The sequence below is a fragment of the Triplophysa dalaica genome, chromosome 18, assembly GCF_015846415.1.
Source record: "Triplophysa dalaica isolate WHDGS20190420 chromosome 18, ASM1584641v1, whole genome shotgun sequence".
NCBI classification, from domain to species: domain Eukaryota; kingdom Metazoa; phylum Chordata; class Actinopteri; order Cypriniformes; family Nemacheilidae; genus Triplophysa; species Triplophysa dalaica.
The window spans coordinates 3,490,776-3,554,410 of NC_079559.1; the positions used below are offsets into that span (position 1 = coordinate 3,490,776).

Below are 63,635 nucleotides of genomic sequence, written 5' to 3' on the forward strand. Positions count from 1 at the left end.
TAACAATATCATTTTTGTGTGTTCCTATATTCCTTTATTATAGTGGAACAATGTGTTCATTCTTGCAACAGATAAAGCGTGGCTAAGTCCACGTCGCTGACTAAGGATGCGGGGGACATTTTTCATGCCATTAGCGGGAGAAAAACATTGTTTATCTAATGGAGCTTTGTCGTGAATGTTAAAAGAATGAGCACAGTGCAGTACAGAATACCAAAATATGGAGGAAGCACTGTACCTGATCATATTCCCCAGGGAATGACGTGTAGAGATAGAGGGAGAGGGAGACAGAGAGCAGGCTCGGAAGAATTTTGGAATGTGGCTGTTTTAACAAAATAATATTTTGCGGTGCCTTTTAATTTTTAAAACTGTCATCAGGTCAGGTACTTAAGAGAGGTTCATCACCTCAGGTATGTGCGCGTTAATGTTCCTTTATGAGATAAGCCATCACCTAATTGTGCCATATAGTGGAATGGGATCCGTGTTGCGTAACTGCGCAGGTAACACCAGGACGCGACGTTCCTGTTGCGTTTAGTTTGAACCATCGCGTGCCTGTTTATTCTGATTTAAATATAAAATGTATGAGATGCAGTTATACAGCGCTTCTAATACAGTTCTCTATTTTTTGAAACAAAGGAACACTAACATTTAATATTCAGATTCCTTTTAATTTTCTTCATGTCTTTATTGGACTGTTAAACAGGACACAAATGTCATCTGATACTTTTGGCACTTATGTCACTAAGTTGTGTCGAATGGCATTTTGACAGCTGTCAGTCAGACGGCGTTCATGAGACACTCATTTACTTGCAATTATAGTCACAACCCTATAATTCATGTTGTCTGTCACAATTAATTCACTCATATAGACGTCATTTAAAATAACTTAGAGATGTTTTAATATATATGTTAACTCGATTGATAGTTTGCTGATTGCGTTTCTGTTCTGTTTATATATCTGCTTCCCTCCCCACATGTGTTTGTGTGCGTGTATGAGAGAGAGAGAGAGAGAGAGAGAGAGAGAGAGAGAGAGAGAGAGAGAGAGAGAGAAAACTCTGCTTTGAATGCAGACACGAATCACGGGGAATGCGTGTAATGCTTCCATCTCACTCTGTTCTGTGTAACTCCACAGGGCAGATTCTGTGTGATACGACACGGGCGGTTTTGGGAACGTCGGAAAGACACTGAAGAAGTCTCATTTCTGGACATCTAAAAGCTGAATCTTTATCTCCTGCTGGCAGCTCATCTACAGTCAGCATTCGTACATTCTGGACCTGTTACCATTGGACTGGCACCGCTGACCGTTTCACCCCCTGTGGATACTTCTCCAGACCGCAAAGGATTTGCGCAATTTCTGAGACAGGACGAAATTATTTCTGATTTACTTTGCTCGGATGAGTTTTCTGTTTGCTTTGCTTTTGAGTCGTTTCCGTGCTGTAAAATCACATCCCGAATTAGATAAATAACAGTTCAGCAATGATTGTTCGCGTGTTTGCGTCTTAATGCAATTTGTATGTGTTATATGAAATGCGTAAAAAGGAAAACGCCGCGTGTCCTAAATTTTCCTCGGATTAACTCTCTCCGCGTGCCGACCACATTCCCGTGACAATCTATGGAAGTAAGGCAGCTCGCATTGAAGTTGAATTAAGGCGGGCGCTGGGATTATCTTCTGCAGGACGGAGTGAGGATGCAGTCGGGGATGCGAGCGCTCTGTGCCGGCGGAGGCGCGTCTCTCTGCTGCCTTCTTATGTTATGGATAATCTACACCCACCTCCTTAAGGAAGGCAAGTGTTGAGCATCGCTGCATGACTTTTCTTATTGTAGCACAGTCCAAATGGACCCAATCCTTTCTCTGCAGGGGCTTCCCGCAGATTTGGTCCTATTCTTAAGTTTTTTCTTAAAATGCAGCTGTCAGATATCTCTGAGCCAAGCTTTTGTGCCTGTCTTAACACCCAGGGGACTCAAGCGTAGTGCCTAGCACAGATAAAGCTCCTTTGAGAGACTCTGGTCATATTATTATGGAAATTCACATCATAATAAAGAGGGCAAGCATCACCATGGCTTTGAAGAGTCCATTGTGATATCTCAGATGGTTAAAGTGTAAAACCCAACCGCTCCTAAAGTTCCTAAGGTTTTTATTTATCCAAAAACTGTGAATAATGTGTTTAGGGAACATTGCATTTGTATGCATGTGTGTACTTGAATTCCTGCTCTGTAACATGCTCCACAGGCGATGATTTTTTGCCTGCGTGTGTGTGTGCGTCTGACATTTCTGCACGGTTTTAGTCCTGGGGTTCGAATCTGACTCATGTTTGATCAGCTAACTGCCCTAAAGAGGCATTTGGAGGCATGTCAGTTGTGCACAGCGCTTGTGTGCCGATGTGGAAGTTTTGCAGATGGCTGTCAATGGGGGGGAGAGTCGGGAGGGTGGGATGAGGTTCTGGGAGGGATGGGGGGCAGTTATCAGAGGGTATAATAATAGATATTAAGGATGATAACTCTTCATCTCACACCGAATAGCACAGTAATGCTGCAGATTTACAGGCACCCTGCCGCACAAATCCCTACGTTTATCGAGCCGTTCGGCATAGAACACATTAGTGGGCGTGTGCCAGTGTCTTGTATTTTGGGGATCAAACACACCTAAGCTCTCGCAGTTAGTGGCAAAGCTGTGTGCTGTATTTTGGGCCTTTTAGACCACCATGAAGGCTTTGAAAAATGCAAAGCAAAAATCTCTCTCCAAATTATACAACCGTTGTAATAAACGTTTTAAAAATCCGCTTGACTGTGTGAAATTCGCTTGGTCTGGTAACACAGACATCACGACTGAATGAATTTCGGTGGGAAGTGACAGCCTGTGATTGCTGTGGTTACAGTAGTCTGATGACCTTTCATTTCGGTAATGATATCCATGACCCCTCTGAAGCTGCGGGTGAGATATTGATTGATCAGCGTGTGTGACCATCGACCTTTGCGGCTGTTCGGCGAAGCGTAATTTACAGATAAAACCCTGACCCTTGAACTCCGCGGCCGTGTGATAAAGGAACTTCATCACGCCTGTCTTTATAATGGCCTTTTAAAAAGACCCGGCGTACAAATACACATCTCGGTGGTTTTTGTAAAACGAAGGGAAGATGATATGGAGATGTGATATGGTGTGTTTTTATTAGTCATTTAATTATGCCGTCCTCTCAGGGCAGGCCTGTCATCCAGAATCAAAACAGAGTCGTCGTGATGACATCACCGATAATGCATGGACCGTTTTCATCGCTGCCTGGCGTAACGGGAAGGACAGAGACGAGATGAGCGATTTACAAGATTAAAATCAATTGTCAAGCGTCCAATTAAAAAGATTCCCCCTCCTGCCATAGTGGAGTTCCCCAGAAAGCTCAGAGCGACGATTAGTCATTTGTTAAATATTGTAAATAGATTTAAATGGTGTTCGAGCGTTTTCTGCACCGTCACACGTTCAAACTAACTGTGCAAATGTAATTCAGCTGCTTCACACTATGAGATGCAAACCAGCAACTCTGCATGTACAAATCTGCAGCCTGTTAAAACACGAACCCAAGCTCAAGTGGGCTCACCATAGTTTATTCTGTTTTTCTTTTTAATTGTTGTCTTTTAATATACCAAGACCGATATACAGTGAGCTATACGCAGTGTTTCCAGGAGTTCTAATATACCTGCAGAGTTTTTTTTTCAATGCCATTCCCATTTATCTCGAACACAGTTGTTCAGCTGGTGCATGAAGCCCCAGGAGTCAGTGTGTTGGCACTCGGTTCTAGAAACATTTTTGAGCCAATCATCTGAGCCGTAAATGTCATGTGACTGATGACACAGCAGTAAAACTCCTCGGAGTAGACAAAGAACGAAATCGATTTCGAGCCCCTAAAAAAAAACATACGCTTCTGCGATTTATACGTTGCTTCGGAAAATGTTTGCCAAAAAGAACAATCTCACACTTTTAACTTTTTCAGGGAATACACTTAAGGATGACGATTTATCTATTGATTCCTGACGGTTTGTGTTTCACTCCTGAAAACCACCGGCGGTGATTTAAGGCGCTTTGATTTGTAGTAGATGTTGTTCTCTGAACGTAATCCAAAAACCCCTCTATGAGCTGGAATAATTCATATCAATAAACGCGTCTATGGTGGAGAGACAGATGGAGTGTGTTTGGCTCAGGATTTACAGGATTGATGTGTGCTTGTCTGTGAGGAAAGAGATACAGCGTGGATACTTCTAAGATGGCCCCGTTACCTGCAACACGTGCTCTGGTCTGGCAGACCCGTTTGGGGGTTCAGGAACAAAGAAACGTGTGAGTGGCTGTGAATCCTGCCCTGACAGTTCCCCCCCCCCCACAAAGCGCCTCCATTCGTCATGGCAACGACAGGAAATCAAAGTGCGCTTGGCTGTGGGTGTGCACTCTGGGCCACGGAACAGACAGATGGATGAGCTGTCAACACCATCAGCGGTGCCAGCTTATTTAACAATACATTTGGAAATGTCAGAGTTTCCCCTGCGCAGAGTTTTCACCATGCCACCCGCGGCACCTTTTGACCTCTTCTATTACCCATTTTTAACACTGGGCAGGACAGTCTTTGCTGTTGAAATGCACTAGACGGTTTAAATGCGTCTTGTGGGAAAGTAAATCACAATGAGAGCTCCTTTATATCTCAATTGCTTCTCCTGTGCAATAATGGGATGGAGAGTTAAAATGGAGACCTAATTCTTAGATTATGTGCTCGTATAAAGATGTCAATCATCTTCTCCAGAGTTTCAGAAGAGGTCTCATGCAATGTCACAAATAACGCAAAAAAAGTTTAGAAACACATCAGAGAGGATAATTGTATTGCTCAATTGTGTTTCATTTAAAGTGATTGTAAACTGGGGTCCAGAGCTCTTCGGTTACCAACTTTCTTCAAAATATCTTCTTTTGTGTTCTGCGGAAGAAAGAAAGTCATTAAAGTTTGTAGTGACAAGAGGGTGAGTAAATAACGACAGGTCAACTATCACTTTATGTCTTAAATGTTTCTTGTAAAATTGCTTGGCAAAAATTAAAATAGAAACTAATGAGACGATTGATCAACTCCATGAAAAGTATTGAGGTTTAAAACGAATGTAGATTGTAGAGAAAAAATAATCTGGATTTGGGTAAACGTGATGAGAAATCTTTGAGTTCATATTGAGATCTTTAAGAATGTTGACTTTTGATTGCAGACTTGACAAATCTGAGCTCAGTGTGTGACATCCAGATCTCTTCTGAAACTCTGAGACATTTGTGAGATTTCTTTTTCTCAGGAGAAATATATGAGACAAGTTTCCTCTCCATTTAACTTCTTTTGATGTCTAGGAGAAAAAATGTCAATATTAAAGAGATCTGTGTGATTTTCCGTTAATGTCGTAGCTCTGTTTAAAATTTCTCCTAAACTATTATAAAAATATCACTGACAAAGTTACTCTGGGCATTAAATTCGTCCTCTGGGATCACTTGGCTAACATACAGCATATGAATCCACAGTTATTTTTACACTGAATGCCACTGTCATAATGTTGTGTAGGTGGGCAGGCCAGATTATGACATTTCCAACAGCACAGTTTGCAGAATGCAAAGTAGCTCCCAGCATGCCAGATGTTAATGACATTTATAATTTATAAGTCATAAAGAAATCACTTGTGCCAAGGCAATAAAGGTGCAGACGTGAACGAATGTTTATGAAAAACTGTGACGGTTTACAGAGCAAAATCGATTGCGCGCCATTCTGCAATCCATTTTTCAGTTTTTATTTCTTGGTGAATACGAATTTAATTCACGTCAAACGCCGGGCCGCTCCAGTTCAGCCCGCGTCTCTTAATTTGTTTCATCCTGCGATCTCTTTCTCATAGCTGAGAGGAACTCTGAAGTGTCTAATATATGAAGATGAATGGCATGGTGTTCTGCAGTATTTTAGCTTGGCTGCTCCAGAGAGAGAAATGCTGTCTCTGTTTGCCGTTGTCAGATATCGTGTGACATGATGTTGCCCTCAGTCCACTTGTGGTTGAACGCTGAATGACAGAGATGTTGAAAAGAAGTTCATAGCGTGGGTTAATTGGCTCTTCCATGCACAATGCAGGAGGTCTGTTTCTGAACATGTTAATAGTGGAGAAAACCTACTACATGTAAAAAGACAATTCGACTCTTCATGTGTGACACAAGGCTACACAAATGAGGTTGTTAATTGTGTAATTAATAGTGATGGGTTAGTTGGTCGTGTGTGAACTGAAGGGATGTAGGTAAATGTCACAAACCTGTCACGAGTAAATGGAGGTCATGATGAAGGTCTTATTTAACCTGACATCAAACAGAAAAAATTATACGTGTTTTGCTTAAAAGAATGGTTAATGCAAAAATGAAAACGTACATTGTGGATATTTAAGAATAGGGCATCGTACCATCGTATTTTGTTGAGTAAATATCATTGCTTTATAAAGGGAAATATTTAAAAAAATAAGAATATAAACAAAATACTTGAATAATTTAATGAATTAGCGTTTAGAAGTCAATTCGTTTTGTGATATAAATAATGTCACAGTTTGAAAGATCTTTTATGTGCTGAAAAGAAATACAACCGTTCTTTCTTCAAAAGCTAAACTCTTAAAGGTACAGTTCAACCCAAAATAAAAATCCGGTCATCGTTCATTCACCCTCATCTCACTCAAAACACATGGGACACAGAAGAGATATATTTAAGATATGCGTTTGAATGTCGATTGACGTCAGTGTGGACCAATGTTGTCTGGTTAACAAAGTTCTTCAAAATATCTTTTTAGGTGTTTTGGGTTGGAAAAACATGAAGATGAGCAAACGATGAGAGAATTTTCATTTTCTGTAAACTCTCCCTTTAATGCTCCCTTTGTTTCAAATGATTTACAGTGAGAGTTAACGGCTGTGATTTTTGTTTCATATAAGCCTGAATTTCTTGCCTTATCTTCAGTCACGAACGGAACAGAAAGCAAGCGAAGAATCCACAAAGAAACAGGTGTCAAGCTCCTGTCAGGTTTGGAGGAAGTTTTGAACCGCACTTGCTTTGAGCTTCATGTTCCCTTGCAGTTGTACCTGAAACTGTTGACTGGAAGTGACACCGAAGACCTGAATCTGTTTCCTCTGATGGAGAAACTGAAGAGGAGAGAGAAGAGCAAATCTGACTTTGGTGACCCGGTCTGGGTGTATAATCGCCGAGTACATGTAGATCCCTATCATTCGATTCTGTCTATCACGTCTAGACTAAACAGGCGGAAAAACACCCTGTCATATCAATTAACTTTAACAACCTGTGATAGAAAGGCTGTCAAGATTTTGGCACATCCATCCCTCTGTCTGTTTATCTCTCTCTCTCTCTCTGTATCCTGCTTTTCCAAGCTTATCTCTGTCAGTCCCCATTCATCCTCTGGCTGTTGAAACAAGGGGAGGATGCTGTTGTGCGAAACCTCAGAAGTCTATGTCCGGCGGCACAGGACCGTTTTCACAGGCTGTTGTGTCATTTGTATTAAACGTGGAAACGGGCATCAGGGGGCTGTAGGAGGGGTTAATTCTCTTATCTAAATTCTGAGCTGCTGAGGATTAATGTGGGCCGTTATGGAAAGGGGTTGTGCCTCTATTTTGGAGACGTATGATCAGAGAGCGAGCGATAGGGAGAGAGAGGTGACCTTCAGCGTTCTTCATAGTCTTTACAATAATGATGTCTGCTGGGATTTCTCATCTTCACTCCACAAGATGCCCCCATCGCTTGTCAAGGTTAAAACAATTCCAATAGACTTTGCATCTGACACACATGGCCTGAAATTGCCAGTAAGTTTCGCTCTTGATGTGTAATATTTCATATTGCATCATCGCACAAAGTAGGACAGGGAAACGTGTTTTTTTGTACTTTACACCCAAATCATGATTTTGAAGTGGGAACATGCTGAAAATTGGTTGATAGGGCATGTTTTTCTTTAAGTAAACAAATTATTGCCGCTCGGCAAGGCATGTGATGCTAAGGTAAGCATGGCTATTACTCTTGCTAATGGAGTATTTATCTCTGGTGTGTAATTGAGCCTGGAGCGGTTGCGCTCGGGGCATGAATCATATACAAATTGTGCGGCTTATTGAGTAGAATCGTGCTATTAGTTTTTTCTTAGTCATTCTAAGCGGAAGAATGCCATTTCATACATTTTTAAAAGACAGTAAGGTCTCGCTGCATTAAAAATATAGTCAAGCAGTTACTCGACTTTATTCACAAAAGCATGGCCACCGAAATCTGATTGTTCAATAAGATTCACATTAAAGTTTTCTTCTACTTGATAGCTATAGCTTGCTGTCAGTCTTTGACTTGCTTAACAAACAGGGACGGAGAGCACTTCCATATTTTCACTCGACTTTTACAGTTTTCTGTATTTACTTTTGATATTTTTTTTCCTCACTCCACTACATTTCATAAATACATTTTTACATGGTTTTACTATCTTTAATACTTAAGTACATTCAAACTTATCTACTTTCTTACTTTTCCTCAAGGACAACTATTGAGCAAAAATACTTGAGTAAAATAAGACTCGACTGTTTTGTAAATATTGTAAAAAATACAACGTGTATTTAGGAAATGTAGAGGAGTAAAAGTAGAGATGCACCGATACTAAATTTCTCCACCGAAACTGCTAGCCGATTATTCATGGTGATATTTGAGATACCACTTTCTGAATGTTAGTAATTCATATAACGGCTCGTTCGAATGCTGGATTCTGATTGGCCAGTCGCGACATTTGCAGGTTTGTTATTCCCAGGTGACAACCTCTCAAAACTAATAGCAGACTGTAACTCGGATGCAGCAAATCGTTTTAACATTTTTTTTACAAATAGAATGTAAATCTATCTTTTAATAACATATATGACATTGTTTTAACAAATTATTAAGCAAATTGCCTGTTCATGACATCTGAATGTCGTTTCTTACCGAAAGTAAACAGCTTTTCCTCGCAGAAAGTCTGCTTTCGGTAAAAATGAGCTAATAGAATATTTCAAATTCACATTCACATTTCATCTGGCAAGAAGCTGTGTAATAAGCAGGATAATGTACAACCAACTGGCTGTTATCGCAAAATAAGCACCTTCAGTGTGGAACAAGACCCCCCGCTTCGCGTCCTCTTTTGATTGACAGGATATATATCGGCCCTGATCACCGGCTGTTTTTAAACCATCGGCCGATAGTGTGAATAATTTCTTTTATCGTCCGATACCGATTATTGTCCGATATATCGGTGCATTTCTAGTAAAAAGTATGATATTTGCATTACAATACAATGTAAATGTAAATGTTTTACTAGGTCTTTGTACTTACTAATAAATACTTTATTAGTGTTATTTTAATACTTTAAAAAGCAGTGTACAAACTAAATTATTCAAGAAAACAGAAGTGTAAACTAGGGACCGGAATGGCTTTGGGGAAGCGGGTTTCTTTATAGTCCATTAAGCAACCAGCTAGTGGTGTTTTTTAAAGTACGCTGAACACTTTAAAACCGTTTGTATCACTCTGGCAACCGTCCGCTACATCATAGGTGTGATCGAATGTAAGCACAGGCAAGCACAAACATGATTTCATTACGTAAATGTCAAAAACTAGGCATATTAATAACATCCAGTGTACTTTTCTCGTAGATGAAATATGGCAGGTGGCCGGTCCATTGCATATCAACGTCAGTTTGGTTTTCTTCTTGACAGGCAGGTGTCTGCCCAGGCCAGGCTGACCGTAATCTGTTGTTTTGAAACTGTAATTCTTCAGGTTGCTGGACTGTGAAACAGTTTGGTGGTTCGGTTTGAGAGGCCACCCACTTGGGAATTGTGTGTTAGACGGGACGTCCTTCTTAATCAGCGCAGGTCACGTCTCCATCGTCTCACACTGCTGTCTTTGCATTTTGAGGGGTCAAGCGCAACAGTGTGTGTGCTTTTTTGGGGGGGGGGTTGTGTTTTGAATTATGAAGAATGGCATTAAGGCGTTCTGGACCGCAATCAGCATTCGTTTAAAACTTAAATCAAGGCTGACGTGTGGAAGGCCAGAGAATACTGTGAGTGAATAGACACAGTGATTTGTCCTTTGTAAGTGATTTGGGATTTTCATGCGTTCTGCATCTCGCATTGATTAAGGTGCTCATGCGGTGTCATCGCGTTTTGGAGGCTGTACTAATTTGTTGCGCTTTTTTGGGCCGATGAGATCTGATTGGCCCTGTATTGGTTCTGATCAGAGTGAATTATTGTGCCCTTGAAATGAGGTTTCTGTGAAAGAGAATCTTACAGCAGTCGATGGTGATTCATCACTCTCCTAAAGTTCTATTACAGATATAAAAAATCCCCTTTCATTACATCTCTGTTGGCCCTTCACAGTATCACATAAGATTAATTAATATTGTAAATCTGCTTTTACGGCCATTTTTTAAAAGCCGAGTTGTACCCGCTTGCTTTTTTTGATGGAACACAAAGGGCTGAATACAGGAAGCATAGGAAAGAGGAAGTCTTGAATTATGATTAGGTATGTATGAGTCAGCTAATGTCTTGCCGTACGCGTTCTCGTTCTTCTCTACAGCTTGTTGGTCATTGTGGTCACTTGAATAGAAAGTAAGCTTTGCCAGCACACTGAGAGTGTCAGAAATACTCAGCCAAGCATTTATGCCTGTCAGAGCAAGCAGTCTTTGAGGGGAAGTGGTCTCTCAGGAAAAAAAGATATTGTGCTTTTATGAAAGACTGGAACAAAAATCGGCAACTCCAATGTAAAGCAAAAAAGCTATGATTTATATAAAGCAGCACCTTCAAAAGTTTCTGGTCTCACATATTTGTCTTTGTTTCTTTTGACGGTCTTTTCCCAGATGAGAAAATGAGTTGTTCCTCAGCTTAATTCCTTTTAAAGATGGACCACTGCCTGGTTTGGGGGGTTTAAGAAATGCTTCTCTGGATGTGTTTTTGGAGATCCAGAAGAATAATGTTCAACAATTCGGTTTGGTCCGTGCCAGCACTGGGGTGTGGAGATCTTTTGGATTGCATGTTTTTCTCAATCTGTACCAGCGTCTTGTTTTGCAGGAAATACATCTAAATAAACACAGTTTTCCCTTACACAAAGAAAATGTATTTTCCTATATGTTAACTGTCAAAATATAGAATTTACATTTAGTCATTTAGTAGACGCTTTTATCCACTTGCAATTGAGGTAAAGGACAACAATGCAAAATTGCTGTGAAACGGGTCTCAGTTAACAGATAGTATATGAAGCTATACTGTATATATATATATATATATATATATTTTTAGAAAAAGTAAAATAAATAGAAATAGGTGTCTGTATTATTTGGTCACATGTTGACAAAAGAGATTTGTCCACCATTATAGAATAGATTCCCTATGAAATCATTCAAAATATATTTAAAATACAGAATAATATATTGTATTGTATTAAATGTAATTACATGTAATATTACAAATAATGTATTACAATTTATTCACAAGGAATTGCTGCTTTTCATAAACTGAAAAATATAAGCACATGGTTTTAGTATATGGAAATGTATCATTTAATATATTGCATATGTTTCAGTATATTTCCATATATTTTTGTTGAATTGCAATTAGCCACAAATTGTATTCAAGATATGTAAATAAGTCTTAAAATGTTAATATAATAATGTCTTATTTATCTATTTCTTAAACAGTAAATATAAATCTAATATTTTAATATCTTCTAACAAATAATATGTTTTGAAAAAAAGAACATATATTCACTAATAACATAATGGGTTTCATTCATGAATGACTGCATATTATTAAAATTTACAGTATATGCACTTTTATGTACACGCGTGAATGTTGTGTATATGTAGTTTAAGTTACAATTATTGTACATTGAATATAAAATGTTTGAAAGTTTCAAGCACATATGTGGGTAGTTAACAAATAAATTGTGTCCTGTGGTGTGACAAGAAAAATGTACGAAAAAACAACAACAATGAATATACATATTCCTCATGCTATTTTTATATTATGAATATTATTGATAATATAATATATTTTCAAACTTTTTACTTAAAGGACACACGTTACAGTTTATTTGTCAATAACCCATGTGTGTATGCGCCAGAGAACGAGTTATCGACCTCGTAATTATGCAAATTAGAACATTAACACAAATTCACAGTGTGACCTCAAAACCCAGAACACAAACGGCTACCAATTAAAAATAGCAACACGTTAAACACACAAAACTTAAACACATTTACATTTATTTTGGGAAACAGCTTGCATGTGTTTTTGTCTCCCAAACCTTTCACTGTGATATCTAATGTCTGTATAAAACTGTATTCATTCACTTGAAAGCCACGACTGTTACTAAAGCGTGTGTGTATGTGTGTGCTCCACAGGTCAGTTGCCAGTAGGCACGTGTGAGATTGTGATGTTGAATAGAGACAGCAGTCAACCCAAGCGCACCATCGCCAGGCAGACGGCCCGCTGCGCCTGCCGTAGAGGACAGATCGCTGGCACTACAAGGGCCCGACCAGCGTGCGTGGATGGTGAGATACAGCCCACACACGTACACTTTCACATTGTGTACATGCACGCACACACACCAGTAGCCTACGGTGCACGCACTTATCCGCTCTCAGCATGAAACAAGTCACATCATGCCGTTCGACTTTACTGACGCATTTGCATTGTGTTCTTTTTATTTCTAGTGTCAAACTCTGGATATAACACAATAGTCACATGTAAAGAAACGTTGCTGTCACCGACATGTTATTGTCACACAGGAGGACAGCTGAAGCTTTTGAAAAGGGGAAAGAACAAATTCAGTCTTTGAATTGCTGACTGCCGTTGTGGTTGAGAAAGAACGGCTCTGTCTGTTCCACTGAACCCCGGATCCGGCGGAGTATCTCCGAGGGATGACGACTTTAGGTTGTTAACCTGAATGTGAGGCTAGTTGTTGGTGTTCGTGGCGGACAAACCTATTCTCCTGACAGATGGGGTTAACGGTTCGCTTCTTCAGCGCGATAGTGTTTTTGGTAATGTGAGATCTCAGGCTCTTCAACCACACATTAGTAGCACTTTGTAACGGCAAGACCAGAGTAATTAACCAAGAGAGAACCATAATTACAGCAGTGGGGAATTGATTTTTATTGGCTTTCTCTGCTTCGTTCATGCTCCATTAGTGGTGGATCCATTAAAGAAAGACCTGTTACAGGCGCGTACGCGCTCGCTGGAGAATTGCACAGTAGATAATGACAGGCGTGCGGAGACGACTGCAGTTTTTGAGAATGTGAAGGACATTAAAGATGTATCCTTCCATCCGTCTGGACCTCGTGTCTTCTGCTTTACGGAGCTGAACGGTAGAGGTCTGTCATTTAAAATGGCATTCAAAATCTCAATGGTGAAATGGGTTTTTACCTAAGGTGTATACACATTTCGCACGTAGCTAGTGTGAGTTTTAAAGTTGTTAGACGAGGGAGTATGCTTGTGTTGCACAGCACTACTTGGGATTTTAAAGGGTAGATTTACCGATTAGAGAAATCACAGTTACAATGAGAAGCTATAAAAAGCTATTCAAGATCATGTTGCATTTAGTGATATATGGTTAAATTGATATGGCGATGCCTTTAATTCTGTTTTAAAATGAATACTCTTATTGTATTGTGGCAAATCAAGTCTAGTGTGTTGTAAGAAATAGAAACAAACCTTTGGAATGATATAAAGTCACCCAACAGTAATGTGAGAATTCACGATTATTTCATCATATAGCTGGTTTCCTTCTGAAATCTCCACATTTCATGATTTTATTATTTGCCATAAATCATTATTATTAGTCTACCTTTTTGCTTGTCACTGGTTTTGTCAAATATCTAACCAATATAAAGTATTAAAAACTGCTTTTCAACTTTAACAACAAGTATTTATTAATTTAAATTAATTTCCTAAAAAACAAAAGGACAGAGAGGATATGTTCATTTTATAACTGTTACTAAAATAAATTCAAAAGGATTGAGTTATCTGTTTGCAAAACGTAATTACAGTTTAAATAAATTGTTTTACATTATTTTAATTTGGAATTTGGGAAATATTTGTAAATTTTTCACAGAATTACAGAAAAAAAATTATTTTACCTAATAATTCCAATAAATGGGTATAAACTATAAAATATTTCTTTAGTTAAGTCTCTAGAGTTCATATTTCCAGAGCTGTGTATGAGACAGAGCACGACAGTATATATCCTACACTTATTTTCTCATAATCGCCAAATCTCATACTTTTTCCTCCAGATTTCCGTCTTTTTTTCCAGTGAATCGGACACGATAATGTCATTTTGGAGCTGCTTCAAGCCGTAGACTTTATTGAAGAATTTCATGAAATGGATACAATGTGCAGGAAATATATTTCTGTTGAGTTCTGTTCCTGCGTAGGTAGTCTATAGGTGAGCTAATGTGTGGCAGATGGGTCCAGGGGGCAGATGGTCGGGGGGAGACAGAGTGCATGTGGGGGCCCGGTCTCCCGAGGCCCTTGTCCCTCCGCCAGCATGTCTGTGTCAGAGTTTACGGCGTAGGTGTGTCATGCTGGATGGAACCGGCTCAGGTGTTGCATCCGAACACACAGACGAATTGAGTCATGATGCGGAACAACAGTGCCATGGGAAATGGTGTGTGCGTAGGTGTGATTCATCCTGTTTGAAGCTGGACTCGTTTTCTCAGCCGAAGCGCACTGGTCAGTGGGTGGTAACTATCTTTCTTCATATTCAAGGGAAAGTGGAAATAGAAAATTATCTGGTTGCTTTGTGTTGCCGCATTGATGGTGCTTTTGTGCGAGTGTTTTGGGTATATTTTGCATATGCCTGGCCCATATACACTGACCCTGAAAGAGAAACTATTCCTGTTCCCTCTTTTTGCCAACGGTTAATGATCAGCGAGTTTGGAGGGGGGGCGCATGGCTCTCGGGGAGAGCACGTGTTTGCGGGTCGAATGTATTGCGGAGAGCAGAGACTCATCAGGCTTCAGATGAAACAAATAGGGTACGAAAATATCTGCTAAACTCTGAGTGTGCTGTAATCTGCCGCTCTCTGCTTCCTGTGTGGCCTAGTTAGAGCACTACATTGTGCCGAATAAGCAGGGTGCACATATGCATCTCACATGCATTAATGATAATTAAGAGTATATTCATGTTTGTATATTAAAGGTTTAGATTTGGGATTTAAAGCCTCCTGTGGAACAGAAAAGCACCTTTACAGATTTGTATATGCATAGTGTTTCTTTTTTAAGAAGTTCTATATATGTGAGGTCTGTACTAGTGCTTGTATTAGTACTTGGTCTAAGTCAGTACTTGTTAGATACTTTTTTTATTCTGATTATTCTGAACAGTCTGGATCGATGTGTAGCAATCATGGTTTCTTGCTGTACTGTTTAGGTTAAACCAAATAGGGACATAGACAGAATGGCTCCTTTGTTGATATACAGTACTAGTTCTAGTTTGAGTCCTATGAGTGACTTGAAGTCACTACCAGGGCTTATACCAACTTGTACTTGCTTAAAGTCAGAGCCATTATGAGTACTTGTTTTCAGGAATAGTGCTATTATCAGTACTTACCTCAGTTTGGTTTTTATGAGTACTAGCTTAAAGTCTGGGACCAGAGCTGGTATGGGTTCTTGTTGAGGTCAATACTAGTGCTATTATGAATTTGAGTACTTGCCTCAGTTCAGTTAGTATGAGTACTTGCTTGAAGCTGGTACTAGAACTAGTATGAGTTCTTGTTTGAGTTCAGTACTAGGACTAGTGCAAGTTTGAATATGAGTTCTTGCCTTGATTCAGTTAGTATGAGTACTTGCTTGAAGCTGGAACTAGAGCAAGTATGAGTTCTTGCTTGAGGTCAGTACTAGTGCTAATATGAGTGTGAGTTCGTCCCTCAATTCAGTTAGTATGAGTACTTGCTTGAAGCTGGTACTAGTGCTAGTATGAGTTCTTGCTTGAGTTCAGTACTAGTGCTAGTTTGCTTATGAGTAGTTGCCTCAGTTCAGTTAGGATGAGTACTTGCTTGAAGCTGGAACTAGAACTAGTATTAGTTCTTGTTTGAGTTTAGTACTAGTACAAGTGCAAGTTTGAATATGAGTACTGGCCTTGATTCAGTAAGCATGAGTACTTGCTTGAAGCTGAAACTAGAGCTTGTATGAGTTCTTGCTTGAAGTCAGTACTAGTTCTAGTATATCGTTGCTGTCCTTCCAAAACATCGGATGTCCAAATTCATTGTTTTCAGGAGATGGACATTTTTTACTATTTGAAAGATTAAATACTGCGTTCTCAAAGTTAAAAAGTGCTTTTCAACTCATTTTATTGGTTTGATATTTGCAAACCCCAGTGACAAACATAAAAGGTTACTAATAATAATGATTTATGGCAACAACAAAAAATTACGAAATATGAAGATACAAGGTTTCAGAACGACAGCAGCAATATTTACTTGTCCCAAGCCAGTTAGTATGAGTACTTGCTTGAATTCAGTACTAGCATGAGTAATTGTTTGCGTAGTACGAGTATGAGTGCGTACATGAATTGAGGGTTTGTAGGCCTAACTTTACCATTAGTGTGTCAAGGTCTGTTGTAATATTCGTATTGTTGCAAGATTTATTTATTGCTATATAAATCCAGATTCGGACTAGCGTGGGATGGTGTTTATTTTCTTCCATTCAGCAATCATAGATTATACATTTATTTGATATAACAGTATATCTTATATCCACAGAAGTGTCAAAGCTCAGCTAAAGGAGAGAAATCATGGCCTTAAGTTTATTGATGTGTGAGATTTCTGCAGATATTTCTTTGAGCTCATAGTGCTGGTCCACGCACTCCAGAACTTTACATTCCAACTGAAACAGTGTGTAGTGACGATCGTTACCTCAATATAACCCCACTTCAGAATGAGGTATCGCAACTTAGACACCCTGACCGACTGTGCACTAAATACCTCTCTGAAGCGTTCCAGCTTCATTTAAGCCCATTGATTTTCTTTAGCTCTCTTTGTTTTCTTTCTTCATGGCCCAGTTGTATTTGTGCTTTTGAATACTGTCCCTCGGAGGGAGGCTTGTTTATGTGATGTGAGCTGGATTTGATTGTTTTTTGGCCCCCGGGGACAGGGGGACTTGGATGAGATCTGTAGCGCTGGCTCGGCTGTCCAGAGCTTTTGCTCCGGATCGCTTTAAAGCCATAATCCTTCATTTCAGCAGACCCACTTACTTTGATAAATGCCCAGATAGAGCTTTGAAAACCATATCACACTCAATATTCATAAGTACTGCCATGAGTCCTGCTATGTGTCTCGGATCAAGCAAATTATTGCAAACATATCTTGAGCGGAAATGTTCAAAAACAGGAATTGAAATTTTGTGGATTGAAAATTGCGTCACGAAGGAACTTTGGAGGACACGATTAATAAATAAGTTGATCATTTTTGTTATTGTTGGGATATTTAGGGTTAACCTAGATATTTCGCATATCTGGGATTTGAATGGCTCAGGATTTTTTGATTAATGGATTTCTGTCAAATGTTTCATTGAAGCATGAGCCTTGATTCAGACATTTCTTCTAAAATCCAGTGAATAGAAGCAAATGAGTGAAGAGCTGTACAAATTTAGGGCTATGAAATCGTGCACAGCATAGGTAATTTCATCTCTGAAGAATTTTATGAGAAATGTTCACATTGAAATCGCCGGCTTGATAGCAGACTTTGATATCTCGTGAAATCTGAGCTGAGCTTTGTGATATTGTTGAGATCTATTTTGAAACGACAAATGAGACATTTCAATCTTTTTCCGAACAGAAAGTTTGTTGATGTCTCTGAGCCAAAGGCCTCATTTCACTCTCAGTGTCATCGCAAAGAAACAATTATTATTTGTATTAAAGAGACCCGTCTGTTCTTCAGACCACATCTTTCCCTCTGGTGTGCGTGATAGGAAGACACAAAGATGTTGTGCTGCTCTTCTGACTGTTTGATGCCTCACATCCCTCTTTGACCTGTTTTGTTCCCACCACCTTCTCAAGGCTGGTTGATCTGTGCCTCAACCGCAAGAACAGCAGGGGTTTATGAAACTTAGCCGGGATCTACTGAGCAAACACGGGAAGCGCGAGAGAGAGAGCCTCAGACCGTACACATGTCTGATGTAGCTCTCTTTGACTTGTTTTATGGTAGAAGTTCTACGAGGGAAGATAATGAAAGGCTGAGAGCGGCGGCCTGCAGGCTGCTTACTGAAACATGCATGATTTACCATAATCTCAAATCCACTTACATACACAAATCCATATTTTATGTTCAATGTGAAGGTTGCTTTCGTTTTGGATGCCTTTGGATCAAAGTTTCGCGTCAACCAAAATTTACAAGACACCCCATAAATGAGAAATATTTCAGATTATGGTTAAAATGAGATTAAATAATAAATTATGGTTTGTTACTATTTATTCAATGGCAAGAAATTGAACAAGACGCCTAGCTGGAAACTAACAGGGTTAAAATGAAGACCAAATAAATGACGATTCTTGAAAGTAACTTTGAGCTCATTTGAAAAACTGTAATACTGTTTTGTAAAAAAGGACAAAGTGTTTTACAGCAAAACAAACCAACAAAACACTTAAGCAATAATAAAAATCACTTGCTAATTTGTGAGTTCTTGTGTTGTCCACACATAATAATTTGTTTTCTAGGTTTCGTCAAATGTAATCCAGCTAAAAGAAAAATCCATGTAAACTTGTTTTTCTGTGTTTGCAGCTCGGATAGTGAAAAGCAAGCAGTGGTGCGAAATGACTCCGTGTTCAGAAGGCGAGATTTGCGGGCTTCTCTTCAATCGCTCTGGTTGGACCTGCACCAAAGGCGGCGGCCGAATTAAAACCGTCACGGTGAGACCACGTTCTAAATATCTGTAACATTTCATTCACTGACTGAGATGTAGCTGCCACATAATGTTAGATCATTCACACTAAATGCGTCTTAGCTCATTACAATATTGGATTGCGCTTTGCGACCCATCATTAACAAGCATTATTTTTTTATATACAGTAATGCAGAACAGATCATTAGTAAATGTGCATTCAAGCGCTTTTGTTTTTTTTGGACGTAATCACATTTGTGTGAGTACATCAGGCGCTGGTCTGTTAGGCATTGCATAATGTCCATTATTTATTGATGAAAGGCATTATGTAAGGGATAATGTAGACTTAGACGGTCATTAATTGCAAATAAAACGCTGACGGGGTAATCGAGACCCCAGTGCAAAGTGGAGGGGTCCTGTATCACCCTAAACGGCTTGCTTTGCGAATGTACCAAATAAATAAACAAATGGCCATGCAATATTGATTCGAGTCGAAACGATTCTATTATGTGAGAAGAAAGAGATTGCGGAATGACACTAGGGACAAACTAGCTCAATCTGGGACAACGGTCAATTATGCAATATATCATAACATACTAATGTTTGACCGCAAAATGCACGGCTTGTATTCCAGAGAGGCGTTTCATTTAATTTAATTTCAGCTGGCTTTACGCTATATTGATTGTATCTCCGTAGCTTATATGAAGCGTGTCATATTCAACAAAACGTCCTGCCAATCCACCTGACCAATTTGCTCTTGAATGTGAGCATCATTTTGATTCTACTGTGTAAAGCTTGAAATGCAAAGATTGGAATTGAAATAGTTTCATTTGCATATGTGAGAATGAAGGTGAGAATGAATGCGAGATGAGGGTCGGCCGTCGGGTGGTCCGCGGTTACACAAGGGGTTAATTGTGTTGCATTAAGACAGGGCGTTTCAATTTAACTGTCAATTTAACAGCTGGATAGACCGCCCCAGAACGGATGGGGATCTTGAGACACGCATTTAGTATCGCAAATTCCAAACACGCCCTTTACAAACCAATGTAAATTGCTAACTTCATGTTGGGCGGAGCATATGACATTGACAGTTGTTTGGCTCGATGAGATCTACATTTGTACCAAGTTTCTTATTTACATGTAAAAGTATGTATGGGATACGCATCAAAATTGTTGATTTTTTTTTCGCCGAGGGCTTTAGGGGCCCCTTTGTCACACCCCGGTCCCGGCCTCTGCCGCGTCCTAATGGCCGTAATTCAGCTAAAAATATTATATGATTCAAATATCTCCTTTTGTGATACACAGTAGAACGAGTCATATGCAGGTTTTGAATGACATGAGGCTGAATGAAAGATGACAGGATATTTATTTTAATCAGAATCAGAAAGCGCGTGCAGGCAAGCTTACAAAATGACAATGAAATACATTGCTGTGAACTTATGGTGATATTATTGAGGTCAATCTGTAGCAATACACGCTTGCCACAATAATGCAATGTTTTTTAATAATTACTTATTCGTAGGCTTTTCTCGACAAACATTGCTATGAGTGAAGGACTCGACAAAATAATCGTATAATATAGTTTTACATAGAACAGTTTTCTATACTTTATCTCTAAACAGTTGTCTCTCAAATATGGATTCTGCTTGTTTGAGTCAGGAGATATATTTGGCCCTGTGATGTTATTCGTCCCTGAGTCGCTGTGTGTTATGTGTCGTGTACATCACGTCCGTAAGTGCTGAGCTCAGGCGGTATTTGGTCGGTGCTGACCCTGCAGACTTCCACCCCACAATGTTAAGAGTCATTCTGGGTTTTTTTAGTAGCTTTGCACAAAATGACAAGCAGCAATTACGCTGAATTAGAGCCTGTCTTCAGGGGGGAAAAGGATATAGCAGAGCTGCATATTAAACAAGTGCAGTCTGCTCGGGTTGGAGGTGTAGAGCTATTTGGCCAGAAATGCTGAAATCATTCACGTGTTTCTTAGGATGTAAAAGTGCGGATGTGGATATTTGAGGCTGGTTTGCAATGTTTTTGTGTATGCTTTGTGTGTGTGTGTGTGTGCTTATTTCTTTGAGTCGACATGAAATCTTAATGCACGTTCCTGGTCTCATTGTGTGCGCTTCATCGGTGCACGTTATTCCAATTTTCTTCATCATCTTTAAAAACACCACCCTGCATGCTTCTGTTAAATAACCTGTTCCAGTCAAAAATGCAATGGATTACAGAGGCGAAATGACTAGGGAACAAGCTCCAGGTGTTATTTCAGGTATGCGGCCTGTCCTTTACACTTTCTCTCCGTCTCACTGTTATTCTTGTATGTCTGTCTGTTTGGTTTGTGTGTGTATGTGATGCATGCGTTTGTGTGTCGTCTATGCGAGTGAGCCCGCAGCCTTGTGTGTTGCAGCCTGGGGCAGCTGCCACAGATTTCATGCCCCTGTTTCCAGCAGCATATAATCTGGTCTGACAGCTCAGAAGGACTGTTGACGTATATGAGTGTGTATTGGCTTGACATGTGTGTGCACAGATGTTAAGGTTTGTGAATAATATGGATATAATGTCCATTTGTGAGCACAAAAAATTATTTATTTTAATATATGTTGATTTGGAAAAAAATACTACCGAAATTCAATGTAGAGGATATCATAAATCCGCATACTAGGAATATTTAAAGTTTTTAATAAAAATTAAGTTTGTATTGTATTGTATTGCATTAATCGCATCCAGAATAGAAGTTTGTGTATACACAATGTATGTCTGTGTACTGATCATATTAGTTTTGTATTTATAAACACATACACATACTGTACATGCATATTAAGGAAATATCTTGATGTATTTATTTATATTCACCATTAATTGAAATTATATATAAACATTTTTACATATTTCCTAAATATATGCATGCATGTGTATTTGTTTATGATTACAAAATGAACATGCACAGTGCACAGACATATACTATGTAAACTTTTATTCTGGATGCGATTAATCGTTATTAATAATCTGACATAGTTTATAATATATTGTATTACATGATATTATTTAGGGATGTCAAACGATTTGTGTTTACCTTATACATGTCTAAGTGTACTGTACATTTTATTTATTTATTTATTAACATAAACACATATATGTATGTAAATATGTATACATATTTAGATGTATTTGTTTATATTTACCAGTAATTGAAATGATATATAAACCTTTATTATTTTTTTCTTAAATATATGCATGTATGTGTTTTTGATTAAAAACATGAATATGCACAGTACACATGCATATATAATGAAACGCAAACTTTTTTTCCGGATGCAATTAATCGCAATTAATCATTTGACATCCCTAATTATGTTATCTTATGTAGTTTATAGTATAACTTTTAAAATGCCACACCCATGGTCCATAATAATCAATAATACTACAAATACTATATATAGCAGTCAGATATGCGGATGTTCATACGTAGAAGTGCGCAGCAACATCTCATCTGTGCGTTACAGAATATTAAAGAATGTATATATGCATGTACATATGCATCACAGGGTGGGAAAACCACGGCAACAGACGGCCGAAAAAGCACACAGTGCATTGTGTCACAGGCTCAAATCCAGAAAGCGTGTTTATTCATCTACTTGTGTACAACGTTGTTCCGCTGCACACACATTCGCGTGCTTCCGCACCTGCAGATTTTTATATCCAGCCCCCCCAGGGTGTAGGGGATTCAGACAGAGCCAGGTTCTGACCCTCTAATGGAGTTAGCATATGCAGCGCGCTGAATCCCTGCCAGGCATTAATACAGATCACTCACGAGGGCCCCCAAACACGCCGGCCATTTGTCTTCACTAGTGAACTGCTGAAAGGTTCAAATTTGCTACAGTCTCCAGAGTCCACTGCTTTGGCACATCATGGGCTGTAGTGATATTCACAGACGAAAATGACTGGTAAACATAGAGGACAAAGGTGCTGATTGGTCCTATTTTGTGATGCGAGGCTGGGGAGCAGAGAGGAGGGGGCAGAGGGGGGGGCGACATAAGAACTCGCCCCAAGACGGTAGTTCAGCCAGCGTATGGCCCGGCGACAAACACTGAGTCATGCTGTCAGGTTGTTTGTGTAAAAGCATAATGCTCATGCAGGAGCAGGCACAGGCCCATGAACACATCTTTAAAGAAATAGTTCACCCAAAAATAAAGATTCTGTCCTTATTTACTCAACCTTCAATCTTGATACACGAAAGTAAGTGATGTACAGCCAAGCCTTCTTAAAGGGACAGTGAACCCAAAAATGAAAATTCTGTATTAATCCAAACCTGTATGAATTAATTTGTTCTGAGAAAGATATTTGGAAGAATGCTTGTAACCAAACATTTCTTGATAACTATTGACTGCCATTGTAGGAAAAATTGCTTTGTAAGTTTCTATGTTCTGTTGAACACAAAATAAAGTGTTTTGAAGAAAGCAGGAAAGCAAAAGGCACTTTTGACTGCCATTGTCATTTTTCCTATTATGGTTTACAATGGTGGCCAAGAACTGTCCCTTTAAGTTGTATGATTGCTTTTTGTAAGGAAATATAAATCACGATAAGCTTCCTAGTCATACAGTTTTGGAATAACTGGACGTGTACATTTTTCTTTTTTTCTGGGCTTATTCCTCGGTATGATTTTTTTAAAATCAGATCTCTCTCTCTCTCTCTCTCTCTCTCTCTCTCATTGTAACCAGCAATTCTCTGTTTCTGTTTTTTAAGGGCTCTTAAAACTGTCGGAAGGATTTATATTTTACCCCTGTCTGTTGGCATTGACATCACAGCTCAGGTTGATAGTGAAGTGCTGGACTGTGTGCATTCTTACAGTGAATTTAAAGTGAATTTAAACTTATATTTTTACATTGTGGTTTCTTGGCATTAGATAACTGATCAATATTATTTCACCTTTTTTAAATGCACCAGGTCTTTATTCATATTTCTTCATTTTTAATGTAGACTGCAAAGTAATAGCAATGGCAAGTCATTTTAAGGACCTTGTCACTTTAACGGCATCGGTGAGGTCGTGATTGTGTAATTTTTTGCGGTGATGTTGCAAATTGCAACCAAAGGCTCTCTCCATCACTCACACCTCCCTTTCGAAGCACTTCGGTGGCTGAAATAGAACTAAGATGTCGTCATGTTTTCTCTTCTTTCTCTTCTCTTCTTCACTCTGAAGAGCAGTTCGTCTGTTTAGGGCCACTGTAGAAACTACATGGCGAATTCCATGTAAGGAGGTATGAAGATAGTAGCTCATTCTATGGTAATAAAAACATAACGCTTCATTATGTAAGGTCTTTATACACTTATGTATATTATATTACATTTCTGTTAATAGATCCTCTACATACATACTGGACCTTTAAATGTAATGTTTGTATTTTAACACATCAACAAAATTCGCATGTTAGCGAATGTTAAAATCTTAAAGCGATAGAATCACGTCTGTAATTAAAATAAGCAGTACAGTATTTTGTGTTTAACCTCGGTTAATTTAAAGTTTGTTTTTGATGCCTTATTAAAGTTGCTAAAGTTATTTAGCCGAAAGCTTTTTTTCCTTCATTTTTGTCAATATTGTAACATTCCCTAATTACCAATTTTACATGCATTTGTAATTTAAAACCCTCTCCTGAATTAAATTAATAAATTGCATGTGTTCTTTTTTGTTTCACTCCAATGTTGGTTATTAAAGCGGTATAAATTAGATTTTGGACTTTATTGGCTTCAAAAGAACGTGCAATGAATAACTAAAGAATGATCACAAGAACTTGCCCACACTTTTATCAAATTGAGGGCTAATATAAGATTAAAAAATATGTTGAGTGCATAATTTAACTAAGACAGATATCTGTCTACGGTGACACGATGGCTTAGTCAAAATGTCACAAAACGTGTTCTTCTTAAAGAAAGAGAATACTAGTTTGGCACTGTAGATAGTACCGTGCTTGGTTTTGTTGACATTGCAGTCAGTATATGGATGTTTATGTGCACATGTGAACAGAATAGTCCTAATTCGGCTTTAAATTTTAGCTGCACACTAAAATAAAATACACAACACCTCACAATGGCCTCAAAACCAATTGAATTAAATCCACTTTGATTTTATGAAGTTTTTTAATGTTGATAATAGATTGTGGTGATAAAGTCAGTCTTTGTTATATATAGTAGATGGGTTTATGGGATTATTCGGTCAGACATTTATTTGTATACTGTGACACATTGTTGATTGGTTCTTCATTGCTTCCCTCTCTGTACTTTTCTTTTCTTTACTTTTTTAACCATGTCACATTCTCTTGATCCGTCTCTTCCGTTTCTGTCCCGGTAATGATATTTTTCCTTCAGTGCACAGGCATCATTAAGGAGAGAAAGAAGGAACGGCGCTCAGGAATGAGACGATTGTTTTCAGCCAGGCGTTTTATTCAGGGAAGAGTAAGACTCTGAGACACCGGCGGCGACAGAGCCGTGATCAGACAGGGTCAGACCAAACACCACGTCTCATCCGCGATCCATCCCATCCATCCCCATCACCCCCCACCTCCTCAAACCCGCCCGTGCTCGGTTTCCGCTCACGTCCGCCTCCGTTTGCAAACGCCTGCACTGTTAGAGGCCACTAAATATCTGACACACTGGAGAATTGGCAATCCTTTGAGAGTCTGTAGCCTTTTCAACCTCGCTCTTCTTTTTATTGAATACATTTATGGAGACGTGCGCTCGGCGCTGTGGGTCGGCTGATTTGATTCTGCGTCGCTTCGTGCGTTGAGGGGACGGGGTGTCCAAATTCAGCTCTCTAGGTTCTCAAAGAGGCTGATGTGACACTGCGGTGTGCGTCTTTATTCGTAATTGAGAGAAATACATAAGCTGAGCGACAGCGTGGGGTGTTTTTTTGTAATTGAAGTGGCAAGGTGTTAGGTAAAAAGAAAACGCGTGTGGTCTCAGCGGACTGGTGCCACATCAATCGAACCTGAGTTGTAAACTGCGGTTTTATAAAGCCTCAGATGGATGCAATTTATTTTTTCCTTAGAATTTAATTATATCTACAAAATCCAATTATTGCATTGTTAGTAGTTATTGTTATGCATCCTGCCCCTGGAATAAAAGTCTAATTTTGTTGTTTTTGTGCCCGTTCAGTTATGCATAATCAGTAAACAACTATTGATTTAACTGAAAGCCCATATGTGTAACTTTTCATAAATAGCGCTCAAACAGCAGCACTGCTAAAATTCACACCAAAAAAAAAGAGGTACAGCCAAATACATCTGTGCATATCTGTAGAGCAGCTCCCATTTTCTTTTATTAGCCTACCTTTTGTTTGTTCTTTCTGTACCTTCACGACGCTTTAGATGAAACTTTCATTTTTGCGAATGAAACCTGTTTAATTCTCATTTTTTATATAACTTTTTTAACAGTTGCATCCTGCAGGTGACTTAAAAAGTCATTCAATTTAGCAGCATCTAGTGTTGAGGTTCGAATTGCAACCAACGGCTCACTCTACCACACGCCCCTCCCTCTGGTCACAGCACTACAATGTCATCACGTTTTTACTTCTTTGCAGGAAAGAGAAAGCGTAATTACAAACGCCCTCCGTACAGCAATTGGCTACTTTAGAAACAACATGATGAAATCCATGTAAGGAGACCCGCGGTGTATGTAGATAGCAATAGCTCATTCTAAGCGGGTTGTACAGTGCAACATATATATTGCACATGCTACAAGAAATCGGTCTGTGCTACGAATAAATTTAATAGTGAAGCACACGATACAGTTTACCAGATACCTTAGACAGATCTGTATCTGTACGCTGTTTTTTGTAAAGTGCGTTGGCCGTTGTGTTTGTTCGTGTGTAAGGTTAACTAATGGCGCACCACTATTTATTTTCGTTTTATTTAGTTTTTGCATGTAAAACATGTGTTTCCGGCTACATCAAGTCCATTTATGTAGAGCCCTATAATCTGATCGATGTGAGAAAACATGGAAGGAATCACGAAAGCGGAATTGTACTATTTAAATATGTTATCTCCTTGTTCTGCTTATCTATGAGTGAATGAGCTGTTCTTAGCTTATTTTATGAGCATTTCACTGTTTGAGTGAAGCTACTGTCAAACAGACTGAAGTTAAGCGTCTTCGCGAAGACCCTCCAAAATAAAAGTCATCATCATTTGAGCCTGATGATAAATTAATTAACTTGTAGTAAATGTATAAACTGTTGTTAACACTATAGTGTTCTTAAATACTTACCTAGTAAGGTACAAATATACTACGCTACACAATAATTTTACTGCAGTTTACTGTAGTAAATAGTATAGTTTACAGTATTTTTATGGACAAATGTATTTATGACTGTATAGTAAAGCATTGAAAATTCAGAAACGAATTTGGTAATAACAAAAAATGCTATGGTCCTTATTTATCCATTTGTATAACGTTTATATCCTTTTTCAGATACCTGTCTATTTATGTGATGACCTACACTTTTGTTAGATGATAACAGACATATGCTACAATTGTTTGGGCTGTTCTACAAAACTTTAAACCTCTGTAACACCGGTGCTATGTGCAAAAAAGTTAACGTACACCCCTGCTAAGGTATTAAAAACATAACGCTTCATTATGTAAAATCTTTATACACCTCTGAAAACATAGTTATGTCTATTATATTTCTGTCAATAGATCCTCCAAAAATTACACACAGCACCTTTAAGTTTTTAATACAGTATTACAGTACATAACCACCTACACGTGTTAAACTTGTTTCTATAACTGTTAATATATAATGTTGTGAAAAGTCATAATAAGGTATATTGTGTCCCATGTGTCTGATTTCCAGGGACCTAGTGATAAAATGTATATACCTCAAATGCGCTGTAAATCACTTTAGATAAGAATGTCTGCCAAACACTACGCTTATCTAAGCTATTAAGTTGTGTTCCTGTAGCTCAGCTGGTCGTGATGGGTTTGAATATCAGAAAACACTAATACTGAATGTTAATGCGTAAATGTGAGTTTGTAAAGCTTAAAGATTCGATTCAATCTTTCCATTGCTGCTTTATCCAGATATATGTGTCCCTGTTGAGTTACTCCATCATTTAACATCAATATTTCAGGACAGCAGCCGTGCAACAGCATTGAGAAACAAAGCTTTGATTGAAAAGGTCGGAGCGGATCCACGCACGTTTCATTACGTGGTCTGTGTTGGAGAGATCGTTACGAGTAATTGCCTTATCAAAGCTGGCTGTAATCGATATCAAAATGTTTCCGTCTGTTTTCAACACAGAAAATGAGCCCAGCGTAATACTAGCAATTACATCTTAATGTGCCGTTTCTGTTCATATCACTAGCGTACAGACACTGATCGCCTTGTTTAGGTTTCAGTTTAGGTTTTGAGTTTTTCGAGACGGTGTTTCTTGTTTTTATAAAACTTTCTCCTGTTTTAACACCCTAGTCCATTTCCCTCCTCAAACCTTAATCCTTAATGCTTACGGGCCTTTCTGTTTCCTGTTAGAAGTTCTTCTCAGCGAGCTGCCCCATCACTTTAACCGCATTTAGGCTATTTTCCATCTGAAGGATTGCCGCGGCGATTCTTTGAACTACCGTTTTTTGCATCCCCCATGCAGGGCTTTGCATTTCCCGGAGGTATAAGTGCGAGATGTTTGCTGCGGGTCTATCAGGCCCTGATCAGAGGATGTTATATATTGTTCTTTTGCTTTGAGGCCAACGCTTCAGTTTTGGGCCTTTTTGAAAGCTCATTAGCATACAGAGAATGGCACGCACACACACTTCTGCGGGATAACCAACAGGGTAAAATTTCATTTGAAACATCTTACAAAGAAGAGCTTTTCTAACAATGTATCGCGTTGATGGAAACGGATCTTTCAAAGACACGGTCGTACCTTCTGATATCAAAAGATGAAATGAACATCACTCTATATCAATCGTCATGGGTCATTTTATGAAACTAATGCCTTTTTCATGGTTTGATAAGGTACATTTTGATAAGTGCATTTTTAGCAGAATAAGCTTGAAGCTAAAACATATGCGTTTTAAAGGGGAAAATGGTTTATAAATGATTATTTAGAAATTAATTTCCCTTTACTTGTTTGAATTACTTAATACTGATTTTTTTAAATCAACAAAGTCGACGTTTTAAGATTGATGAATGTAACTCAAGATAAAGTGATAAATTATTAATCTTAATTCCTTTATTCGCCCTTGCTTGTTAATCTCCCTTTGTCATTGATATATCGCACACAGCCCAAAGAACAAACTACAAAGAAAAACATGAAAGCCAGAGAAGAACTCATACCAGTATGACCGAGACCCCCAGTGGTACCCTAAAAAGTCTAGACGGCATCAGGGAATCTAGCCTCCTTTTGAAATTCATTTCATGGAGAAAATGTCTCTAACTCTTCTGACTTTAGCAGTCATTTTCTAAAGCTACTCCATCAATAAACGCTATATTGCCCATCAGGTTCATCCCTGCAGTTTTGCCTGTGATTTATAATTGCCTAATTGCTTCTCTTGCAGTCACTGGAGGAGATTAATCAATCCTTAAATTTTAAATTCCAGCCGAGGCCGGTTGGAGGAACGGCCCCTCGCCGCCGTTCTCACAGGGCACGTGGAATGGTGTTTAATTCATGCAGTAGTCGTGCCTGCTGGTAGAGTTGAAATAGAAACTAACGCGAGTGTGTTAATGCACGCCTCCCACAGATACAAGATCACTAATCTCTGCCAACACAACATGAGGTTTAGAATCCCCACTCTTCAGTCCCTGCTGTAAAAAATCTGATGAATCCAGCCTAAAATGGTCTGACAGCTGGTTTAGCTGGTCTGACACTTATTAAAATGAACAATGCTTTTTCTACATATTAAAGAAAAATAAACAAGGTTACTGCAGTTTAACCATGTTAGACAGTTTTACAGTATTTGTAGTAAAGCTTATTCTGGGTTTATCAGGCTTATCAGGTCTGATTACTGGTTTTAGCTGGTTTGATTGCTGGTTTAATCAGGTCTAGTTGCTGGTTTATTTAGGTCTGGTTGCTGGTTTTAGCTTGTTTGATAGCTGGTTCTTTCAGGTTTGATTGCTGGTTTAATCAGGTCTAGTTGCTGGTTTATTTAGGTCTGGTTGCTGGTTTTAGCTTGTTTGATAGCTGGTTCTTTCAGGTTTGATTGCTGGTTTAATCAGGTCTAGTTGCTGGTTTTAGCTGGTATATCGGTCGTTTTCTATCAGGTTTGATTGCTGGTTTAATTAGGTTTGATTGCAGATTTTAGCTGTTGTGATTACTGGTTTTATCAGGTTTGATTGCAGGTTTAATAATGTCTGATTGCTGTTTGAATCAGGTTTGGTTGTTTAATCAGGTCTGAATTCTGGTTTTATCGGGTTTAATAGCTGGTTTCAGCTGGCTTGATTGCTGGTTTAATCATGTATGATTTCTGGTTTTAGCGTGTATGATTGCTGGTTTTAATTGGTCTGACTGCTGGTTTTAGCTGGTATGATTACTGGTTTGATCAGGTTTGATTGCTGGTTTGATCACGTTTGATTGCTGGTTTTATTAGGTTTAATTCCTGGTTTCAGCTGGTTTGATTGCTGGTTTTATCAGGTTTGATTCCTGGTTACAGAGAGTTGAAGACAGACACCCTGGGCAAAATCAAATCTATCAAAACCATTTTTAGCAGAGATTTTGTGTATAAAAAATGATAACTAATTTTTACAGTGAGCCAAAAGCTCTTATATGTATGAAGCATGTGCACAGACCACAGTGCCATTAAAAACAACACACATTAGGTAAGGAGACATTATCATCAACACCAGCAATTTTCACTCTCTAAAAATTAAATACAGCTCTGTCATTGTATACTTTTAGTGTTTTGGGGTGGATAAGATGGGGCATTATTTAAAGAATTTTTAAAAGCTGTATTTACTAATTCAGAAAGTAAATGTCGCTACTGTTTATAATATTATCTCCACTTATCACTTTTTACCTCCCTTGATGCCAACACCTGGAGCAGTAGCATCATTTGTGCTAATGATAGCTAATCCGCTCAATTAGCAAAGTACACATTTGTAATCTGGGTCTTTGTGCTAGAAGGCAAGTTTACATACTCTTTGTCTTCCTCTTGCAGACTAATGCCACACGACATTCACAGTACAGGAGCTTAACACAGTCCCCTGTGGAAACATACGAGCAGTGGCTACATTCTACACATCTTCCCCACGTCTTACTCAGTCTTGTTTTGTTTTTCTGCGTCTCAACCCCTCCTTTCCTCCTACAGAAGACCGCATTCACCTTTTTAGCCCATTAATTAGCACCGGCGGTTAATAGCGCTTCCCACAATCGCGGCCTCAGCAGTTTTCCCTCAGTGTCACCGGATCAATATTAGGGAATAAAGCACTGGAGAGTCTCTGGTAGGAGTCAGGCCTGCGAAAGTCACGGACGCTTCCCTCAAAAAGATTTTTCTTCCGTTAGAAGCGAGTTATCGATGCACCGATATCTGTGCTGTTTTCCATTTGCTTCGATTTTATTTAAGCAATAACCTGCTGAAAATTCTCCTCACATCTCAACAAGGAAAACTAACCTTTTTGGGAGCTTGAGAGGAGATATCGAAATCGGAAAACATCAAATCTAAAAGCTTCATCTCGCTCGCAGGATCTGTTGTTTGATTTTACTGCCTTTCTGTTTTTGCTATTGTAGTTTTTGTTTAACAATGCAGTCAGGGTGCTTAGCATTTAGATGACATGTGCGACAGATCAGACGCGCTGCGTGAAATGTTTCGCAGATCACGCCAGGGCGGGGCGGCATACGGGAGGGCGGGTGTCCGAAAGGGCACTGGAAAGCCAGCGCTGTCCGTCGAATCTGCGGGCACTGTCAACACCATTGTGAACGACGCTGTGATGAGCCAATCAGCATGTGTGCCAATGAGAAGCTTAGTGTGCCTTCTGCATGCCAATGAGAGTAGTGGCTCCAAGTTCCACGAGCTTGCCAACAAACGACTCGGAGTCTTTATGGGGTTAAGAGGTTTTTTTAAACATTGAGCGAGCAAGTGGAAAGTTGGTAGTTTCTGGGAGTAAAGACTTCAATGCACTGTGAAGTACAGACTGCTGGGCCAGTTCATTCGTGCTGGTTTGAGACTACAGAAGGCCTGTAGAAGCATAGTTGACAATGTTTTAGACGGCGAAACTAAAAGTAGATATGCTGCCTACCTTAGTATTTTCAGCAGCATGACAGTAGCTTTACAATACTGAAGTAGGTAATTCTAGGTTTTCAAAATGGTATAACTTCCAGTAACACAATACTTTTTCCAACAGATAGAAGTGTGGTGCAATAAAAAAGTTTGTTTTATGTCACATTGTATTACGCAACATCTCAACCTGAATAGGCAAAGGTAGTTATCAAAATTGCTCTCCGAAAATTGAAAGGGTGTTGATTCATTTCAGCAACATTTTGTCCAATGTACATTTAATTGACTTTTGTTTACTATTATGTAGTTTGGCTACTTTTTTATTGTTTCTTTTTTGCATGGTTATTTCTTTACTTATTTGGGGCTGCTGTTGTTTTATCAACATTCTGGAAGCCATCGTGGACATTGTTTGTTCATTTAGCAATCGATTCTTGAAGCATGTGCTGGCAACTACAAGGTCATGAGTGTCACAAATAAAAGCAGGTGCTTTTATCACAAGATGTTCAAAATTTTTTGAACATGGTGTTATTGTGTCCTTATGGGAATTTAATGCCGCCTTCACGTGCTATAGGAAATTCGACTTCATCCGGAAATAATTTATGAAACGGTGCTCTTTTAATGTTAGCAGATACTTGTAATGTTTTAATGCTACTAAACATTAGTTACATTTATGTTACTAAATACTTTTAATGTAACTAATCCAGACGTTACTTCCGGGTTGAATTATTCAGAGCACGTGAAGGCGGCATTAAATTCCCCTAGAAAACACACTAACACCATGTTCAATAAATTTTGAACATCTTGTGATAAAAGCACCTGCTTTTATTTTTGACACTAATGCATCAATTTTTATCTTGCAGCAAAAGCACACGTCTAATGAAATGCCTTACAAAATGTTCTTTCTTTTCATTCCAGCCTTTGCCCAAGGAGCCTTCTTAAAGGACTCCAGATCGCCGCGAGGAGGTGAGCGGCGCTCCAATCAGATTATCTCTTATCTCGCTCTGTTTGTTGTTCTTTAGTAAATCATCACCGTAAAGTCTCTAAATCTAATATGCAATGACACGGACCGTCCAGGGAGCGCAAATAGAGCAGACCCGCAACAGATCCCGGCCCGCGTGGCCTTCGCGCGCAGCGTGACAGATGGTAGCGAAAGAGGTGAAATAAAGTAGAGCAGAATCGAGTGGAAATCTTATCATTTATCTAGCCAATTGTGCCCCGCCGGTGCTGATGAAGTTGTGTTAAGAGTGACGCACCTGATCAGCGGAAGGGCTTGAGCGGGATTAGAGGTCAGTCGGGGGCGCCGGGTTTGCCGGGGATCAAGAGATGAGAGGAGATGATGATGGTTTGGGACGTGAGTGGAACCCAAAATCCCCTGTGCTCCGAGAGTCGGCTCCGCCTCAGTAGTCGCTCGACGCGTTGCAGATGGTGCGGCGGCGGCAAAGAAGTAGATACGGTTGTATTTAACAAGATATAACAAGATATATTTACATGCCAGCTGTTGTTTGTCTTACCAGCTTGCTTTAAGCGGTTCCCGGCGAGCGTACGCGGTTTGGGGATGACTAGGCTGTGGAGGAGAGATATCGCGAGGACGAAAATTTGCATAAATTTATGTTAATCCTTGAGGCAATTAGCACCTGTCAGTTATGGGACTTTTAAGCAATATTGTTCTATTCTTTTCATTACCTGGTAGATTAAAATTCAGATTTTTTTATAACAACAACCAAATTTTTCACTTTCCTTTAGTGAAAACTGTCCTTCGGGAAACGTTGACTTTCAACGGCATTAAAGTGTTAAACAGTTATTTGAGTTGAACACACCTACAGTTTTGTGTGGGAAAATCATTAAAAAGCGAGTCATGAGGGAAGACGTTTTATTGAAAGGCGTCATTATAAAGCATCCGGAGAGAGCACTTACACAAGCATCTCAGAGGGAAGCTGTTGTGTTAGAATCCTGAGGAGATTTTTAGGGCTTTGTTGACTTCGATGTGGTACTGTGTAAAGAAATGAAGTCTCCGTATTGTGGTTGCGGTAGAGTTAATGTCAATGTTATCAACATTTCCAGCATGTCGTGTCCACCCTCGGGAGAGAACCGCGTGATTCACAGGCAATTACTGATAGATGGAGAAACGGAAAAGTGGGAAGGCCATAAATATTTATTTAGAGAGAAACTGGAAGGTTTGAAATTGTTTTTCAGATTTTTGGCAATTACATATGAAGTGCATTAAAGATTGATTCTGGAAGCACGGGGAATATCGCATTTACAAATCCCAGTTCACAGTTATTTATGAATGATAAATTTTGGGGGTTGTTATTTGGACAGCCTTGAACAGATATGAATTTTTTATTCGCTAACTGAAAGAAATCGTTTGTGAGAATTTGAATTCTCTAAAACAAGACAATAATTCAAAACCAAGACGTAGAATTGTTTTTCTAAGTTCTCGAAAATTATGGTTATGATCCGTCTATTGCACTTGTTCAGAGCTTTTCTTTGTAGTAAATCGTTCAAACTGATTCGCAAGGCTTGAATGTCTCAAGTGCGAACAGCATGAATCGATTCTTTTTTATCTGGTAACCATAAATGAATAAAAAGGTCAAGAAGCATGTGAACTGTGAAAAGAAAGTAGTCTTTTTAATGCGAAACCCCACAAATATTACAGCAGTAAAGCACATAAAATGTATTTATTAAGCGCTTTGTGAAAAAAAAGAGATGCGATAATGGTGAAGAGCACCGAGGCGTGATTTTTAAACAAGCGAATGTGTACTCACCAGCCCATGGGAAACAATGCTGATTAGTGTGCAGGGAATATACATTTACAATTACATATTCAAAGTTAATTCTAATTGATTATGAATTAACACTCAAAGGGCCAACGGGTGGCATAGTTCTCTCTTTAGGAAAAAAAGTGGACAGCCACGAGATGTACGTGCTCGCATTAAAATGCCTGCTTGTTTAAAAAAAGGACATTTTACCAAGGTTTCTCTGCAAAAGCACGTCGCCATTTACCTTTTGAAAAGCGTCTGTGCCTTTCAAAGCGCTGGCTCCAACGCTGTGATATATAAAAATCATCAGCCACTAAGTAAACACAAACAAAAGCACAAGAGCAACAAACATGAAAAGACGATGCTGGAAATGTTGCTGCGTGATGTTTTTTCCTTCCTTTGATCATGCCGCAGAATGCATTTCGCTAATGTCCTTACCGTCTTTTTTCCTTTGTGTGTGTGTGTGTGTGTGCAGGCTTTCTGACATTCACAGGAACATCGCCAAACCGGAATCATCCATCAGCCCCACGTTCGTGCCCATCCTCTCATTTCGGCTCTACAGAAATCAGCTGCATCCCCCCCATCATCCCCAAACTGGAAAAGGAACCGTCAGTCAAGCATCCCAACGGTTACAAGCGGGTCAAGAAGTGACCCCCACCACCTCTTAACCGCAGCGGTTTTCTTAGCATCATCCATCTCAGCTGTTTACGTTCTGAGCTTGAGGTCTTTTAGCCAGAAGAATATTTCGCTTGCTTTCAGAGAAGACTGCTCGTGCACTGAAACAAACATTACACGTTCCTCACATAGAGGCCGTTGCATCTTGTAGCTGGACCTTGTGGGAGTTATTCGCGCTCGCCACCTGCGAGCAAGGACACGTGTGTTGCAGAAGGACCAAGGACATATAGAGACAAATCCACACAGATGTTCGGGACTCGCTGCAAGGATAGCACGTTCCCCCTTTGTCATGAGTATGAATAGTTACACATTCGCTTGATAAATTGAGAACTGGGCCAAAGCACTGTAGATATGACCTTGGTGTCATTCGCTTCTGTGGCCGTATGGATTCTGTGTGGTAAGAATGGCGATGCACTGAAGCTGTCAAATCTCATCATGGGTGATTTGAAGATTTGCAAACTCTGTCTGGAACTCATCTGTCTTTTCTCTCTGGGGCCTCTCTTTCACTCTCTGCTTTAAATGTCTGTCTCTAATGGATATATCATTTCTACTGTATGAATACTTTATTTGGACTGTAAATTGACACTTGCGATGGAGTATTGACCTAGATAGAAAATAAAGGGTTGTGTCCATGTAAATGTGCGCAAAGCTTTAGGAAGTTTCTCTGTGTGGTCCACGCCGGTACTTCAAGTCAACGTGAGATCACAATTGCCGTGCGGATTTATAGTCTTAATAAACGTCCTTGGTTTTATTGGGCACGATTTATCAGCGCGACTTTATTCTTGTATTAAAAAAGTACTCCGATATTAAATTACTTTTGTTTAGCGCTCATGTAATCCAGGTGGGCGCTTGAACTAATATTATCTCTTCGTGTTGACTTTAAGTACTTAGTTCTTTCCTCGAGTGTTGAAGAAATCTGCCTCTCATCAAGTGAAAAAAATCTATTGTTAAATCAAGTTCTCTGCCCACAGGCCTGTGAAGATCAAAACGCAAGGGGTTAAGCGACCGACGTAACTGATTGCATGAAAAAAAAAGAGAGAAGAACCTCGTGTGAGAAGATGAAAGAGTAAAAGAATATGGTCACTTTCAGTGAACAGTAGTAATTCATCAGTCTCGAGGGCCCGGCTCCCTGAGTTGTGAATTTTAATGGTGTTTTTATGGTTCCTAATAAAGTCTGTTATGCTTCTGGCAAATATGCAGACCACGACATCCCTCGCTTCCAATTACTGAGAAAACTCAAGGAGATTCGGTGTTCATTCGTTATACCGCACAGTTACTCAGGAATAACAGGACTCGCTCTCTTTCTCTGACTTTCTCTCTCTCTCACTTACTCTATAATCTTTCGGTTTTTGATTCTTTCTCCGTTTTCAATTTTTTCGCAATTATTGCCATGATTGTGTGTACATACAATATTGCTAAAGTATTAAACATAAGACAAGAAGTCAAATTCGGCCTAAGAACGAAAGTCGTACAGGTTTGGAACGACATGGGGGTGACTTAATAATAAAACCATTAAATAATTTTGGGTGAACTAACCCTTTAACATAAAAAATGTAAATTATGTCCAAAGAAAGAGAGAAAAAGAACACTGTATAGGTGAAGACTGAAGTCTCTCTCTCTCTCTTTCTCTCAAAATTTAAACACAACAGTGACAAAAATTGAACATTTGTATTGCCAAAGCAATTGGAGGGCTGCGTACAAGTAGTGCAAATATACAAAGAGAAAAAAAGTAAAATGCATGTACTGCAAAGTTAAATAATGGAAATACAAAAAAGAAAATATTCATATAAATAACAGAAAAAAATTAAAGGACCCCTTTAAGTAATGCAGTACAATCATTAAAGATGCTGTTTCCCGTGATGCCAATTTCAAAACTTTAGTACATGTGTAATGTTGCTGTTACAGCATTAACAATACCTCCAAAATAATAAAGCTCAAAGTTCAATGTACAGCGAGATATTGTCTTTAACAGAATTTGCCTTTCAAGGACTACAGAGAACCGCTGGAATGGGACTACAGGCCTTTACTTCCCGGGTAAATGATGTCACTTTTCCCAGTTTTTGAAAAATCTCCCCCTAAAGGAATACGCCAAAAAAGGGCGAGGCGTTCCTTAGAGAAGAAGAAGATCTGCTGGAGCAGTGTTTGGTTATCACAGATTGTAAACATTGACTGAGCTGTGCAATTAATTACTTTCACTTTGATCACAGTCCTACAGCTGGTTATAAGAATTCAACGACACACATTCTTAGATAACCAACGGTCAAATAACAGCTTCAATGACTTTAACATTGGCGTGAAAGCTGTTCTGTGTATTACACTGATATTGTGAGTGTGTGCATAACTTTAAAACACTTCATGAGACGTCCTTTGAAGTCCTGCTTGCAAATGTCTCCTAGTCAATCTGCTTGTTTTATTATCCAACCATTATCCAAAACTAACGCTTCTGTTATTAGTGTTACTTAATCGATCTGACACCATTCAGTCCGGTGAACTCTCACCATAGTAGAAAAAAGCGATCTCTAACAAAGAATGAGGTTTGCACATGCACTGGCAGACCTCCGTTACACTTCGATCGATCCGCATGTTTTTAACTGATGAAGTGAAGTTGACGCCCTTGTTACTGTTTATTGCTAAAAGCCAAAGCTTATGAATTCATGTGCACTGAGAGGGGGACGGACCAATCACAACAGCCTGAGAAGCGGAAGCTCGCTGATATGGTATGGGTGGGACATCTTCACACACAATCTAAGCAGGGAACCAATTACGACAGACCTGGTCAGCTTTACCAATCACAGAGTTTCGGAAGGAGGGACTTTACAGAAACTTGAAAAATCCAATCGATTTGTGAGAAGAGGGGGGTGAACAATAGACTTGAAATATGCGAAATTTAAAAGGTTTTTTAAAACTAGAAACATGAACATCCATGGTTAGACTCCCCAAAATCATAATCACGGGTTCGAAAACAGCCAAGGTATGGCACCTCTTAAACAAGTCTTTCTCTCTTCTTGCGCTCGTTCAGGACTATTTAATCTCGTTCCTGGTGGCCATGTCCTGCAGAGTTTATTTTCAACCTTGCTTTTACACACCTGCTGTTATTAAAGTCAAGGTGTATTGTTCAGAGATTATTACTACTAACATTTTTAATTGCATCACAATATGACGCCTACACAACCCAGCCCTTCTTTCCACAGTCTCCACTCCAGAAAGAACCATATAAATTACCAGAGAGACTGCAATCTTTATCCTCTGACATCAGCATCTGTTCCAGTGATTTCAAGGTGATATTTATGTACATTTACTCATAAGCAGCGCTTGCGGTTATGGGATCAATAATGCCATAACATCAAATCACAGGCGCAGAACGGTCCGGAGAGGTCACGTTATTACTGCAATATCTCAGCCTTTCAGCTCACTGTATCAAGCTGTAATCCACCCGTTTTATCTATCTGTCAGTATTAACCACAGAAGAAACCATCACACGTCACATTCTTATGACTAAAGCTAACAGAAGGATGCAGCGCGTGTCATTCCCATGTAAACGCAACCAGAAATCGTTCATGTTTTGCCAGATGCTGATGTTGAGGATTTCATTGAGAAATGTCTGGATGTGCAGTGGCTCCATCTTGTAATTCCGTCTGTGTAAGTTTGCCACCCTGAGGCATCTGTCATTAAGTCTATATAATACATCAGTAATTGGGGTTTATGCCCGGATTAAGCAATCGTTACACTTAATTACCACGAATCATGGTGCTCGTAGATGTCTGGCCCAGCAGATATAAAAGAGAGGATAGTGTAAGAGCCTGCAGAAACATAATTACAACCTGTTTTATCATTAAGTTCCTGGTATGATCACTGTGTTTTATTAATGTTAACAAATGTTTGGGCATTCAGATGTGTGGCAGTCTCACACTTTATCAATACCACTTTTTATTTTAATACCACTTGTTTGAGTTGGGTGTTACTTATGCAGAATGTGATTTCATACCCATCACATTTAACAAAATGCGGCTGCATCTAAAAGAAATGCACTCTCGTGCAGAAACTCCGAATACGCACTGCAGAAGAAGACCGTAACACATGTAGTTATAGGAAATGCCAAAGGACATGTTTTTATCACTGGACCTCAAGCCTCCTCAGGTATTTTCATGATAATAAAGTATATTAATAATGATCATGTTTGATGGGTGTTGCTTTTTTAAATGCACGTTATAAGTGACTCAAACTCATACTGCTTTTAGATCGAGCAGCATTTCCTACTGTTCCCAGAGCAGTGCTTCAGAGTCAAGCTACGCATTAAATAAAATAATCGATGCCTTGCATTATCGTAGCCAGCTCTGTTTTAGTATCATTTAGTGGTGATCGCAATTAATCGTGCACATGTCTACTTTATATAAACATTACTTTAGTTAAAGGGATACTTTACCCAAAAATTTAATTTCTGTCATGAATTATTGATGTCTCAGAAATGTCAGTTACTAAAATTCTTCCAAATTTCTTTCTCTGTACTCATCCGAACATACACAGGTTTGCAACTTAAAGGATGAGAGAATTTTTTTATCTGGAGTATCCCTTTAAGGCTGCAGTTCGTAATATATTTATGAGCTTGCATAAATATATCTCTATCTCTCTTTGAAACATAAACTTGCAGGTTATGTTTTACGTGTGTTGAAGTCAAATGACATCCCTTTTCTTTTCCACAAAATCCAAAAAGACGTCTCAAAATATAAATCATTTTATACGGTTGTAAATCTGGGTAAGGCAACTTCATACCTTATCCAGATTTACATACTATGAGAGACGTCTTGCAGACATCTTACAGATGTATCTGTGATAACTGGGAACTGTACATAAAACACACTTTACAGTTCAAACAAATAATATATTCTGTAGTTCTGTCTTAATAAATTAATTATTTATACAACCATTTAAAAATACGGTGACAAAAATTACAAAAGCTTGCATATACAGAAATGCTGCCTACTCTGAGGTCCAAAAGTATCCAGCCAAGACTTCAATCCATCGTGTTTTAACAGCATTGCATTAATTCTGCAAAAAACGCCTTTGAGTGTGAATTCCATTACTGACCACCGACTGTGCCGCATGCATTTGCACCTCCGGTGGTCTGCCGTGAGTCGCTCTCAATAGATCCGACATAATAGCAGCCCGAGTTCTTGAGTGCAGAATGGGTAGCTTTCACTGTGAAACAAAAAACAACGTCCAGGATTATATTACAATACAGGAAATTGGGAGGCTTTCACTGCTAGGCAAAAAGGACCGAGGTTATTTCATAGTACAGCACATTAAAACAGCACCGACTGCATTTGTTGATGGAGTGTACACGAGCAAAGAGTTTTACGTAACAAAAGTTTAGAGAGACCCGCAGCTCTTGACTTGGTGATGTGTTGGTTCATTTTTGATGGAGAGAGAAAGAAGCCCTCAAAGTGCTTCCCCTAAAGCAGATCGCCGACCTCTGGAAGATTGCCGGCCCACGAGCAGTTTGAGTGTCAGAAATGTGCTCCTCACGCTCCTCACCCTGAGCGTTCACTCGGAAAACACACATTCAGACTCGCTGATATATGCAGTCACGCTGGTACAGAGAATGCAAACCGACATCAGCCTTCAGCCAGGCTCTCGGTGCGCTCTCCACATATGTGTACGGTCAATTTAAAATGCCACGTTCTTTTCTGGTGGCTTCTTAATTTCTCATAAATTGCGATTTGGAGGCACATTCAGTAGGACATTGATATCAAGGTTGTATGAATTGTATCGCTCCTTCTTTTATTCCCCAGAACCCGGTTGGATCCTGACCTGAATGCAGTTGATTGTGGAGGATTACTCCCCTCTTGAAACACACGGCACCGGTTGGAAAATAGGTGGCCTTGGTGACATCAGCCAAAATGCGAAGTGTCAAAGGTGGAGAAAGTCATTACAGTTTTGATGAAAGATTATAAAAACAAATTTTCTCTGTGGAATTAAATGCGTTAAAGCATGCACAATAAGACAGCAAACTGGAAAAGGCCCAGTTTGATTTCATGTTGACCTTAACATCTCTCTCATCGGCCTCATCAAGAAAAAACGAGATATCAGAAGTCAATGAGAAAAAGGGTCATTTTAACGCTCTATTTTACCCTTGCAAAACAGACAACATCCTAACTTCACTTTATTGCAATAACAGGGTCGCATAGCCTCGGGACATTTTCCTGGAAATATTGACGCTGTGTTTAATATCACTTGTCTTCTCAGGGGCACTTGGTCGTCTTTGTGCCGGCACGCCAAATTGGATTGTGCGGCGTGCCTCGATTATTTCTCTCTCTTTCCACCGTTATGTCAATCCTAAAGCAGCTATCGAGGCCGAGACGACGAAACGTCTCTTTTGATAATTTGTCCTAAATGTTTGCCGTTTACACCTTTGACCCTGTAAATTGGACGGGAGCTTAATATATTTAAGATGAACTGTGTTTAAAAGATTTTTCTATATGCATATTTAAAAAACCTACAAATGAATTCTTTTAATTCGTAAACACATATGTCTTCGTTGATATTCCGAAGGGAACGTCGGCCGGGTAAGATCAAAGTGTTGAAAAGCATCGCAAAAGAGCTTTCATTGAAAGGGAATATGAAACAAGACATGTGATTAAAATCAGGGAGGCGTAAATAAGACGGAAGGGAAAAAACTGCATTTGCAGAAAAGCCGAGGAATTGCATGAAATCATTACGGCAGCTGGCTGGAGGGCCAAGTGCCGATCCTAGACATCTGGGGGCCCTAAGCAAACCTTTTTGAAGGGCCCTTTTCATAATTGTTAAAACTAGATATAAACATAACTGTAAACTATAAGGAATTTTAAATATTAAATCAATTAACACACTTAAATGAATAAAGATTGAAAGACCAAAAAAACATTAAACTGAAAGTAAGAACAATTAATTCTTAAATAAAATGTAAATTATTTTTTACCGTAATTGACTCGTTGTTTGGAACCAGCTGTAAAAGCTGTTTTTTTCTTACAAATGAGTGATTAACAAAAATAAAGGAGGATAAATATAGTTAACTTAATAAAGCAAAGTATATGAAAACACATCAATAATCCTCTAAATGTGATGAAACATTACATATTATCATGGACAAACCAAATCCAGTGGATGGCATTATAGCTGAGACTCGCATAAACACTAAAGTTGGTTTTGGGCCTGTGAGTCATTCCCATAAATGCTGTTGAGCTTTAAATAATCATATATCTTTTGTATGAACCCATATAGATGGGTTTAATATACATAACAAAACACATAGCAATATTTACATATGATTGTACTGTTCAAAATCAATTTTTGTATTTTTGTACCCACATGGCTCTGTATGCTGGTTTGTGGTCTTAGTTTTTCCCTTTAAAGATCGCATATCAGACTCAGTTTCTGCCAATCTTATATTAATCTTGGGAACCTATACAGTGGTATTGCATACGTCCTATCTTCGAAGAGTATTTAGTTTGATCAAATTTATAAAAGAGAGATACAGCTGGGACCGCGTCAACAGTTTCAAATGATCTCGAAATCCAGTTACGAAACAGGGATCCAGACTTTAAAAAAACGTTCATAAACCAGTTGGAGCATGAGAAGCCTGCACGTTTAACAGGGCGAAGAAGTCAGACTGCATGACATAGCATGTTACCTCCACTTTAAATGCTACTGAAGTTGGAAATGTGTATTAATGTGTATGCAACTTTGGAGACGGTCCCTAAATTCACAAACGTCAAGCAAATTCATGCTAGTGGACAAATACTGAATATATATGTTCTTGAATAATCTGGCAAAACCAAAATAAGAGTTTAAAAAAAATACAAAAATTCATGTCTCTTGTTATTTTGCTTAGCGTTGTTGGCGTTTGTTTGTTTAAAAACAATGGCCATATATGCAAAAGGCACATTACGCGCATGTCACCTGCCGCGCACTTCATGATGTCCGAGTATGTTACAATAATTAGTCAATTATCTTTAACAAAGAAATTTTCCAAAAGATGCTTTTAAATTTGGATCCGGCAGTTATAAAAATAGTGTCTTGTTTACATGAAAGTGTTTTGATTTGGTACTTAAGGGGCCCCTGGTGGTGCAGAGGCCCTACGCAACCTGTGTAATCTTCTTATAGGAACGGTCTCGAACGCTATAGGATCGCCTCTGCTTATAGCCTACACATACAGTTCACACATCATCAAATGCGAACGTGGCTTTGCATCCCACCGCAGAGAGAGAGAGAGAGAGAGAGAGAGAGAGAGCGAGAGAGAGAGAGAGAGAGAGACGCACATCAGCTAAATTATCGACCGGATAAGTAATAGTTTACGTACTTGTGTGTTCTTCCCCGCTTGTTTCATAAGGTCATAGCTGCCTGATTAGATTCTATATATAATCTGAAATTTAGTTCAGCTGCAGGGCCCGATTGGACATGGTTTTTGCCATGGAAACGAAATGCGTCTCGCTATGCACAGTCACAACCAGCGAGTCTAAAGCACGGGAGGACGCATTCGCAATTTAGATTTAACGGAGGTAAATGTTTTTTGTTTCATGTGCCGTGGTGTAGACTTAAAAAAGAACTTTCTCACAGTCAGACAGAAGTCGTTCTGGATCACTGGTTGTTGATCAAAGTGAAACCGCGCAAACGCGTGCAGGAGGAGGGCAGCTGTGCTTCATGGCGCACGGCAAATTCTGCCCTCAACCATAATGCCACTCCCAGTTCTGCACTCATTTACTCAAGCCGGGCACAGGTGGGCGCACATTAGTGGATATAATAGCCATAAAACCCTGCAATTGGCAAAAATGAGATGGATTTCTATTAGCTTCCAAAGCCAATTGTCTGTAAAGGCAGCCGGGCTCTGTTTTTGCACCTTGCTGTTACTGAAAATTGAAAAGTGTGTGTGCGGATGGATTTGTATGTTTACTGATAGTGGCACAGGCTATTAGCTGTTTGAAGATAGTCTATATTCTTTAAACCTCTTAGGCTCAGAGATCAATATGGTATAATTGACTCAGTGACTGTCTGTCTGGTTGACATCTCTCCGTCGCGCGGCCGCAGGGAGGGGAATTGGCACGGCTGTGTTTCGCTGGGTTGGGATTTTTAGTTCGGGCCACTTGAGGAAGCGAAATGTCAGCGAAATGTCAGAAACTTATTTAGAAAGGTGTTGCTACAGAGATAAATCTCATCTTAATTAGGGGAGGGAAGGGAAAAGCCTTTATGTTCCACGGGGGTGGTATAGATTGAATGGTTAGATCATGCATTTAAATCAGGGAGCCGAACAAACTATGATAATTCATAGAGCAAGATATTTATAACAGCAATTTTAATACTTGTTCTTTTGTATGACTTTCTTCCTTCTGCAGAACACAAAAGAAGATATTTTGAAGAACGTTGGTAACCAGACAATATTTGGACCCCATTGACTTCAATTATACGGACCAGACACCACAGAGACAATTCTCAAAATATCTTTTTTGTATTCCATGAGAAGAAGACATATCGTCCTTGCAAAACCTTGGATGTCCAACTTCACTGTTTTTTAGGAAATTAAAAAATACACAATGCTGTTCACATTATTATAACGGTGTTGTCAAAGTCGATGAGCAATTTTTAATACTTCTTATTGGTTAAAAGTTGCAAAGCCCAGTGACAAACTAATTATAATGATTTACGGCAAAAAAGGAAAAATTACGAAATATGGAGATACAAGTTGCTGAAGGACAGCAGCGATATAAAGGATTTGACACGAGGGTTAAAGGAGTAGTTCACTTAAATTTTTTATTTCATGATAATTCGTGTCTTACGTGTCTCTGTGTGTTTATTTATTTTGTCTCAAACAAATTGAGGCTTTTTAGGGTAGATTTCCAGGGTTCTTATCCAAATAATGGACTTGAATGGGGGGCTGTTGGTTAAGGTCCAAATTTGAGTTTTGTCGCAGCTTCAAAAGGCTCTACACGACACCAGCCGATGGATGAGAGTGTTGTCTGAAAGGATTAGTCATTTTCCAAGAAAACTAAAAATGAAATACTTTTTAAACATGTCTCGGAGATCCTCCAGGATGCGTGTCCAAGACCGTTTTATACAATCACGTTGGGAAGGTCACGTGTTTTTAATTTTAAAGTTAACTACTCCTTTAACAAAAGATTGCAGGATTTAGAATTTTTAGACTATACTTACTTTGTATTATATATATATATATTTTTTTTTTTTACATTTCATAAGCCACTTTTGGTGCTTAAATGTAAAAGTGTTGTTCTAAAGTCACATACTTGAAATCTCATCGAAGTCTGTATTTGAAACGGTGATCTACAGAGCCAAAACAATAAATCTACTACAAAACTGAAACTGTGGACAAAATTGGCTTTCAACTCATTTCTAACATAAGAAGCTTTCAGAAGAACCGACAGAGAAGCCCAATGTTTGTCAAACCAAAACCTAATTTTGTCACTGGTGTTTCTGGTATTTACGAATGTAATCTCTACAGTTTTCTATTTGTTTTGAACGTAGGGGAACCAAGTCTCCAAACACTGAATGTTGAGTCACATCATGTGTGAGTCAATAAATGCACTTTTCGGACCGGGTGAAGGTTGAGCTTTGAAAGTTGCATTGTGTTTTCATAGTACATCAAACTCTTATATTTTTAAAGGTCATTGAAAATTCGTTTTCTCGTGATACGACCCCTCGAAACTCTTAAACATATACCAGCGATGAGCATGACTCATGAATCTTGCGCTGCATCAGAAACAGCTCCTCCATGGCAACAGCACTTCAGAGATGTGCAACCGAGCAGCTGTGCTCTGCCTGTTCCATCACCACCATGCAGCGCAGTTGTTCATCTACAAAATAATCTTACATTTCCAGCCTGTTTCTTTCATTAGTCCAATTGCTTGGATCAAAACAATGTATCTCGCACACTACACGCTCGAATGTTTATTTGAAAGAGAGCAATAATTGTAAGTGATCTGAAGAGCAGCCTTAAGAAAAATGCAGAGGAAGATGTCTTCAAAGGAAAACCAAATAAACGATACTTGTACCAAACCCTACGTGCATCACATTCGGTCTCGTGTGCATTAAGATAACCTACGTTTGTTTCACATGCTAACAGGTACTGTCCCTTAAGGGCTCGGCATTCCTCGAGTCCTGTACCCACAAACTGTAATGGTTGATTGACCTCAGCTCACTGCAAGCAAAAGATAAAGGCAGAATTTCCATCTCGCTGCCCTAAAACAAACCCTCGGCGTGCAGCACTCAGAACCCAGAGATTCAGCCACTGGCCTGCATTTAATTAGCTTCAAATAGATGTGCCTTTATCACTGGAGAGAAAAGTGAATGTTAGAGATGGCTGGCGCAGTGTTTCCTGAGGAAATCATCTCTGTTTGTGTTATTTACCCTTCATCTTCTGCGTGCTCTGCACTTTTGTTTGCGACTTATACACACCGCAAGGGCGACGAAATGTCACGGAGCATATAGAAACAGGTCACTGTGTATGCAAAAGAAAAAGCTTTTTATGACAAAGATAGATCTGGCTAATCTACATTGTTTTCATTTTCTTGAACTGCACAATATGGTTTGTGTTGAAGAGAGTAGAGGGGAAATAAACCTACTTATAAAATATACAGTTGTCTCTGTACATGGGAAGGAATATAAGATTTATCTTATTAACATCAGTGAATTCATTAGATGAATAACAGGATAATCTTTTGATTATTTAAACACAGTAATATAATTTATTGTTCATTTGTAAGCCATTAACATGCACATTTAAGTAGCTCAATGTGTAAAAAATGCTTCAATGAACATTAGCCGTTAGTAATAAATGTTGTTAAACTGTTGTTTAGTATACTTTTAATGCATGAATTAATGTAAATAAATTGAAGGCTTTTATAAAAAGTGATTTATGTAACATGGAAAATAAAATATACACTAGGTTTAACATATGCGTCATAATATCAAGAGCATTATTTTCTACATTATATATTTTAAACATTGTGCATGCAGTACAACACAACATTTATAGTCTTAGTATGTATACATTTTTGCACATGTTGAGATATTTAAAAAGTATAAATTATAAACCAATGTTAATTCCGAATTTCAAATGTCTCCTTTATTTAACATAAATATAAACACGTAAATATGAAAGGTATAAATATATAAACACATTTATTCATCCTCATGTCATTAAAACCTGTATGACTTTCTTTCTTCTGCAGAACACAAAAGAAGATCTTTTGAAAAAAGTTGGTAACCAGACTATCATGAACCCCATTGACTTCCATCCATTGAGTCAAGTCAGGTCAACTTTATTGATATGGCACGTTTTACAATTTTGATTGTTACAAAGCACCTGTAAATTAAACATATTGACTATGAGCAAAACATTAAAGTTATATAAGTTAAAACAAAAAAGCGAACACACACGGAATAGAGATGCACACAGGTTCATACACACCCACATGCATAAAACACAACTCCCCACACACAGAGCACAAATACACACACACAGCATGGTTATCTCAGAGAAGCACAAATGTAAGATAAAAGAGAGACGCAGGTCAAATATTATTGAGACGTTTTTCAAAATATCTTGTTTGTTTTTCCACAGAAGAGTTATATACAGGTTTTAAATGATGTAAGAGTGCATAAATGGTGACAGAATGTTTATTTTTGGGTGACTTAACCCTTTAAATCATCAGCTTTTAAACCTAGAACCCCATAACCTGAACTGTGTGTTTAAGACAGAAGAAGAGACATACAATTTTACATTATTTACACGCTTACATTTTTAGGTCATGTGATCATGCATGTATTTGTAGGAGGTACAAGCAATAGATCAAATTTGGGTGTGTTTCTATGCTCTCATTAATCTTTGTAGCATTCGTGTGTGCCAATGCCTAATCAATACCCGCAAGGCGAGAGAACCGATGAAATTGACAGATTTAACATTGAGAGATGTTAGGAGCTGTAACCCAACAGCTTGGATGAATTATAAGCAGCGAGCTCGGCCGCAGAGCTGCTGTTATCCAGGTCTCCTGGCAAATGTTGTGAAATGTGCCTTGAAGAGAAAGCCAGACCCAATATGGTGCCCCCTGTCCCCAGAGGCAGCCGATGTCCAGATGGCTCTCTCTCTCTCGCGTGCACACTTTCCATCCTTGTCTAAAAATGCGCTCTGCCTTCTCTCTCTCTCTCTGAATTGGTAAAGGAGCCAAGCAGCAGAGCGGCGTGTGCATTCACCGAATCTGGCCCAACTGCCCTCATTAAACCTTATTAGAAAGTTAATAAACAGAAATATAGAATAATATACAAGCAATTCACTTTGTGTTTGTTAGCAGCAGACGCTAAGAACTTCATGGAGTGGAAAGAAGATTGTTACTGGAATAAAATGGGACAAATAGACATTCAAGATGTGTCTAAGCTGGTTTTTGAGCGCATCCTAAATGAGAATTCTGTTAGGAATGTTGTTTCTAATTTTATTTGTATTTTATTCCGCATTTATGTTTATGGTGCTTTTATTGCGACGATTGTTTTTTTTATGTTGCACTTCTGTAGGGATTTTATAAACAATGAGTTTATGGATAAACAGGTAGCATTGCTTCTTATTACCGAATTAAAATAGTACGCATTAGGGTTGTCACGGTACCATAAATATCTTAATGATATTATATCTATTAAAATATCATGATACCAAGTAGTATCATGATGCTGTGATTGAACAATTGAAATCTATATAATAACCCACATTTCCTTAATACACAGATCTAAATGAAACATTTTGTATTTACCATAGAAATCAGTATTGTACTGTACACTACAATATTTTGCAGTATAGTAATTTACTATAAATATAAAAGTACACTGGAACAATTTTCACTTGGAAACTGTGCGTCAAATTTACGACAAATTTAATTTATGAAGCAATGTTTACATTAAATGTCAACTTAAAACGACCAGTAGGTGGCGGCGAACTTTTAATGAGTGAATCATTCAACCAATTCGTTCAAAACATCAGATTTATTCAAAGGCTGCGTCCGAAAGCTTATGGCTGGTATACACTACAAGACTTTTAAAATCTGAACAGATTTTTTTGAACGAGACATCATACACTTGCAGACTGTTTGAAAGTTCCAGATAGGAACTGATCAGGCCTGCGTTTCCTGATAACGTAGGACTCTACGAAGACTCTAAAGGTACACCTTAACTCAAGTTACACCTATACCTTTTTGAGGTTACTTTAGATAAACCTTCTTAAGTGCGATGTTAGCAGGTGCTGTCCATGGCGGTGATGCTGAATAGGTTGATGTTGATTACCAGCTACATTATCTGGCTGTTTGGCTTCGCTTGTTTTGAAAGGCTCATTTATATTCTTATAGTTTGCCATCGTGTGCTAATGTTCTCCACGATCTGTGTTGATTCACATTATTGGCGTAAATCATTCATTTGTGTATAGGGATAATTGTCCCATCCAGAATGCCAATCACTCGCGGGACACCCGCAATGGCATGGAAGCATTGATGTGCCTCCATCACGTCCTGTCTGGCGAAAGGCACATGTGTGTAATTGGTGGCATGACGGAGAAGGATGTTAGTCACTAGTGAACACACCACAACACCAAGGTATTTCTCAGCCCATAATCATCCCCAAACACCTCCAGAAAACTCCCCATGGCATTAAAACAAAGAGCCGCCATGCAGCATCTGATTATCGGGGCTGAGGGATAGCTCCGTCGAGTTTGTCTCGATAAAAGTTGAGCCAACAAGATGCTAGAGCTGCAGAATTTGCTCCCATGGCAGACAAAATTTGTGTATAATCTTCTCTTCTGACACGGTAGCCAGGGGACTAAAATGTTCTCTAATGAAATTGTGCAAATACACTAACTGGTTCCGCGGGTTTGATTTAAGGCAACTATTCGCTGTCTCGCTGCCATAATTTGACCACACTCCCCATAACATTCATTCCCTTTATATAGACTACGCCTTTCCTGTCAAATTGTTTGCCAGCGGATGTGCCTTGGGAAAATAGGCTGTAATTAAAAACGCTAACAACCATCAGTGTATGAACATTTTATTCAGTAAAAAACTTCAATAGCCTACACTGAGTGTATTAAACCAGAGTATTTTATTTGTAAAATAACTAAGTTAAAAGTAAAACTGTAAATGTAATACTAAATAGAATGTTATATTAAATTATTATATTAAATATGTGAAATTAAACTGCGTTGTAGAAAAGCTTTTTGCATAGCGATATGAACCATCAAAGGCAATAAGGTATAGCTAAGAGCGCTTCAGACCAACCTTACGAAAGTATCTAACTAAGAAGGTTTCGGGAAACACTATTAGCGATAAGGTACAGCTTAAGGTATAACATAAGAACGACGTAGTGTGAAGAAGGGAAACGCAGCCCAAATCTGCAGACTGGCACACACTTTCTGCAACAAGTCCAGACTGAAAATCTGCGTAAAGTCTTGTTGTGTATTTTAGCCGTAATGGCAGACGACTTGTTGACTCGATGACTTCAGAGGCAGCGTTTAGGCATGTTGGTAGCTCAGAGAAACACATTTGGACAGAGTTGTTTTCAAACTACAGTACTTATTTCTCGCTAGAAATGCAATAAAGTTGTATGAAGAGAAAATTTAACTTTTTTTAAACAAAAACTGTGCTTCGGCTGCTTTGTTGGCCGCCATTTTTTTTAACTCGACCTTGCTCTACCAATCAGATTCCCGCGCGAGCTAACGCATAGAATTTTTGGACATTGAAGGCAGCGACGGCTGCATCCATGCTTCCTTCAAAAATCGGTTTGATGGAGGTATCTCAGGAAACCTGAAGTAAAGCAAACATTGTATTCAGACGTGCCTTGATTCCTTCCTACCTTGAAACGCTGCCTCCAAAGGCAGGATTTTATAGAGCTTTCGGACGCAGCCAAGAACGAACAAAGTGTCCTGAGTGACTCACCGAATCATTATCTTGTCCCAGTCCATCAAAACACTTATTCATTTTCACCACAGAAGGGCAGATTTAAGTGTTCAAATGAACGTTAATGCTCATGTGCAACATTGCTTATGCTATGATGCAACCGTTAAAAAATAAAGCAGCATTGCGGGTATTTTGAATATTTAGCATCGCGCCCTTTAGGCGTATTTTAAACATGTAACGTTACAAAAAAATCTGAGAATATCTACTGCAAAATACAAAAGAAAGCGCTATACACCTGCGGTCCTCATTCGCTTTCAGAACATATGCTATTAACATAGGCTATTTTAAAATATTCAACTCTGTGTTCAAGCGGTAAAATAACATTTTCTTTCTTTCTTTGGGAGGCTGATGCAAAGATAAATGACTGGGATACTTTCTTTCAGATCATCCCAGAGTGTCTCTCAGGGCCCGCTTAACTGAGGCATAATGAAATGTGACCAATGAGATGGAGAAGAAAGAGGAGTTCCAAGCAATTAGCACCTGTCTTTCTCTCTCATCTGATGAGAATTATAACCATGTCTGCTAGCGTGACATCAGTCCAGACGTGTATGAAGGAGGGAATGAGCTGAGTCATATCTTCAACAGATGTGCATCTCTTCTCCACCTGCTCTTTCTTATTGAATCGGATGAAGGCGCTCAATGTCTGGAAGACATCGTGTGTGATTTCACACGTCTCCAGGACCTCCAAGGACCACAGACAAGATCTTCATACATCAAGAATGTCTGAGAGTTTGGTCCTTTAACAGTTTCATTGTGGCACCACTGCAATCAACTCAACTTTATTTATATAGCGCTTTTTAGCATTTTCATTGTTACAAAGCAGCTGTACATGAGACATATTGACTATAAGCAAAACAATTAAAGTCATACCTGTAAAAACAAGAAAAGGGTGAAAACACAGAAGACAGACATACGAGCACAGAAGACAGACATTCCCACATACAAACGTTCACACACACACAATATGCACCTGTACTAACACACATAGACACAGACAAGCACACACACACACACACACACACACAAGCATGCACAGACACACATGCACAGTGAAAGCACACATTTAAGATAAAGGAGAGATAAACACAGGTCGAATATAAAACATAAAATTCATATATACAATAATAATTATGTGAAACTCTAGAATTATAATTCTAAAATGACAATTCCCAAAAATGTAAACAACGGCTTTGATGAGTAAATCAAACAGATGGCAGTTGATTGATAACTTTTGAGGAACTGTAGCATTGTGTGTACCTTATATAAAATTGTAAGAATGATACTTTAATTAATACTGAAATGAATTTTAATCATCTTCTAAATAGGATTCTGCTAATTAACTTTTACAGAGCCATTAAACTCATGCATAATAAGAAACAAATCAAAAAATTTCCCATATTCCCGTCTTTCTGCACTTTCTTGCACATTTTTCATGCCGGGGTCAATGAGTCTTTGAAAGAACACATGGTGCCACACATGTCAAAATTATTTCCATCTATTAGAGAAAGGCAGCCTATGTAATTTCCTATGAAATATCAAAGTTCTGCTCCGGTTGCTGCATCTGCTAATGTGATTCATTTGCTTTATCTCCCCTGCTGCGAGAATCAAAAACATTAGCAAAACAACCAGATCTTTCAGTCTTTAATAAAAGTGGCATTTGGTGATTTTAATCTCGCAGTTTAGAAATATTTCCCCCCCGTCTCTTTCGAACCTGACTTGTATCCTGAATAAAAAATAAGTTCTTTGACATTTCTTTAACAATGTCCTGCTGGGTTCTGAAAATCTTCACCTGTCGTATACAATGATATGCAGTCTGCATAAAAATAACCTGTAGTCCCTGCGTGTTCGAAATCAGGACTCGTGTCAGATGGCGCAAAGGGACTATGCCACATAAAGAGCTTGAGAACATGAGGAATAATGTTCAGGTGGATGGCCGTTATAGCAACTATATCATGAATATTATGTTAGATAAGATAAGATTTTATATCATCTGTCAGTTTTAATGTGTCTGTAACTTCTCTTAGACTCATTAACTTTCGTTAAAAAAAGGAAAACTGGTCAACTAGGACAACGGTATTTTATTTTATAATTTTATGCATATCCGCACAGCTGTTTAGAAAGAAATTGTAACAACAAATACAGTTATCTAAACTTCTGAACATTAGAAGCAAAATAATAATTCATTTTCTAATAAATAATATGATAAATGATAAACAGTCTCTGCATAATTTGTGTGCTTTCAGGGAAATTAAAATGTTGTTTTTGCCTAAAACAAGAAAAATCTCTTTGTCAGTGGGGTAAGGAAAACAATCAACGAGATTGTTTTTCTTACTCCATTGCCAAACCTTTTTTATGTTTTAATCCTAAACTTCACAAAATTCTTTCAGATTTCTCTGAAATCAAGCTTGTGTCATTCGCTTATCAAGTGAATCTTTTTTGTTATGATGAGGTTTGAACAATCGTGTCAGCAAACCGAGTCAGAATATGTAAAAAAATTACTGACATTCTAAAATTCCTGGTTGTTTCCACCCATGGTGAGGTAAAATATGGACGAAACCCACTGGTTTTTTCACTGTTGGTTAAAATGATCCTAGAAAATGTCAATTTTGACCCATCCATGGCTTAAAAAGACACAACTTTCATTTAAACCCAACTGTTGGGTTTGTCCATATTTTACACGAGCAGAAAACAACCTCCGTATTCTTTTATATTAACTTTTTTTAAAACACAATATAGCACTTATACCGAATTATTAAATTAATAAACAGTGAAATGAGAATGTCAATTAACAATTTGAGAGGTCAGATAAGACGCTCTTTAACTTTAACACTGTGGGTACATTGAGTCGTCCTTTACCCCCTACAGTCACTGCAACACATGCTGGCTCTTTTTAAAGAGGAACTGTCAAAGTGATTATTGTATCACGGCTAAAACCTACAGCCATTGTCAGAATGATATTCAAAGTTATATATAAATTTAACATTTATATTTCAACAACTCTCACTAAGGATTCTTTGTAATATTGTCTCTGAGTATGTTTGCACTATTGGAACATTGCATAAGCCCTTAATTGTATGATAAAAACATAGAGCACATGATAATCATTTTCTTAAATGTTAAAATACTTTGTCACTAATGACAGAATGTAATAAATATATTCATACCTGTCTAATGAATATCAAGAAGTGTTGTTTGCACTTAAAGGTCTTAAAGGTCCAGTGTGTACTGTTTAGAAGTATCTATTGACAGAAATGCAATATAATGTACATAACTATGATTTCAGAGGTGTATAAAACCTTACAAAATGATGTGTTACTTTTTTATTACCTTAGCATGAGCTGTTGCTATCTACATACATAAGTCTCCATGCATGGAATTTGCCATGTTGTTTCTACAGTAGCCCTAAACGTATTGCTGCATTTCGTTAAAATGTTATGTCCCCCGGCAAAGAAGCAAAGCGCAACGACATCTTTGTCCTGTCGGAGCCGCCATGGTGCTTCGAAAGGGAGCCATTGGTTACCATTCACAACCTCACCGCTAGATGCCGCTAACATCTCCACATTGCTCCTTCAACAAAATGATGTTGGTTCATACCTGTTCAAAAACATATTCTTACAATTCCATTTGCAGATTTGACTGTCGCTGGAAACCTTCATTAGAATTCTGGTTAGTAAACACATAAATACTGTCTATTCAATGTAAAAGTGCTGTATACTGAATGCATTATTTCAAGATCAAGCTAACATACCAATGTTGCCTATATTCAGCTCAGATCCACATCATGGCAACTGCAACACACTTTCAGAGCCCAGTGTCACTGCAGAAAATGGGCAGAGTAATTGGAGCAGGTGAGATGGTGTTTGAACTGATGAGACAGTGGGAGAGAGAGAGGGAAATGGGGCGAGGGAGGGAGGGACAGTGTGCCAGTGAAGCTTTGTCTATAATTAAGGCCGCAGGGAACTGCTTCCTGGACTGGGGGAAGTGACAAAGCCAGAAACCATTCAATTCTCACATCAGGACCTGTGATGGCTTACCTGACCATCTAAACCTCACTAAAGCGGCCATGCATACTCACACACAATCAGTGCGCCAGGTCGGGGCTGTGTGCATGTGTGTGAGGGGGTCTCAGCAACATCATTACAAGATTAGAACAGAAGAGTATTTGTACTATATTTTTCATCCACTATTTTTTAGGTCATAAAGCATGATCTACGCAAAAGGATGGAGAAAAGAGTGGAAAATAATGTGCTATGAATCTGACAATTTCCTCTTGTCCTAAATGTAAATGTCAGCCCCTGTGATGCGCTAGTTGATGCAGCTCCAAAAATGGCCGTGACCAAAAATGCATCACAGGTTTGTTCAGGACCTCAGGGTTAAAACTGCGGTGAAGATAAATATTAAAATGCTGCTTACCACATAAGCGGGCAAAATAAGTGGGCTTGTCTACTTTGCTTCTGATATTTTCATTGGTGTTGCGTCTCAGTGGTTTTTTGGCACAATCTCATCCATCACAGCCAAATTAAATTATAAAGACCTACAAACCAGCCTACTGTACATTAAAATTCGATTTACAAGCAATTAAAATTAGTTCTGTACCACACGCAATTTTTGTATTTTAGTTTCCACTTAAAGGGACAATTAAAGGATTACATTTCTTTTTTCTGTTGAACACAGGGCCGTTATTTAGAAGAATGCTTGTATAGTTATTGTCCAACATTGACTATCATAGTAGGGAACATTACAATAGTAGTCAAAAGTGCCCCAGAACTGTTTGCTTATCTTACATTCTTCAAACTATCTTCTTTTGTGTTCAACAGAACAAAGAAATTCACAAAGCAAAATGTCTAACTATGGTAGTCAAACAGTGAACTGTTTGGTTACAAACCTTCTTCCAAATATCTTTCTCTGTGTTCATCAGAACATAGAAATAAATACAGTTCTGGAACAACTGACTGTTCCTTTTATGAAATCTTCCTGAAGCAAAACTTCCTGAAGAACACTTTTTCTCCCTAAATTAATCTTATATATAGTTTATATCAAAAGTTTTTAGCACTCCATTAACTTTAATAACTCGTTTTTGGAACATTTCGGAAGGTGTTAATGGAAAGATAATGACTACGTCAAGGGATTACACTTAGTGATGTTACTCGCATACTATTTTCAACAGTTATTACTTTTCAAACTTCTATTATTTTGCGGCGCAATGTCGTCTCAGCGGGACATGTGTGAGGTTTATTGCCGTCTTTCTTTACTTTTAAAAGTTTTATTGTTTCGCTATCAGAGCTTTTGTTACACGTATCGCTTCATCAAAGTTTTTGTTCTTGGAAAAAAATGTGGCCGCAAACAACGAGCAAACACATTTTGATAGTCTTTTATTTGTTATCTTTATAATCAATGGGAGAGCCGGAGTCGCGCAATCATCGGTTCATGAGTCTGACTTCTCTGATTGTGTTCCATTGATTTTTGGAGGCATCAGTGTATGATACTGATTGCAAGATGTATCTTATTGCGAGATATGAACGCTCCACTGCATACGCACACTGTGAAAGAACGATTTTTATAGAGAATAGTAGAACTAGATCAAAAGAAAAAGGACCAAAGAACGAAACACTTGGTCCACTAAAGCAATAGTGTAACAAGCTATTTGTTCTTCTGCCAGCTTGTCTGGCATGAAAAGGACAAGGCCCCAAGATTAATGTACAAACCACCAAGGTGACAGTAATGAACTCTTAACGTGGGTTGTAAACGAGACAAAAGAAAGAGGTTTCTAAAGATCTGCTTTTATTAGCCTTTGAGAATAAAATTGAGTTTTTAATCTAATACCGAGCGGCACGCCGAAGACACATCCAAGCACAGCGAAAAAGAGGACGGTTATTCTTCTTATGAAATTAAAAAAAGGCATGGCGTGTTTTTAGATGTTCTCCTCCTGTTTTATATTCAGCAGCTTGGGGCTTGTTTTCCTAATTTTCCTCTTGTGTGCAGTGAAAATCAACCTTGAAACGCTTGGTTTGAAATTAAAGAGACAAACTTGCTGGTGATCTTCTTTTAATTACATTCAACAAATATTCGAGATATTTCCAGTGCAGGGTGAAAGCAGGAACAGGATTGTTTCCAGGCCCTTGTGTTGTGGGTGGGAGACGGGGGCGGAGCTTGTCTTTTTTAATATGTGGGGGCAGGTAAGAAAGGTGAGAGATCCAGAAATTGAATGAAGCAGAGATCAAATAGAATCAACTGAATTCTTTAGTTTTTCTGAATTTAATATTAAATGATCATTTTTGTTACATTCTGTGAACTAGGCCTACTAACAAGATTTCTCCCAAATTTCAATATAAAAATAATGTTTTTTTGCATATCTTTGCAGAAAATGAAAACGGGAGAAACAGGTCAAAATAACAGAAAATATGCTTTGCATTTTCTTCAGACCTCAAATACTGCAAAGAAAGGAAGTTCATATTCACTTTTAAACAATGCAATCGTAATATATGTACATGTATGAGGAAAAGTTCCAAATAATTTTTATGCAATAATCTTGTTAATCACAGTTTTCATGTTTCTTGTCATGCGGTCAGTCTTTTACATTACTTTTGATATTGTTTAAATTAAACAGACCCTGGGAATGGCCACAATACTGAATAAAATGCTGAATAAATGAACATTTTAAATGGTCTCTTAATTTTGACTGTATATTCTATATAACGCATTATTTTTACCCAAATTATTCCAATCATTAACATCACTATTTGTTATATCCGGCGTGATTCTGATTCGTCAAAATGAGCATTTAAGGTACAGTCATGTACTGTATTTTTCCAAATTTGACCGTTGTCCGTGGCAACCAATCCTCCACACTGTGCTAGGTTCATGTGTGTTACAGAGCACGCTGATTTCTTTCTTTCACATAATTAAATAATGTTAATCATAACTGTTTATTCACTTATATGTTAAGTAGCACTTTAATAAATGGGATAATGTACAATCAGCCAATCATTGTTTGCAAAATAAAACCTCTTCTCCACATCACATCACATCAAAATCCTGATCACTGGGTTAATTTGATTGTGTAAATTATTCCTTTACATATTTCGAAAGCTTGTCGTCTTAACTTTTGAACCCATTGAAGCTCTGCTTAAGACTGGAGAGCTGGTTTGGTGATGGCCTGCATACATTGAAAACCCCGGCTGCATATTCATCTGCCTGCAACATCCGTGCTGATCTGAGATCAGCGGAAATGCTAACAGATTGCTTTTTCCAGGTATAATAGACCTCCGTGATTGCACTGCGCATTTTCACACTTTCACTTGACTGAGGCTTTCTGTCTTGCCGAATAGTGGCGCCACGCTTGACTTGCCGGTATTATTATTTTTATTATTTCATTTAAAGTGGTATCTTTTGATATTCTTCCAGCCAACATTGTTTGCATGCAATTCCCTTTCATTTTCTTCAAATAATTCAAATGTGAATACCTCCGACTTTGAAACACAAGACTCGCGAGCTGAGAAAAGCTCTCGCGCTTATGTAAACCGATGGGGAGGTTTTCAAAATCTGATTGTCAATAAATATGTTTGCGCATGGAAATGCGGTCATATTAGAAATCTTAACTTTGGTATTATGCTGTGAATTCAAAAAGTTAAACATCAGTCGACTTTTCTACATCTATAAGTTGTAACACATCTGGCCAACAGGCTCTATGAAACATGCCGGAAGAAACTTTTGCAAAACTAAATCTTTTCACTTATTTTCAATACTTGATGTGTCAGCATTCTCCTTTTTGCCAGTCCCCCCTGAGGAGAGGAAAAGTTGGAGTCGTTCTCTCATTGAAATGCATTTAGTTCGGCTCACTAACGCAAAGGCAGCAGCCAGCGGGCGGAAGAGCACAGGAATAATTTACACTCGGAAACAGACAGACCGCCTCACAGAGCACAGGGTATAGAACCTCTGCATGCATTTCAACGCACTTCATAAACAACACCACGCTCAGGGTTGCCAGGTCCTTGTGACCTAAACCAGCAACGTCCAATCCCAAAACCAGGCCAACAACGAGGCCCTCACATAATCTGTGCCCTGCGGTATTCAAACATCCATCATTCAGAAGGTTTTATGTATCCTCTGCCAGCTTGCATCTTTGTTTATTAAATAGTCTGGCAATTCGAATATGCTTTCAGCTAACAATAAAACTGTAACATTCCCGGTGTTGCATGTAGGTTTTATTCGTTCTGCATCCTGAAAATTCTGTTAGATTAAAACCAACCCAGTTGTATTGTATTATTTGACATGTAAAAAGCTATTTATTTTAAGTTCCTGTAACTTAAATTGGCAGAGCATTGCATGATTCACAGGGAACACAGTTCAAATGTGTACTCTGAATGCTTTAAGACGATTTAGATCATTCATATCTGCCAAATGCATAAATTTAATGTTAAGTAATTAAATGAGGCACAAATAATTTAGTGGCTTAATAAATAGTTAGTGATATTAATAAAACTTAATAAAATATTTTGAAATCATTTAACCGATTATTTTTAAGTGAGACATATTACAATGTATTAAAAATCCAACAGTTAATCTATCTAATATTTACTTCATTAATTTAAAGTATTTCATTAAATTATATTTTATTTATAAAGATACTCAACTTAATTTTTTCACTTACATTTACACAGTATATTAACTGATTTCACAGCTTGTAGGCTTAATGTTGTTATTAACATCATATAAAAGCAAACAGTATCGTATTGATTTTATTTCAAATGTTTATAGATTGTTTCTCAAACCCACGCGCCTGGCCCAAAGTTAACTTCAGGTCTGTGTTGGGTTTCCAGTCTGGCTAGTGGCTATTTATCGAACAATTTATTTTGTATTTAATTTATATTCATATTTTATTGTATATTAATTGTATTAAATTAGATTATAACTGCTCAACAGTTATTGATTCTTTGCCGACATTGAAGTTTGGGCAACATAACCTTTGTGTATATTCATTTCACAATTCAGCTGTCTTGTAATCACTGTCTGTTTTCATGTAAAACTTGTTTCCACTTGCAGGCTGCTGATAACCCTCAAAATTCAATTCCGATTTATGTAATATGCCAAACCCTCAAACCACAAAATATAAAAAAACCCGTAGCCGTTTAAAATAGCTCAATCCCCATGGCAAACCACAGACTGGGCCATCTGAAATCCCCACTTATCCATTTCGCCCAATTTGTGTTTGTTTGTATGGATGAAGGTTTTCGACTGTAAAGCACACCTAGTATATGAGTTAGAGTTTAAGCCCTTCTTGGTATAATGAAAAGTCGGATCGGTGCAGTAGGGTGTAATTTTACTGGGTTGTAGCTGAGCACTTTTTAATTTATTAGTAAACACTCTAATTGACAGTTTAATGACAAACTGGCTTTGCTTGCCTCACATTAAGCGAGTGTTAATGGTTCCACGCTTAGGCTGTCAGTAGACATGCCCTAAAGGTGCCGACTGTCTGGTGCGGAGCACACGCGCTGGGTAGTAATCACTACAACCAATCCAGGCGAACATTAATAGTTCCTCAAATCCATGGGATTTTGTTTTTTAGGTGGAACAGAGCAGGGAATATTTAAGCAAACTTTTTATACGCTTAGATTGGAATAAGATACGGGAGAAATGGTGAAAGGAAAGTAACACTTGGTGATGTTGAACTATTCCTTTAACCGTAATTCTATTTTTAAGACAAAAACTTGCTGGTTTACACAGATTCTTTAGGCATCTGTTCATTTATGCTCGATTCGGGTTTGAACCTAACTAAACTGTGTTCCAGAACCGAAATTTCATGACAGATTGTAATAGATTCTGATATTCAACATGTTCCAACTTTGGATCTTATCTCTGAAAACAAGCCAAATTTAAGCAATGATAAATCTAGCCAATATGACAAAATTATTTATCTGACGTGCGATTTTGTGAACGCATTACAGAGCATCTGTACTCGACTTCATCTTGCTCCACGTTCAGGTTTGAAGCACTCTTAAAGAATAAGGAACACAGTCTATTAAATTATAAACTACTTTAAATCAAATAATGATTTAGGTGATACATTAAAAATCCCGTATTGGCCATCTGTGAATTAGCTGGCAGACTTTATAATATTCCTGCCATAATCACACATTTTGGATCGAAGTGTTTGCTCGGAAATATAGTTTATGAACCTGTGCAACATGACAAGGGAGTGATAAATAGTTAGAATTTTGGCACGAGGACTGGATTGTAAAATAGAGGGCTTTCTCTAAAGTTTCATTTTCTCTGTAGCTCTGATGCCAGGTGATTCACATGGTTAGCCGAGATCACACACTGCGACCTCTACATCATTAGCATGCACTAATTAGCAGGAAAATAAACACGGCAGACTAATTATTCTGAGGAATGAGACGCAAACAAAAGAAAGAACACTAATTACACGCCGTCATTATCAAGCCTGCCTATTGGTTGGGGTCAGAACGCTGCTATGAAAAGAGAGACATGCTTTTTTGCAGGTTATTTAATGATGCGATTCGGTTGTTTATCTTTCAACACAGACATTGTTTTATACCAAACATCTGTGTAAATTAGACTCTGAATAAGGTCGTTTTTATTTGCAGGGCTCACCTAGACATGTAGAATCAAGACCCACCAACATATTATTGAATTGAAATATGGGAGAGCATATACATTTTTACTTTCCTCGTCATTGAATGAGATGCAATGTTAATAGCAATGCCAAAATACTTGACTGTATGTTAAGATATCAAAATTCATGTCATTTCTAGTCATTAACAAGAGCCGCGTGATATGTGACACTGACTTAATAATGCTACGTACGATATGATAATAAATTTATGTTTGTAAATTCAATTTGAAAAAACAAAATATTCATAAACTGAAATATGGTATGCACACATGTACGCCAAATTTAATAATGTCATTGCCCATTTTGACCGTACGCAATGTTTATCTAGCAGATCCCAGGTCACTTCCCTGCTGAAAGAAGAACCTAGCTCAAAATAGGAAACTGAAAGGATATCATGGTTATAATGGGAATGGTATTGGTTTTAATGAAAACTATAATGGTGTCTACTGGTATATGGTGGATTCTATAAGTGGCATTTTATCTGGTAGATGGGAACCAATAAAACACCTTTAAATCCTACTGGAATATTGCCCAAAACACAGTACAAAAAGCAAGTTTGTAATGGCTCTAAAGGAATAGTTCACTTTGAAAATGAAAATTATGTCCTCATTTACTCTCCCTGTTGTCAATTTAAACCTGTGTGATTTCTTTCTTCTGCAAAAGAAGATATTTTGAAAAATGTTGGTAACCAAAAACCGTCGGTCCCTTAGACTTCTTTTGTAAGGACACAAAACCAATCAACGCATGTCAATGGGGACCAATAGTTTCTTCGAAATATTGTCTTTTTGTGATTTGCAGACGAAAGAAAATCAAACAGGTTTAAAACGACAACAATTTCTTTAATGGCATTTTAATGGAAACCATAGATTTCTATAGTTTTTTTCAGCAGGGTTGTATCCACTTGTGGGCAGATTGCAAATATCACATTTAATGCTAGTTTTTTATCAATTCTTCATCTCTGATACTATATACATGCATGTCTACAAGTGACGGCACTATAAAAGTATACTTTTGCCAGCCAGTGTTGTTGCTTTGTTAACTTATTTAACTTCACTAAAAACCGCACCGGGAATATGCATACCGTGCAGTTCCCTGAGGAATGTCTATATGGTGAAAGTCATATAGACATTTGCCGTTTTATCACTTGGCAGCCAGGACTCAAATCCCACGCATCTGATTAACTAATACTCCCCAAGCGGCCGGAACATTTTCCCAGACTTCACTGCGGCGTGCCATGAGGCCAAACGGGATCGAATGCGAAGCGTTCAGCGAGCGGTCTCCTTCCCGGTGTTGTTTTTAATTACCGCTCTGTTTTCCTCCGGTCTCTGCATTTAGGGTTGCGTGTAGTGTATAGAACATTAGTTTGCTGCCAGCCGCCCGTCATCGTGCCCTTCACGAACCGCTGCGTTACTAAGAAGTCATTTACACCGGTTCTCCCCATATGGTTTCATCACTATTCCGGCACAGTCTCTGCTGCCACTCATAAAAACCCAGAGACTGTCAGCCTTTTTAAAATGGCAT

The 63,635-nt window shown here is 38.5% G+C and overlaps 1 protein-coding gene across 3 annotated transcripts; it reads left to right on the forward strand.

Moving 5' to 3' along the window:
* The first annotated feature begins 332 nt into the window (after nucleotides 1-332).
* Nucleotides 333-36,152, forward strand: tafa5l (TAFA chemokine like family member 5, like). 3 transcript variants are annotated; one of them, XM_056772565.1, is made up of 6 exons: nucleotides 333-407; nucleotides 1,130-1,781; nucleotides 12,418-12,567; nucleotides 18,789-18,916; nucleotides 32,992-33,039; nucleotides 35,311-36,152. In XM_056772565.1, exons 2-5 carry the CDS (start codon nucleotides 1,685-1,687, stop codon nucleotides 33,013-33,015), a joined length of 399 nt encoding a protein of 132 aa, XP_056628543.1. In that variant the 5' UTR covers nucleotides 333-407; nucleotides 1,130-1,684; the 3' UTR covers nucleotides 33,016-33,039; nucleotides 35,311-36,152. The 3 variants fall into 3 exon arrangements, with proteins under 3 accessions (XP_056628543.1, XP_056628542.1, XP_056628544.1); XM_056772564.1 differs by lacking the exon at nucleotides 333-407 and having other exon boundaries at nucleotides 1,084-1,781; XM_056772566.1 differs by lacking the exons at nucleotides 333-407; nucleotides 32,992-33,039 and having other exon boundaries at nucleotides 1,084-1,781.
* The last annotated feature ends 27,483 nt before the right edge of the window (nucleotides 36,153-63,635 follow it).

Bases quoted from the DNA above. Each gene is read 5' to 3' on its own strand.
- tafa5l (XM_056772565.1), top strand. From the start codon at position 1,685: ATGCAGTCGGGGATGCGAGCGCTCTGTGCCGGCGGAGGCGCGTCTCTC. The intron at 12,568-18,788 runs GTGAGATACAGC...CTGTGTTTGCAG, and splicing joins CCGACCAGCGTGCGTGGATG to CTCGGATAGTGAAAAGCAAG. The intron at 18,917-32,991 runs GTGAGACCACGT...TTTTCATTCCAG, and splicing joins GCCGAATTAAAACCGTCACG to CCTTTGCCCAAGGAGCCTTC.